Consider the following 51,260-nt stretch of genomic DNA (forward strand, 5'->3'; position numbering starts at 1 on the left):
AACGTACATGAATGAAAGACTTATGAGAAACTAATTTTGTTTTACGTAATCGAGTCCTAAGAGATCGAAAAAACAAAGTGATAACACTGTCTCAGGCTTCATACATAGATAAGACATTGGAGCATTATGCAATGACTGATTCGAAGAAAGAAATTCAACCCTCCATATCAGGATTTCATCTCTCTTTAGAGGACTGCCCTAAAACAATGAAAGAAAGAGAGAAGATGAGAAATGTTCCTTATGCTTTTACAGTAATAAGTCTAATGTGTGTTATGTTATGCACACTCCCAGGTATCTGTTTGCAGTGGGATTGGTAAGTTGATATCAAACGAATCTAGGACTAAAGCACTGACAAGCAGTTAAGCATATACTCAAGTATTTATGGAGAACGGGAGATTATGTGATTGTATATTCCAGAGAAAATCTTACTCCTATCGAATATGTAACACCCCTAACCCATATCCATTACCAAAATAGGGTTACGAAACATTACCAGAAATTTTCTGATCAATTATAGACACTTCATATCACTTCACATTCATATCAGAAATCAATCATAAATTAATCATATTGTCCCTTATATGAGCCCTCAAGGCTCAAAATACACCTCTGACTCAAGTCGAAACTAAATCGGTAGCTCAGAAAATTTTTCGCAAAATCTCAAAGTTTCTGCAAAATACAGGGGACACACATCCATGTAGTCAGGTCGTGTGGCTCACCGGCCAAGTCGCACGCTCATGTGCTAGGCCGTGTAAACATAATAATTTTCCTTAATCAGGTGTAGGGGACACACGGCCAAAACACACGCCCATGTGCTAGGCTGTTTGTCACTCACGGCTAAGACACACACCTGTGTCTCTGCTTGTGTGGACAAAATAAGGTCATTCCCAAGCCTTATTTCTCAATTAAATTTACCTTCCACCTACATAAACACTTAAACACATTCACTAACCATTTCAAGACATTTAAACCAAGCCAAACCAAGTCTTATGCATCACATATCATCACATGTGTTCATGTATTCAAACTTAATTGACCAAATTCACATATATGCATATTTTATCAAATATGCTATCTCAATTCATTCATCCATATGATTACCATCATTTAACCATTTCCAACTCACACATCAAAAATGTTAAGGCTATATATATATACATCTCAAAATATACCAAACACAAGCCATACTAATGGCTAGTTACAACCAAAACATTTATATGTCAACATTGGCTAAGTTAACCTATACATGCCATTATAACCAAAAAGATTTGTTTCATATTTGTACCAGAATGGGCCGGTGGATAGTGTGAGTGATCTCCGCCAAGCTTCCAACCCAACGAGCCTCCGAATATTATAAGATAGAGGAAATAAAATAGAGTAAGTATTTAATGCTTAGTAAGTTCGTATGACAGAAAATTAATTTACCATTCATTTATATTTAAAATAAGCATGCCAAATTCATCCAGAGAAATTTGGCAATTTAGCCTAATCACATATAACCTCATTAAACATGTTAGTCATGTACTTCATGTAAACATCAAGAAACAAGTATGAGCTAATCATGTAACAACTTCCATGTATTTTCAGGTAGTCATAGATAATATTTCATCCAGAACTTATCTTAACTTATATTGAAACTTTGCCTAATAAACCATATGAAATATCGATGGACATACGGGTAATACACACGAAGTGTACGAATCTGTAATCCGTCAATTCATATTCAATAGTGCTCATTAAAGAACATAATCGAAAAGCTCTCTCTGGAGCCATATAATATGAAGCTCATGTGAGCCTTACAGGCTTATCCGGGCTATATAATGGGAAGCTCATAATAGCCATGTTCAGGAAGTTCATGTGAGCCAATAACGGGTAGCTCCGAATAGCCATTTATTAGGAAGTTCCAGATAGCCATATATCGGAAAGTTCAAGCAGGCCATATCGGGAAACTCCAGAGAGCCATTAATTAGGAAGCTCACAAAGAGGCATATAACAGGACGCTTATAAGAGTTGTGGTGTGTCTACAACACATGCAGAATCACAACCAATCAGGATGCTATGAAGAGCTAATAACGGGAAGCTTGGAAAAACCATATAACGGGAATGTAATACCCCGAAAATCTTTACAGTAAGATATTATCTTTGATATAATAAAATAAGAAAATAAAGCGTTAAAAAGGGAAATTTTGGAGTTATGTCAACATTGGGTCGTATATTATGACATATTAGTTCAAGAAAGGATTAAATCGTAAAAGTGAGAAAAGTTTTGTTGCCCAAGAGTAAATACTCAAAAATTAAGGGGTTAAAGTGTAAATATGAAAAGTTGAAGGACCAATGGTGTAAATATTTTAAGGGTGGAATGATCTAGAAACTAAGAAAAATGGATGGATTAGGACCAAATTGAAAAAGGTAAAGAAGTTTGAGGGACTCAATCACAATTTTACCAAATTAAGTGATGACTCAAGATGGAATTTTAAAAGATCATGAAGGGCAAAATGGTCAATTAGAAGAGAGAGAAATCTAGAAGATAATGATGATGTTTGAGATATTTTAGATTAATTAAATAAATAAATATTAGTTTATTAATATTTTGATTTGATTTTTAAATGACATGTTATTATTTTATTATTTTAATATTTAGTATATATATATGTGGAAAGAAAGATGAGAAGGATCCAACCCACCATCTTTTCCATACAATTCACGTTAGAAGAGAAGAGAAGAAAGAAAGTTTTACTTTTTTACAATTTAGTCCTTCCACCAAAATTCATCATTTTATCTAGAAATCAAAAGAATTTCCATATCCATCAAGAGAGAAAGATAACAAGGAGACTATGGGAGCTAGAATATCAAGTTAGATTCAAGAAATAGAAGCTGGAGGAGAGAAAATCAAGTTAAAGATTGAAATCAATATGACAAGGTAAGTACATCAAGATTTTAATATATTTTTAAGTTTGATATTATTGAAAAAGCATGGAAATGATGTTAATGTAAAGTTTTTGTATATATGCTCCTATGTTCTTGATATGTTAGTGAAGAGAAAATAAGAGAAAGTGATGAGAAATAGTGTAGAGAAAGAAAATAAGGGCGTTATAAACATGGTAATAAACATCTTGCACTAAAATGGTTTTGGACAGTAACAGTGGGCTCACTTTGAAAAATCACCATAAATTATGAAAATCGAATTAGAGTATGAATAAAATATGTAATTAAAGCTTACTGAGTCTAGTTTCTCATAAAAGAAACAGTGTAAGTAATGGAATTGTAAATTATGAGATATAATAAATTTTGTGAGACAAGGTCAGAATGAATTCGGGTTCCCCTGTTCTGACTTGGAAAAATAATTAAAAATTATAAAAAAATATTTATGGGTTAAAATTTATATGTTTAAAATCCTTAATGAGTCTACTTTCAATAGAAACAAATGGGGACATCATTCAAATTCTGAACAAATAGATAATTAATTTTTAGTGAAGAAGGGTCGGAATTGTCAGACAGCAGAACAAATGTGACTTTAAAGAATAAACTGTACTTATTGGCTGAACCAAAAATTCTGAAACTTTTATGGTAAGAAGGTATGTGAGTCTAGTTTCAGGTAAAATTAGAGGATCCTAATTTGGAGTTCTGTAGCTCAAGATAAAAATAATTTAGTGGCTATGATTCAAATGGACAGCTTTGAATAAATTTACAAGTAAATTTTGAAATCATAGATAATGTTACTTATAAGCATGTATTATAAATTAGGGATGTGGAATGGAGAGGAGGAGGAGGAATATATATATATGAATATTCAGTTAGCATGGATAACTTGCACGTTTTAGACTCAGGGACTAAATTGAATAAAAGTAAAACTTTTGAGGGTAAATTTGTAAAAATGTCAAAAAGCGACCAAATTGCATGAAATGAATTTTTTATTATTTAAATTAGTAAATGGAATGAAATATTAATTTAGATCAAGATTGGGTGAAAATTTGAGAAAAATAGAAAACTTTCAAAATATCCCTGAATTTTGGTATTTTTGCAATTTAGTCTGGTAAGCTCGAATGAGCTATATTCTGTAATAATTTTAATTGAAGTGAATGCTATTTGGTAATGAAAATTATATATATGTGTGTATTATTATTGGAATTAAATTATTATTGGTAATATGTATAATTATTTGATACATTTAGCTGATTATCGGAAGCTAAATTGAGTTGAAAGCTTGTTGGAGATATATCACAGTATCCATTGGTTCTATCTGTAATTTTGGATGATTTGATTCTGGTTATAATGGCATGTATAAGTTAAATTGGTTAACGTTAGCTCATTAATGTATTGATTTGATTGGTTATAAATATGAATGCTAGATAAAAATGAAATGTTTGAAAATTAATTAGTAAACTCCGGTAATGCCTCGTACCCTATTTTGGTGTCGAATACGGGTAAGGGGTGTTACATATAATGGTATCAGAGTTACGGTTTAGTCGGTTCTCGGACCAAACGTAGTATATGTGATGTCTGGAAATACATGCCATTATATAACCTGTGATAGTGTGATATCTCTCGACTCTGATGAGATTTGTTTTACTTAAAAACATAGATGTTTTCCTAACCGGGCTAATTCTGATAATGTTGAAAGTGATACTCAAGTATATGAGTAAAAAGTTGATTATGATGAATTAGAACTCATATAGGTATGAATAAATGTTTTATAAGACATGTCGATGATGAATGTTATGTTATATGTGTTATTAGAAGAAAAACATATTGCTACAAGAAATATTGTGTTGATGACTAAATTGCAAAACATGTAAAAGTGATATATGAAGTACATGAAATGGATTGTTTATTTATTTAAATTACAAGAATTTATTTTTCTGAGCCCAAGGATTGAAATCGTCATTAATTAAAAGCTTAGGGGCAAAATGGTAATCTTGCCTAGAGCATTAATTGAATATATCAGAATATGAAATGAATAAAAGTGATGATCAAATTTGTTTAGAAAGATTCGAATGACTCAAATACGAGACTTGAACGTGGAAAAGAAAAGATATCGGATTAGTGAAATTGTAAACACGAACAAGAAACGAGGTAAGTTCGTGTAACTTGAATTATATTCTTAAATGCCTGAAATGTTTGTTATTGATGTGAATATGATTTGAATGTTCATTATATGATTTGAAGTTTCACAAATTGGTACATGGGCTAGCTAAGTCAAGCTCCCATGACCTCAAATCTATAAAAAAAATACAAGAAAATGACTTGAATTTCATACCTAAATCAATGATCGAATGCTTATGGGACTTTAAAGCTTTCTTAGGCTTTCTATTAATGGTGGACAATAGGAGAACTGAGAAATATGTAAATTTTCTACTAACTTTCTCTTTTATACTATAATAACCATTAATTAATATTTATTAATTTAATTAAAAAAATTAATTAACATAATTAATATTTAATCTCAATCATGGAAGATGTCATCATCATGCACTATCTTTATTAGAAAAATGGTTTATTTAGCATTTTGAACATTTTGTTAATTGCTATTTATGCCACCAAGCCTTTCGTCAATTAAAACTCTATAATGATTGGATTTTTACAATTTAATCTCTAGGCCTGAATTAATCACAAATTCGAATAAATTGTCTAACAAATTTTTAATTCATCTATATATTAACTCTGTAAAATCCTTATTTAATATTTACAGACTCGGTTTACGAAAATATGGTTCTAAAATCGTAGTTTTTGATACCACTGAAAATCAGGTCGTTACAACAAGGGTCCGAAGTAGAAGATGATTCTAGGCCTAGAGTCCAATAGAATCCAGAGTTGCAAGCCCAAAATAAGTTCCTTTGGGCTTAAATTCAGCAGTATGCCCGAGAAAGAGCCCAAAACGATACGGAGTAGATGAAATAGAAAAAGAAAAAAAAGTCTTATTAGAGCTAAAACAATCTCTAAAATGTCAATATAGCCCCAGATTAAGGGGTAGCCAAACCATCACCCTATTTAGAGGAAAGCATGTTGTAAAAATTAGTTAAGAAAACAATTTTAATAGTTATAGCGGAAGTTTATAAATTTTCAAAATCGAGTCACTTTGTGATATTTATAGTAATAAACCTTAACTGGAAAGTACTTGTGCTTTGTGCGAGACGGATTCCACTATTCTCATCCCCCGAATTGTGCTGAGTGTGGCTTTGAGCAACATGAACCAAATCACAGAAAAGAAACGAGTTTATTACTTTCAATAGGGAGAGGTACAAGAATCTTGGTTGAACAAGTCATTGTAAAATAATATTATTTAAATGGAAAATATTCTCCTAGTCTAACTAAGAGAGGACTGGGTGGCACACCCTAGTTAATATTACTAGTGTTGCCGCCCCTCACAATTTTATGAGGGGTATTTAGGCTTCTCATGTAGGTCCATTATACGGGCTTCCTGGACTTTGATACAACACATTTTATAATTTAATCAAACCCAATACTTGTTTTCTATTTTTCAAAATAAATATGATTTATTCAATTAATTAATTAATTAATTTCTCAATTAAATAATTTTCTCAACCTAATTCTAATTTCATTAAAGTCATAACAACTTTATCATAAAAAATTTATAAGGAAATATATTTAATTTCCTTATTCAAGGATTTAGAATGACTAATTAATTTAATTCTATTTTGAACTTCAATTATTTAATTATAATTAATTAAATAATAATTGAAAAATCTTAAATTAATTCTCAAGTCATTTTTGTACTTAGTGAAAAAATATGTTCGTTTGTGAATGCGACCAATTTCTCTAACTTCATCATTTCCATTCATTTGTGTTCATTTTTATCCATTAGGTTATACATGCAATTCATTTATGGTTTTAATGAGCTAATGGAGGGGCCAATTAGACATATATAATCAGGGACCAAATATTTTGTAATTAAGTTTCAACTTTTTGCCGATTAATTATAAACTTATTAGTCACAAAGTCATTCCATTATAGTATTGTCTCTGAGTTCTCCCTAATTATATACCATTACAAGAACTACTTAATAAGTGCTAGTCCAACGACCTTATCATAAGTGTGTTACCATCATAGGATATCCTTAATCTCTTTGGGATAAATCTATTCTACCAATATGATCATATTTTATCTCATGATAACCATTATATCTTCATTAATGAAAAGTAAATTACTATCAAATAGTAATCAAGTCATTTATCACAAAGACAAATGACTCGTGACTATGTTTACTTTTTATCTATCAGGTAATATCGATGAGAGGATATCATTTACCATTTAGTTAGACTATGAATTCCACTATTGTGGAACCAAGCTACACATTACAGAAGTCATATACTAAATGCACTAGCTTTCGATTCCTTATTTATATAAATTTAGGCTTTTACTTACATCAAAGTATACGAGTTATGCATGCATAGTCCATCACCCATTCAAGATTAAAGCATGCCACACTACAAACGTCAAAAGTGAATAAATCTATAAACGGGTCTAGGATCTATTCTACTTGGGTCCTATCTGATGTATTATCAGTCCAGTTTGTCACATTTTTGTCTCTATCTTCTAGGAGTCAGAAGTGAATAAAATTTTCGAGTCAAGTTAATGAATCCTATTATTCATACTCAATGTTGCATTTACATAGACCAATTATTTAACTAGTAGACAATATAATTTACTTAATAATTCCATGTAAAGAATTATTCTAGGCGTGCAAAGTAACTATACATAACGCTGCAAGACGATCATTGTGGCCATAATTCGAGTCAACTACATAAGTTATTACACTGCACACATAATTATAATTACATAGTGCATAATTATACATCAAGAACTATCCTATATATAAGATAACAAAATGATATACCAAAAGTATGATATAGGGATTCTGGAAGGAAAGGAAGTGTACAGGCAAAGTAAGGCTGATGGGTTAATGGTTTTAATTTTTAACTTTTGAAAAGGTAAACATTTATTAAAACGATATAGTTTTGACCTATTTTTATCTAGATTTTCAGATAACTTGAATCGTGTAATTCATATTCGAGTTAAACAGAAAAATTAATTTTTTTATTCGAATTGATCCGAATAACTCAATTAACTAAAGCTATTTAATTTAAAATTTAAAATTTTTATTACATTTTTAAATCAAATTTTTCTCAAAATGAACTCAATATCTCATACAATTTTATTATTATAAAAATTTTCTTATTATGGGTATATAGATTTTATCCTATCTAATCTTAGTGTCTGAGTTGTCATGGTTGTCTACTTTAACTTTCCCAATCTAAATCAAATTGTTAGACAGAAAAACAAAGGCGGTGCAAAATGAAAATCCAATGCAAGGCTTCTCTCTCCCGGCCAAAAGGATTTCCGTATTTGTCAAATTTCTTCGTCAATAATCTCTCTCATGGTGGATGTGTGGACCCTACTTTACCTCCAACCAGCGGCGCCATTAGTCTTTACTTGGTTTGAAAGCTCACCCACCTCCCTTTTCTCTCTCTTTCTATCTCAATCACCCCCCATCCCCAATTTATATTATTTATTATTCTCCCCTATGAACTACTTCAACCTTCCAAAACCCTTATCGTCTCTCTCTCAAATCTCAGCCCCCATCTTTCTTGCTCCTTCCCATATCCCCTTGTTCTTTTTCTTCAATTTTAAAAAACAAACAACTTCTATCTTTATTTTATTACTAAATTCTACTTATTGAAAAGAATCATTTGTTTTTTTATTATCATTTATACACAAATATATATAAAAAATCCATTTACAAACATGAAAGGTGAATATTTAGAATCCAAAAATCAGAACCCCAATAACATGTTCTCAAAGCTCCACCACCACCAGCACCACCCTCATCAACATCAACATCAACATCAACCCCAACACCAAACTCACCTTTTCTCTCATCACTTCCAACTCTCTCGTGATTCTCAGACTCCCGACTCTGATGACACTACCCACACCCCTCCCAAAGATCTTACCACCAACCACAGCCCTTCTCTCCCCAGTGGTGGTGGCAACGGCGGTGCTTCTCGTGGTGGTGCCAACAGTGGCGACGGTGCTAGCATCGAAATCGTTCGTAGACCCAGAGGTCGTCCTCCGGGCTCGAAGAATAAGCCGAAGCCGCCCGTCATAATCACTCACGAGCCCGACCCTGCGATGAGTCCTTACATTCTCGAAATCCCCGGAGGGAACGACATCGTCGAAGCTATCTCCCGGTTCTCTCGTCGCAAGAACATTGGAATCTGCGTGCTCACGGGATCTGGGACCGTTTCTAACGTGACGCTCCGTCAACCTTCTTCAGCAACTCCGGGAGCTACCATAACTTTCCATGGCAGATTCGACATCTTGTCCCTCTCCGCCACGTTCCTATCCCAAACGACGTCGTGTCATGTGCCCAACACGTTCTCCATCTCTTTGGCCGGTCCTCAAGGCCAGATCGTTGGTGGGTTCGTAGCTGGCTCGTTGGTAGCAGCGGGCAACGTGTTTATAGTGGCTGCTACGTTCAACAACCCTTCGTACCATCGGTTACCCGTTGAAGAAGAAGGGAGGAACGCGGTGTCGTCTGGTGGTGCTGGTGGACAGTCCCCACCTTTATCCGGTGGCGGGGGGGATAGTAGTCACGGCGGTGGGGCAGATTCTTGTGGGGTTTCGATGTACAACAGTCACATGGGTGGTTCAGATGTCATTTGGGCTCCAACAGCTAGACCACCACCACCGCCTTACTAATGACTTACAAGTTTTTTTTAGCTTTTTCGGCTTTCTCTTTTTAAAAAAAATTTTCATCTCTGAAAGCACTGTGAATTAATGGAGGTTTAGAATTTTTTTCCCCTTTTATGAGTTATGTAGTTTCCTGTACTTTCGTTCCATCAAATGATCCTTAATTATCTTCGTTTAAATTTTAATTATTGCATTGCTAATTGATCAATTATTCTTTCTTTTTTCACTTGGAAAAAAAATCCAGCTTCTAAGAAACTGAGGAAGTAAAGACACGATCTTTGCTTTTCGATTCAACTAAAGCAACTGTAGAAAATCTTGATATAATATCTATCATATGTCAAAAACGGAGAAACCCAACTTTTTAATCTCGTTAAAACTTGAAAGGTTTTTGTTTTTAGTGTGTGTTGGTTTGAATGAGTTATTACATGTTAGATATGTGTTGTTTTTAATGGATAAGAAAGGGAGAAGCTTAGCTTTGAAGTTTCAAATTTTATCATGCAAATGTCTGAAAGGAGCAGCAGAAGCAGCGCTGAGAAAAAGATAATGCTGATCATATATCTGATTCATCAGCTTCTTCATATAGATAAAAGCGTATGGCAGAAGAAAACATGGCTAGGGTTATGCCTGGCAGTTAAAAATATATGGGAGTCTGCTTTTATCCAATACCATCTCGAAAGCTCTTTAAGTCTTCTTTTTTATTTCCTTTCGTTCTATTTATATCAGATGATATATTATAGATGTACTTTGATTTGTCTTTTTCTAATTTGTATATCTTTTATTTTTTTGATGGGAAAAAAGAAGACAATGATGAAAGCAAAGATTAGGGGTTGGGGTTGGAGGGTAAATAAATAAATAAGTTTGATTGTGGAGCTGCTGCTGCTGGCTACTGGGCAACTGCTTTATTCACCCAAATGAGTTAAATGACAAGTGTGTTTGGCTCTGAAGGGTCATATTCCATGGAGATAAGACATTCATTGCCTGATCCTGTCATCTTTTTATATATATATATATATATATATATATTCTCTCTCTTCAAGCCTAAAATCTAAATTATATTTATATTTTTTTTTTTGAAATTCATATCATTTACGTTGAATAAGACTCAAAATAAGCTATCAACATTCTCAAATTTTTACGTTTATCATTAAACCATTTATTTATGCCATTTTCAGCCTAAACTACATTATATTTAGATTATAAAACCGATAAGTATATACATAATTATATTGTGTTTAATATTTCCATAACCTACTTTACTCATTGTTTTGTTATTATAATTATTTTTTTCATGTCCATTCTAATTTAAGGCTTGTGGTTGTCTTACTAATGTCGTTTTAAGGTTTAAACTTGTGTTTTATTTTTAAAATTGTAATATATTTTATCATTACACTCAACATTTTTCGATTATAACTTGTCCATTTTAATTGAATTTTCCTTGAAAAGGATTTTGGCATTAATAATAAGATTTATATTTAAACATTGATAGTGAAATTTTATATATTTTTAATTAATTAAATAATGATATAAAGACGGCTTGTTGTTTACCTCTTAATAGAGCACCCGTGATAAGGGAATTAGTCACTGCTATCAATGGTAATTACCCTGATTACGATCAAATAATGATATATATAACGATTTAAAAATAAATACTCATCATTTTCTTTATTGCCAAAAGGGTGAATATTCGGTTAAATCGAGTTGAATTAAGTGAAAATTCTGACTTAATCAAGTTGATGAGTCCATGAGTCTTATTTTAACATCCTAACTTAATTTGAATTTTTTTTTCAAATTAAATCGAGCGAATTAAAATTCGAGTAAATTTTAAAAAAATAAACAGGTTAAATTGAAGTATTGTCGGCAATATGACTAAATTCCTAGCTCGAGCACATAAATTTGAAAACATATATATATCTGTGTGCGTGTGAAAAGTCTTTCAAGGCAAAATAAGATGAAAAACAAGATAATTTAATATGATAAACTTGATTTGATAATGTACTTGTTTAAGGCCTTAATTATCAACTTCAATTTTTAAAATTCTTAAAATCATTTTTATGTAAATATTAAGATTTGTTAAGAATTTTGTATCTTTATATATATATATATATATATATATTTCATAAATTTTGGGTTTTAATTATTTTTAAAATTTTTAGGGATAAGTTTGCTCATTTTCAAAATTGATAGAGACTCAAGAGATATTTATATCAATTTATTATCTAAGTTATTAAAATTATAAAATTCAACTTAACTTAAATTCAAAAATCAAATTACTTCCTCAAATTGATTAAAAAGTTAGAATAACTTAAATAATCCATCTAGTTAATTTAAAATTTGAAAAGTATTTTTCAAATCAGAATAAATTGATAGTGCACGCATTCAATTTATCTTATAAACCCCAAAATATATTAAGAAGAAATGTTAGACATTATCAAAATAATATTTTAAAAATAATAAATTTGGTATCTTAAACAACTTTACCATATGACTTAAATTTTTAAATCATATTTTATTATTTATATTCGAGGTTAATAGGTGTCTTTCCTAATACTTCAAATTTTTATTGAGAGTATAATGTATTTTATCACTACACCTAACATTTATTATTTATTTTAAAAGAAATTTTTAATTCATAACATTTTATTATAATTTTTTAAACTTAAGCTTTTTTAATTTGAATCTTATACTCAACCCGAATAAGATTAACTCAAATCATAAAACAAAAATATTAAAAGGAGGACAGATAAATCCAAATTTGGAAGTTAAAAAGGGTAGCTTTCGGTCCCCTCAGCGAAATGAAGATTTATTTTATTTTTGGTAGAACACCAATCTTCTAGAGCGGTCTAATTCTCGTCTCATTGGGTTTGGTGTGAGACAAGTTATGTAATTTACCATTCAAGATGACTGAAATTGAAAAATATTGATCCATACTTTATGATCCAAATTTGAGAGACGGGTGATTAATATCAACTACAAAATCTACATAGATTTTGTAGCTCGTTAGAGGGGGTAGTGGGGGTGGTACACAGCAGATATATGGCGTACTTTTTATCAAACACCTAACAGTTGACGAAATTATTAATTAGGGGAGATGGATACAAATTAAATAATTACCTACCTTGTTTGGAGGTACACCATCTTAATTTCCATAATTATATCATGTGGGTTTTTAATTCTGATTATTTTCTACTTTTTCTTCCTTTGTATTGTGCAATAATTTTGGAACTTACATAATTTTATTTTAAAATTATGATAAATTGTGTTATATTATTTTCAATGACAATGAATGTTTTTATTTTTTAAGTTGAAGTTAACAATTAACCTTTTAAAGGAATTCAATTATTTCCTTCACTAAAATGTTTACTAAGATATTAATTTTTAATAGTTCACATGTATTTCATGATAACATATTATCAATATTAAAAAATAATGAAAATAAAAAAATGAATTACGCATCACTTGTTATGTTTAAAAATTTAACGTTTTATTAGTATTTTCGTTAAAAAAATAGCAATTCAACTCTCTTTAAAAGCTTGGTAATTAAATTTGATTATTTTTAGAATGTTGAGAAATAAATTTAATTTAACAAAAAAATATAAAACTAAATTTATCGTTAAAATGGTATGATGTTATATAATCTTTCAAAACTTGCTTGGTGTGTTAATTTATTATTGAAAAACTTTGATTCTTTCTTCTTCTTCTTTTCTTGAAAAATGGGAATAGAGACTATCACTATAGTAGTTGGGGGATTCCGCTCATAATTCTTCTCTTCTTCTTTTGACTTAAAAAACAAACAGAAATGGAAATGGAATGTGTTCCAAGGAATGGGATTGTTTCAGTCAACTTGCCTTATCTTGCTGTTGCTGACATAGCCCACTATAGTCTTCAATTAATGGTTTTATTTTTAAATCAGTAAAAATAGTAACACACTTTTTTAAATTTGTATTTGATGCATACATTGCAATGAAAATCATAAGTTAAAAAGTGAACATAAATATTATATGTGACATTTTTGGTATGAATCTTATGTTTTTTAATACAAGTAAAAGCTATATTTATAGCGGATGTCTTACTTTACTTGCAAATTATATATATTGGCCTCCAACAAGTTCGCCTCCTATTTCGTGCACTACCTTTTTAATCAAATTAAAGGAAATGAAATGGAATGTCTTGGGAATTTCATATTTTCATTACCAAGTGGGGAAACCAGTGGCCAATGCCATGAGGGTAAAGTCTTGTTTTATTTTATTTGTTTCCAAGTTGGCAGGCAAATGAGAAAAAATAAGAGCCAACCAATCTGTGAATGAAAACCCAAAATCTCGTCATACCATGGCGCCACTTTCTTTGACCATTTTCCTTATAAATTTATTTATTTTTTACTCAATGCATTTAACTTTCATCATTTTACGTGGTTGTTCAGATTTGACTTAATTTGCCTTCTGTTGGGGGTCTTTATTGTGTAATACGATTTGCAAAATCCAGATTTGTCTTGCTGTTTTGTTCCATTACTTTACATATGATTGGTTTTTTTTTTTAAAGTTTAACAACAAATTAATACGCCGTTTATTCTGTTTAGAATACATTGCTTCATTTTGGATGCCAATACAATCAAAATTCAAGGGACAAATTGATATCACGAGGAAAACATTTGGGGACACCAAATTCACTTTAAAATGACTATTAAAAATCTTGTTCTTTTTTCCCTTTATACCTTAAATCTTACAGCCCAAACATAACAATTACATAAACTAATTAAAGACTAGCATGAACCCGAAAAGGAGGCTCAAATCAGCTGCTTTGCCTAAGGTTCTAAGCTTGTTTGACGGCAAGAACAAGACAGGCATCTACAATTGCCTTTCAGCCGAAAAGAAGACATTTGAACAGACAAAAAATGGATGACAAAGATATAATCTTTTACACAAGATTTCCATCCTTTGCCCCGACATTCTCCGAAACATAAGGGGATTCAAAGAGGCTAGTGGGTGCACATTAACTTTTTTTCTTTCTGGGGAAAAAAAAGGCCATGTGAAAACGATGTAAGAAAGCAATGCAAAGTGGAATGCATGGGGTACTATTATGTGACCATGAAAACAAGGCATGGATATGGAAGAGGGGCGATGAAGATTTGTTTGTGAAATTTGGTGATTTTTCTTAGGGTCCCATGTTACCTTCGACTTGTTAGGAGATTTTCACTGAAGAAGGACATATACTTGATCGAATGCATGCATGCGATTGGCAGTGGACTTCTCGATGGTAGACTTTTGGTAGCTTTCATTGTCGGCCAGAATAAGCTAAACACAAAACCCACCACGTGCTCCGCCTTGTTTCTGGTGTTTCTTAATCATTGAGACGTTCAACACTGGCATGCAGCAAGCCAAGCTAGCACACAGGAAAAAGAAACACCACTTCGCACCAGATCGATGACAACGAACCTAGAGCATTTGGGACGCTACTGGACTTAAAAACAAACTTGGAAAGTCAAGCCTGCGTTCTTTGTTTTTCTATTCAGAACGTAATTTCAACGACATTACATTAAGTCTTGATTTCAATGTTTTCTTTTTTGTATTTGTGAAATTAAGATGATATGGATAATTTTTTGAATTTCTTCCAAAGTTTTATTAATATAAATATACTATAATTATAAAAATATATGTACAATCAATTATAATATAGATATCAATCAATACGGTTAAAAAAATAAAATAAAAGTTGAATTAATTTTAAAAAAATCCGAATAAAACTCACAAAATATATACACATGCTAAAAAAAACTCGTACATCACAACAGCAAAAAATGATTATGGCTAATATAAGTTTGGTTTCAAATTCCTCCTGTCGAAACCTTTTTTTTTTGTGAAAATGGGATCGATTTGGATTTTAAAAATGAATACGAACATGGAAGTCACCACCGTTCTTTTATTGAGGTGTAATCGGATCACCTTAAAAATGATTTTAGTCTACAAGTTTCAGAAAAAACGAGTTCAGGAGTCAATTACGTACGAGGAAGGATTAGCACCCTCGTAAGGCCCAAAATTGGTACCGAATTGATTATTTAATGTCTTAAAGTCGAATGTCGAAAATTCGAAAAAAGCGATTCCCCTTTAAAAAATCTTTATTGAAATTTATTAATTTGAAAACTAAAAAAAATTCAGTCTTCTAGCTTCAATGAAGAAATCGAAACCTCGTAAGTTGGGGCACGACTCCTTGAAGTTTCAAAGATGACACACGAGTTTGCCTTAACTTATGGGGTTTCAATTTCTTCATTGAAGCAAGAAGACTGAATTTTTTTTAGTTTTCAAAATAATAAATTTCAATAAATATTTTTTAGAGGAGAATCGCTTTTTAATCTTTTCGAATTTTTGACATTCGACTTTAAGACATTAAATAATCAATTCAGTACCAATTTTGGGCGTTACGAGGGTGCTAGTCCTTCCTCGTACGTAATTGACTCTCAAGCTCGTTTTTTTTGAAACTTGTAGACCAAAATCATTTTTAAGGTGATCCAATTACACCTCAATAAAAGATCGGTGGCGACTCCCATGTTCGTATTCATTTTTAAAATCCAAGTCGATCCCATTTTCACAAAAAAATGGTTTCGACAGCTTGGCGACTCTGCTGGGGACGTTAGAGAGTTGATACATAAATTGATTAATTTGTCTTTGTGTCGAAGAATCAAAATTTGTTTTAAATCACTATTTCCCCTTTGCATTCATTGGTTTTCATCATGATATGCTTGCTTAATTGATCTAAGCCTGTTAGTTTATTTGCATTTTGCATTCTATGGACGATTTTACCCCCTAAGTGGGAGTGAGAAACTATTCATTCGTGAGGTTTTCACCTTCGTATAGGATAGTGGATCGCTTTTGGGATACATCCGTACTTATTCCTTCGTGAGATCTTCATCTCCGTATAGTAATAGGGAAATGTATTCCCCTGAACCGAACTTGGTCCATATGAGCCTATAATGGGTGAGGATTGAGGAATCTGCTGGTTTGGGTACATTTGTGCTAGAAGCCAAACCACATATAGTGAACTTTAGGAGCCCAACCTAGGTAGAGCTACTCCAAACTCCTAGTGGTTACCCGAATAGGTACTCTATTTTTTCTTGTTTGCTTTTGTTTTGTATTAACCCGTTTCATTTTGGTTTTGATTATGATTGCATTGCATTTGCATATTAGAAAAGAGGTGTTGATTCAAGTTTGATTATTAAATTAGAGAGTTTGTCATGGAATACGAATTTCTTGATAAAGTGGAAGATAATACAGTTGCCCGAATATATTTCAAGAAACACAAGAAGGGTGGAGGAGAAGTACATTACTTTACTTTGTGGCCCGAGGATTCAAGCTGATCATCCAAGAGCCTTCGATATTCCAACTTCCTTAGGGAAGCTGATGAGCATTACGAGGATAGGCAGACCGTGGATCGTGATCAAGATCAAGCAAAAGGAGCTAGTAGTGACATCTATTGGAAATTTACGAGATTTATCCTAAACATACGGATGAAAGAAAAGATCGATGCTGTCTCTTGGGGTTTGAAGGCGATGCCGTACATGTATCCGTTTTATGTAAAGAAGTTTGTTTTCTAGTAAAGTTTTCTAAATGCAGTTGAATCAGAATCAACATCTCTTTAGGCATTCATTTTATGCATTTACATTACATGACATCATATGCATTAAAATCCACTAAAAAATCCTAATTGATTAAAATCATTCCTCAGTTAACCTGGAAACCAACCAACCAACCAAACACTGTTACGGTACTTGGGCAAAATCAAAAAGCTAGATCAAAGATTGAAAAAATTTGAACAGTCCCAAAAAGAGATGCAAGACCAACTTCAGCTGCAAATACAAGAGCAATTAGCTAAGATTCAGTAAGATATGATGGACAAAATGATGGAATCCCAAAGAAACATGATGACTCAGTTAACTCAACTTTTGGTTGGGGGAAATGATATGGAAAGGGCTCTATGGCTAATGCTGAAGGTGGAGACAATGATGGACCTCTCTATCCTCTAGGCTTTACTCCTCTACATGTGCATACCCAAGCTGAGGTGTACCCGCGCAAATCCTCTGTCACAATCAGGCCTCAGGCCGGTGCCTCAATGCCAACGAACTTTCATGCCGTATCAGGCTTTAACCCCGGAGATAACCTTATTAATCCTGCTATCCCTGATTTTAATGAAGTGACTGAAAATAAAAAATAAATGAGGAATTGCCAAGACAATTGGAGGAAAGGTGTAAATGGTTTGAAAAAAATTCAAGGCGATGGAAAGCACTGAGAAGTATTGTGGAATTGATGCTAAGGACTTGAGTTTGGTCCCAGATTTAGTGCTTCCATACAAGTTCAAAATGCCAGAGTTTGAGAAGTATAATGAGACCAGTTGCCCTAAAGCTCATATTACTATGTTTTGTAGGCGTATGACTGGATATGTTAACAACGACCAACTGCTTATACATTGCTTTAAAGATAGCCTCATAGAGGCAGCATCTAAGTGGTACAATCAATTGAGCCGTACCCAGATTAGTGGTACAATCAATCTAAGTGGTACAGTGATGTGACATATATGGTTCCTGATAGAATCACTTTACAAAATATGGAAAAGAAGCCGAATGAAAGTTTTAGGCAATATATTCAGAGATGGAGGGAAGTTGTTGTCCAAGTTCAGCCGCTACTCCTAGAGAAAGAAACTATGATGCTTTTCATCAATACACTAAAAGCCCCGTTCATTACACATATGCTAGGAAGTGCCACAAAAAGTTTTTCAGACATAGTTATGAATGGTGAAATGATTGAAAATGCAATAATGAGTGGAAAGATAGATGCGAGAGAAAATACCAAAAGGTCAACTCCGAGGGAAAATAAAAATGAAATGAATAATGTAAGCAGAGGATATTCCAAGTCAGTCACTGTAGGCCAGTCGAGAGCCGTGACCACTAGCTATCAAGGCTCGAGAACAAATACTGAGAGACTCCAGTTCACACCCATCCCAATGACATATGGGGAGTTGTATCAAAAACTGTTTAAAGCACATGTGGTGTCTCTGTTCTACTCAAAACCCGTGCAACCTCCATTCCTAAAATGGTATGATGCAAACGCCCAATGCGAATACCATGCAGAAATTGTAGGACATTCTATAGAAAATTGCACTACTTTCAAGAAATTGGTCGAAAGGGTCATTAATATGGGCATTGTCAAATTCGATGGTTCATCTAGTGCAGAAAATCTGCTACCCAATCATATTGATAATGGGGTGAATGCGATATATGAAGAAGAGGGAAACGTTTACATCAATGCCATATATGAAGACACAAATAAAAAGGGACCTTGTTAGATATTTGACCTTATAAAATTGGGAGTGTTCTAAGCAATCGAATTGCAGAAGAAACCCTTTGTAGTATTTAGAGTTTACTTAGAGTAATATTCAGAACACACTTGTTGCTTTTAGCCTAGAGGCAATAAGAACTCCTTTTAGGCTGAACGTTATTATTTTAATGAAATACATCTTTGCGATCATTTTTTAGCCAATATTTTTTCATTCTTTACGAATAATTATTTTTTATTCTTTCATTCTTTTGGATTTTCTTCCAAATCATTCTTTCATTCATTCATAATCATATTGTACAAATAATTATTCATAAATTCATACATTATTTATATATTCTTTTGTACCTACAATAGGTCCCTGAATATCAACGACATGAGTGACGCTGTTATAGACTTAAAATCTCCTTTTGAGCGAGACATGTGTTTAGAGGGATCTCATGACTTTGAAAATGACATAGATTGTAGCCTATCTTCGGACTTGTTGAGGATGGTAGAACAGGAAGGAAAATTTTAACTCATGAGGAGACAATGAATATTGTGACCTTAGAGGAACAGACATAACCGGAGAAACGAAGCAAGACCTTGTTGAGTTACTTCAAGAGTTTAAAGATGTCTTCGTATGGTCATACCAGGATATATCCGGGTTAAGCACTGACATTGTAATCTGAACAATAGCACGATGTCAGAAATTTGCAATATGTTCAAGATTAATATTATGAACGATGCAATGAAAGTTCTTTGTCGGGGTAATGCCCTTTTCGTTGACTTATCATAGCTTTGCCCATTTGAAGTCGAGTTTTCATCTCTTCGAGTTTTTGTTGGATTTTATCCTGATTGAAGAGGAAGATCCAAAGTTTTTCGTCATAGTTAAATTTCGCTCCAGAAGGCTCTATGAGAGAAACCTGATACCAAAGAAGATCTTTCGCATACAAATGAAAATGGAAGATCTTATGTGGAAGACTTTATCCGAAAAGTATTGATCCTGGCCGAGATGGATGCCAAAGACTTCCCAATCCGGTAAATTCAGATTCAGTCAAGAATTATTTTACTTGAAAAGGAAGAGGCTAAGGTGAAAACCCACAAAGGGCGCTTTGAGACAAAAAAGAAAAAAATAAAAAATAAAAAAGAAGAAAGGAAAAGAGGAGAGGCCAAGGCGAAAACCTGCAAAGGGAGCTTTGAGATCAAAGGGGTTTTGAGTTGAAAACCCGAAGAGGGCAGTTCAAATTTTAATCGAAAGTGGAGCATGTGGTAGTCTCACTATACCTGAAACAACAGGAAAGGATAGGCGACATCTTAGGGCATCGACAAAGTACTGTAGATCTCCTAAGTACATGTCAAACTCAGAATGATCTTCAGGAAGTTTGTACAGAGAAGTTCAAGCTGCAATATCTGGGACACCTAATCTTCATACTATTTATATTAAATTTGTTGTTCCGGGAATACTTTATTCTTTTTCAAGATACGTGTTTCCAATCAATTCCTCTTTTATTCTTATGATTTTTGATAATTTATTCATTTTAAGATATGTTTTCAAATCAATTCTATTTTATCCATCATTAAGATCTTTTTGCAAGCATGTTGTATTAGAATAATGATTAATGGACTAATAAAACTTTCAAAAGGGAAAATTTGCATATTACTCTAGAAATTTTTAAATAATACAAGAACCTGAAATATGACTATTGTTTAGAATGTACCAAGTTTAAAGGTTGGAAATCTGATAAGGAAGAGTCTAAATTAAGACTCTCTCTTTGGATTTTGTTGTCAAAAACATTGATTGAACAAAACGACAAGATGTCGTATTGATGACAAAGCTTCAATGAACAAACAAGCAATGATCATCGAGTGATAAGAAGAGGTTTTCTTGGAGAAGAAACTTCTTCGTTTGTGCATGAGCATTTGGCATGGCACCTTAGGAATGGTGTAAAAGACTAAAGACTAAAGTCATAATTTTCTACCCTGAAGTTTACAGTGGGGGAACGATGGTACAAATTTTGTGTCCTAATGAATTTTGAGGTTTATAGTGAGGGCAAATTGGCTAGGTGTTTCTTTGGAGACGCCAGCTGAGTAAGAAGACGTTATAGCACATCAGTGATAAAACCTTAATAAACTTTGAGTAATGATAACCTAAGTGATAAAGAGGGATCATTCTAAAAAAAATGACATTTTGCATTTATTCAAATGTCATTCATATAAGTCTAGTTAGGAGCATTTGATTCATTCTGATCATGACATCCTAATCACTTGGCATAGTTAGGTTCATAAAATGAATTTTACAGGTCGTGTTCCCTAGAGAACAGATCAGTGAAACCAAAAATCCTATCTCCCTGAAGTTGTAGTGGAGCGGATTTTGTTGTCAAAAACATTGATTGAACAAAACGACAAGATGTCGTATTGATGACAAAGCTTCAATGAACAAACAAGCAATGATCATCGAGTGATAAGAAGAGGTTTTCTTGGAGAAGAAACTTCTTCGTTTGTGCATGAGCATTTAGCATGGCACCTTAGGAATGGTGTAAAAGACTAAAGACTAAAGTCATAATTTTCTACCCTGAGGTTTACAGTGGGGGAATGATGGTACAAATTTTGTGTCCTAATGAATTTTGAGGTTTATAGTGAGGGCAAATTGGCTAGGTGTTTCTTTGGAGACGCCAGCTGAGTAAGAAGACGTTATAGCACATCAGTGATAAAACCTTAATAAACTTTGAGTAATGATAACCTAAGTGATAAAGAGGGATCATTCTAAAAAAAATGACATTTTGCATTTATTCAAATGTCATTCATATAAGTCTAGTTAGGAGCATTTGATTCATTCTGATCATGACATCCTAATCACTTGGCATAGTTAGGTTCATAAAATGAATTTTACAGGTCGTGTTCCCTAGAGAACAGATCAGTGAAACCAAAAATCCTATCTCCCTGAAGTTGTAGTGGAGCGGATTAAAACCATAGATCTTATCTCTTTGAAGTTGCAGTAGAGCAGATCGTGTCCAGTCTTATCTCCCTGAAGTTGTAGTGGGGCAGACTAAATAAACCAATCTTATCTCCATGAAGTTGTAGTGGAATAGATTAAAGCCAATAATCCTATCTCCCTGAAGTTGCAGTGGAGCGGATTAAAACTAAAGATCTGATCTCTCTGAAGTTGCAGTAGAGCAGATCGCATCCAGTCTCATCTCCCTGAAGTTGTAGTGGAGCAGACAGAAGAAACCAATCCTATCTCCCTAAAGTTGCAGTAGAGCGGATTAAAACCACAGATCTTATCTCTCTGAAGTTGTAGTAGAGCAGATCATGTCCAGTCTTATCTCCCTGAAGTTGCAGTGGGGCAGATTGAATAAACCAATCTTATCTCTCTGAAGTTGCAGTGGAGCAGATTGAAGAAACCAATCCTATCTCCCTGAAGTTGCAGTGGAGTGGATCAAAATGATGGATCTCATCTATTTGAAGTTGCAGTAGAACAGATCGCATCAGACTTATCTTTAAAGTTGCACCAGAACAAGTTGAAGCTACAAGTCTTATCTTTCTGAAGTTGCAGTGGAGCAGACTAAAGATAACAAATTTTGTTCTTTTGAGAAGCTACAATGTACAAATCTTATCTCTCTAACGTTGCAGTAAAGTGGGAAGCATCAATTCTTATACCTCTGAAGATGCAGTGGGTTAGAATGAGGCTATTTGAAGAAGAAGAGCACTAAGGTCCAATACGACCGGGCAAAATTAGTCATTTCTAAAGTCTTTGCTATGTTCTCGTTACACGATAACAAGCAAAGAGGGGCAGCTATAATACCCAATTTTAAGCTCGGGCCCAACATCAAATTAAAATAAATTAAAATTATAAGTGTCTAGCCCTAATTACAAATCCAAATAGCCCAAATCACACAAAAAAACCCTAGCCCAATAGGCCCACAACATGTTTTCAACAGCAAAGGAGGTAGAAACCCTAGGGCGCGCCGCACGTCAACAAGGCTCCCTTGTACGCCTCCGCGCACGTCGCAGCACGTAGCCTTCGCACTACGCACGTTCTCCCTGCAACAAACGATAAACCAAAGCAGCAAAAAGAAGAAACGGACTTACAACAAAGAATATAACAAATTTACCGCGAAAAATTGTGAGGGGAGATAAAAACATAAAAAAAAAGCAAAAAATAGAAAATGAGGGATTTTGATTTTTCTTTTTGGCTATATAAAAGTCAAACATGAATTTGTAAAGGGGGATACGAAAATTGATTAAAAAATTAATAAAAATTATAGCAGTGAGTTTTTAAGGTGATTTCATTTTCTCTTTCGATTTCTCTGTTTCTTTTTATTATTATTGTTTATTCATTGTGTGTAAAAAAAATCAATTAGAAAATAGAAATTACTTGAAGTGTTGAATCTCTGCCTGCTCCGTCGTGATCGGAGCCCTTGCAAGGTTCGGGAAGCCTCAAAACGGCCTGAATTTCCAAAGCGACGGAGACAAAAAAACCTAGGGTTTTATTTTTTTATCTTTTTGGGTTTTATTTTCCGTAAAAGTGGCGAAAATTCTGATCAGGGTTTAATTTGGGGGATTTTATAAGGTAATAAAAACGACGTTGTTTAGGGCCTGCTTCAGTGGCCCCAAAACGTCATCGTATAATGCCACACCAATCAATGACCCGCGCGACCTGACCTGAGGGAGGATCCGCGCGTTTTGTCCCAGGGGTAAATTTGCGCAAGTGGTCTTCTCTCTTTAGTGGCGTGTTCAAATAAGTTCTTTTCTTTTTTTAAATTTCGCCCTTTAATTCGTTTTTCGTTTTATTTTAGTCAATGTTGCAACATAGCGTTTTGGAGGGTTGGGAATATTTCCAAATTAACCCTCCATGTCATTTGTGCATTGCACATTGGCCCTTATTTTGTTTTATTTACATTATTCCCCGATTAATTTCGTTTTAGTTGTAATCTAATCTTTTTTTTTTAAATTAGTTTAATATTTTCATTAATATTAGGATCATTGTTGTTGTTATTATAATTATTATTATTACTACTTTCATCATTATTAATATTATTACTATTATTGCTATTATTGATAATATTATTTCCTTATATATTTTCCTATTATATATACATTACTTTATTTTATAGGTATTATTGTTTTAAGTTACTTTTAAAATCCTATATGTATTTACCTTTTTATACTATACTATTATTAATATTATTTGAATTTATTTTATTCTACAATATATTTTCTCTAAATTCACTCATTACATATTTTTAGATTTGTATAAATTTTTTTACGTAATACTATTTATGTATACATATTTCATATTAAATTATTTTCATTATACATACATAATCTATTGTTAATTTCAGTATTATTCTATAGATATTTTATTTCTTTCAAATATTTTAATATCTTTAATTTATTTCAACTTATTTCAAAATTGTTAATTTATTTTAATATTTTAATTTATATATATTATATTTATTTCTTAAATTATGCTTAAATTTGTATTTTTCATTAGTGTTTATGTAAAATTGCTTGATTTTGATTAGTTTCCACTTATTAGCCAATTTAGGTATTTACTTGAGATTATTGTTGCTATGTGTATTACTTGCTTGTATTTATCTACCATTCATTTGATTAATCATTAATGTATAATTTATTTACAAATTATCCTTTCGCGTTGCATATTGTCATTTAATCGCCTTACATTTTTCATTCAAGGATTTATAAAATAAAACTCGGCATCCAAGGTTCTCGAGAAGATTGTGCCCTAACTTACTGGGCCTTAATCTTCCTCGTTGAATTTAAGTAACCGAGTATTCCTTTTTCAATTAAAGCAAAGATTGCAAATTAAAGCTTATCTCGACAATTCAAAATGTTGTGTCCTAACATTTTGGATATAGCATTCTGTTATCTCGGGACGAGGTTTTTAAATAAAGGCAAACTCGTGTGTCGTCTTTGAAACTTCAAGGAGTCGTGCCCCAACTTACGGGGTTTCGATTTCTTCATTGAAGCAAGAAGGCTGAATTTTTTTTTTAGTTTTCAAAATAATAAATTTCAATAAAGATTTTTTAAAGGGGAATCATTTTTTAATCTTTTTGAATTTTCGACATTCGACTTTAAGATATTAAATAATCAATTCGGTACCAATTTTGGGCATTATGAAGGTACTAATCCTTCCTCGTATATAATTGACTCCCGAACTTGTTTTTTCTGAAACTCTTGTAGACCAAAATCATTTTTAAGGTGATCCGATTACACCTCAATAAAAGATCAGTGGCGACTCCCATATTCATATTCATTTTTAAAATTTAAATTGATCCTATTTTCACAAAAAAAATGGTTTGGACACCCACTTCCTTTTTTCTTTCAACTTTGTCCTCGGCACATAAAATTTGACTTTAACAACGTATAGATGACCATGTTTCGATAACTTCGGACACGAGTTTTTCTTTGGCATATAGCTTGACAAATGAACCCGAAATGTTTGACTTTTCGATTACCGTCAAAACTCATTACGTCTCTCAAGTGTTGTTGGGATATTATGAATTACTAGGGAAAGTTCTTGCAAGTATTGATTAGCCTTTTCCAAAGCGAAGTTGTAATGCGACAAAACACGCACAGTTGGTCTTCATCTCTCGATACACCTTCTCTGTTTTCACAAAACAAAGCCGACAACTAGAGATCGATGTTAATTCAAATTTGTTTAAGTAGATTTGATGTCCGACTTAATCTTCCACCACAATGAAATTACGTTGCTATCACTTTATCTAATAATTAGATTTAAATATAATTATTGGTAAATAAATATATATGGTATTTATAATCATTGTAATTAGTAATTTATATTGGATCGAGTATAATTAAAATATATTATTTGTTTCAATTGAATATTTAAATTTAAGTTTCATTATGTGTAATTATGATTTGTGGGTTTCCGTCTCATTATATGTATATGTTATATACATGTGAGCTTTGCTGATTCTTCGTATGTTGTACGTTTTATACTAATTTGATTCTACATTATAATATATATTTATATTTGCATTGTACTTATGAATGTACTATATTTACAATAGTAAAACTCTTTGACAAAATTCTTTCCTTCAATTCTTATGAAAAAGTGGAAATTAGAGAAATCAAGTGAGATAATAATATTTTTTATTTTTAAGATTTAATTATACTTAATCAACCAAATCCGATAAAAAATTATTTTTTAGAAAAGTATGTGATTACTAACCTAGTATAATTACATTTTGTTGGTTTACACACTTAATGTGTGTATTTGATGCAAATTATATAAACTAAAAATCATAATGGATCGATTTTTAATTCAAAATTGTATTTGTTGATTATTTTAACCATTGTAGAGAGTGAAAACCTTAGACCTATTGTTAGGTAGCTTTTGGGTTTATTGCTTTTATGCATGATATACAAAGAAAGATTTCTTGAATAAAGGTGTGCATTTGTTGCTTTATGCGTGATATTTAAAGATAAATTTCTAGAAATAAAAGATATTGAGTTTCCAATAAAATATTAGTTTCATCTTTGATTGTAAAAGGGTAATAAAGTTGATAGAGTTTTAATTGATTGGTATGAGTATTATTATCCTTTCATTTATGAATCAAGATGGATCATGAGAGTTCTAAACATTTTGTCCAAACAAACAGATATGATTAAAATATATAATGAAATTGTTCAAAAAATATTTATACGATAAAAATCAAGATAAAGTAGAAAAAAGATCATTTTCTTTACAAACCCATGTAGAATAATTATTTGTTCATGACTTGAAATCAAAGAAATCAAAATTTTTTATTGGTTTCATTAAATATGAATCTATCTATTTTCTGTATGCTGTGATTTCTTAAGTAAAACGATCTTAGATTTAACTTAAATTCAAACTATTTGTTCTCATTATACCTATACAAATATCTTGCCATAAATCAGATAGTATTCACACTAATAAACTTCAGTTAAAATTCCTTCTATGAATTTAAATGTTTAGTTTTAATATTTATTTTTACCCTTAAGCATTTAAACGGAAACTTATTCACATATTCAGTTTTCTTTTTCTCTCTTTTTCATAAATTCAAATTTTCTTTTTTACTTTTATAGATACGGATTATTAAAAGGGAGGAGGAGAGGGTGGATGGGAGTGCTGGTTCACTTAAGTTAAGCAGAGACAATGGAAATAAGAGTAGAAGAGAAGAAGAGGGAGAGCTTTTAGGGTTCATTTTGTGTAGAAGAGGAAGAAGAAGATCCTTTAGTACCTAGCTTATATAGTAAGTCAGCCTCTGTTCTGCAGTGCCACATGACCGTCCATATGATGTACAACCCGGTTATGCGGGTTGGTTAGGTACCATTACAAGTTTAGTTGTTATCATTGTGTGTACTGCGCGGTCTTACCCTAACTGGTTCTTGAGGTCATATAAATTTGTTATGCTTAAATGATCCCAGTGAAGAATGTGTCACGAGGGGTGTGTTATGAACCGTTTGCAGACCGATCCACCAGGAGTTTGCGAAAGGCCACCTGCAAACCATTCGGCAATTTACCACGTGTCTTGCTGTGCTAGGGGTATAACAACTTTTATAATATTAGTTAGCATTAATTCGCGTTAGGAATATTTAATTAAATTTATTTAAAAAGATCCTACGTATTTAAGTTTTATAAAATAAAAATGAAGAGAAATTTATAAAGCTTTTCATATGAAAATAAATTATATTTTGGGAAGAAGGGAATGGATTATTGCACTCATCCTATAACATAATTTAGCTGTTTATAATATTTGAGAAACCTAATCCACACGGACAAATGTTAGCATGTTTAAAGATATTGACTCACTTATTAAGAAGATTTAAAGTTGAAAAAGATGTTGTTGTTTGTCTTAATTATAGGATCTAACAACTCCTGTTGACTTTAAAACTTATAAACATAATCATCTTTGCATGTTACGCCATAGCTTCAAGAATACACCAGTCTCTTCTCTTTTTTACTTTTATATTTGGACTGAACTCAACGTAGAAAAAAGAGATTTACTTTTAATTTAGGGAGGGAGGGCGGAGAATCCTATAAACCTCACAATTACTTCGTCTTTCATAAATTGTTTGAATTTTTTTATCGCATTGATTTATTAAATGTGTTTTATAATTTAAATATATATTTATTTATCACTTAAAATTTAATATATTTATATTTGAAAAAGGTTAAAATATCACATAAATTCTTGTACTTTTCATAAATTTAGAATTTAGTCCCTATACTTTTATTTACAAGAATTTAGTCTCTTCATTTTTAGATTCTGAAATTTAGGTCCAATTGTTAATTGTGTTGTTTTTTTTGTTAAATTTGTTGATGACATTTTAAAATAAAATAAAAAACATTCGGTAGCCATGTAACTAAAAATGGCGTTATAATAAACTCAAATTTGACAAAATAATTTTAACAATGTTAATAGTTGGATCTAAATTTTGAACTTTGAAAAGTAAGACTAAATTCCTAAAAATAAAAGTATAAGGATTAAATTCTAAATTTATAAATAGTACAAGGGCTTATGACATATTTTAACCTTAAATATATATTTTTTTTGTTTCACTTAAATCTAAAGTTTTCTCCAAAAAACACCTTAAAGTTAAATCCCTGTAATTTGATTAAAGAGGAGTAGCTCAAGGGTGACAATTTTAGTAGATTGAGCTTCCTCCTCCCAATGCTCTAGATTTTCTAGTCTCAGGACTCCTCATACAGCTATCAACTTCACAACAAATTGTTCATTCTTAGCGTTCCTTTGATTAAGGATATGCTACTGCTTCTTGAAACGATGTTCTTGCTGAGAAAAATACTTTTCTAGGAGTCGTGGTTTCTTTTAGGTCTTTGAGTCATGAGGCTGGGGGCCTGATGCTTGCTAATGGAAACCCTAGTTTAATGGAAAGAGGGTTGTTGGTGGAAGGGGTGCTATTATGAGACAGGTTACAACTTCTTGTAAGTAAAGGGCTATGTAATTAAAAGGTCTGGGAGGGATTTCACTAGGTTATCATCGAGGTGTTACAGCTACAAGGGGATCAGAGTGGCTAGAGGAACAATTTTTGTTGGTGCAGTAAGAGTGGTAAAGTTGGAGGCTAGAGGACCTTTCAGGGCCTTTACCAATTGTTCCAAGGTGGGAAGAAGAGCGTTTGCATACTATAGCTGAGCTCTAGTAGAAAAGGAGTCAGAAGGAGAGGCATGTGTAGAGCTCAAGCTAGTAGAAACACTTGGGACTGGAACGAAAGAGTTAACTTGGTTAGCTGGGTCGCTAATCTGGTTGACTTGATCAGTTGGGGTGCCACTTTGGGATTGAAAAGTCATGTTTTCCATGCTCACCGCACCAATTGTTGATACAATGCTCAACAATGGGAGAGTATAAAAGAGAGGAAAACGGTTGCTAAGAAGGCCGATTCACCCAGCTAGGGCGGAGAGCTAGAGGTTAGGAAGAATAGAGGTGGAGAGAGTTTGAAGGCTGAGGGTTAGAGAAGTACTAGGTGCACTATTTACTAAATTAGTTCTTTATAAGAATTTATTGTCTCAAATTTTAATAAAACCAATTATATTCCCAAGTGAAATGGAAATAATAAATATGTTCAATAAAATGTTTATATTCTATATAAAAAATATTAATAATATTTTATTAAATGAAAATAATGTTTAATAAATAAGATTAAATTTGTAAATTTTATTAAAGATACACTCTAAATCTCACTTATTATTATTATTATTATTATTATTATTATTACTATTATTATACTTTTCTCTTTTTTTTCTCCAAGTAACTTGCTTCTTGTTTTTTGTTTTGCTTAGCGACGCTGCCAGCCTCTGGGTTGGCTACTACTTGCCCTTTTCTCCCTCCCACCAACCCTTTTTTTTTTCTCTTCATTCACTTCATGTGTTTCTTTTTAGTTTGCAGGTCTATTTTGTGGGTATATTTGTTATCTTCACAAATTGTAACAAATAGATAACGGTTTTTGTCGTCGCTAAAACTCCATTGATCATCAGCAATTTCTCTTGGAGAGTGGATGGCTCTTTGTCGGCTTCTTAACCTGTTTTTGTATTGAGAATATTTTAGAATAATAAATGATTTCACGAGTCGATTTGGACCCGTGTTGTCTTTAAGTTTTATATGTTTTTATTTTGTTTTCCATTGTTTAATAATTCTTCATTTTTAGCAGTTTTTGTCTTCTCTTGTAGCATGTATTTTAGTCTTACTTATATATGTAGTCTTGCTTTTGCAAGTGATTTTAGGGATGGTTTTGTCGTTGTCCTCTCCAATTTGGTGGATGCTTGATTCTTTTGTTGATTTTTACCCACCTCTTTGGACCATCCGAGGCTAATTTCCTTATCGCATTAAATGCTTGCAATCATTCCAGATATGTTGTGCTTGAGTTGTGACAGAGCCAATTGTTAACGTGTCATAATGTTCTATTGATGCTAAGGTTGAAGCTTTTGTTGTATTGATGGAGCTTGCCCTTTATTACCTACGATGGGTGTTTGCAATTTTTCCTTATGAAGTGTATGGTCCCATTTATAGAATAAATTAATGGATTTTCCGTTTTAAAAAATTATTATTAACATACTATTTTTCTTTTACTTTGAAAATTTTAAAAATTTGAATCTCAAATATTATTATAGATGTATAATAATCTGAAATTTTGAAAGATAAACAAAGCTGTTATAAACAGCATTAACTATGTGTTTGATGTTAAAGGCAAGAGGTAGGCTATGGTGTTGCCTGTAGGCAAAGAAATGGGTATACGGTCCAAGTTCACAGTTAGCGTGCCCAAACTAGTACTACAAGAGTTTCCGTTTCTCATAATCAATGCTGTTTGTTTTGGTTTTAAGTTAAGTTTCAAAGGGATAGAGGATTAAAGGCTAGGCTATATAGTGCCTTGTATTTAGGATTTATTACAGTCGGAATTTAACATTTAAAGGTAGATTGAAGTTTATGTTAGTTGGTATTGTTTTTATTATAATAACTAAAATGATGTGAGTTTAAATGTATTTAAAAGCGTTTATTTTTTCAAAAAAACATTGTGCAAATAAAATGGAAAAAATGTGAATACTTATTAAAAGTAAATATTTTATGTAAATGTAATCAAGACAAAACAAAAATTTTGATAATTTAAGGGCAGATTTGTATTTCAGTTTTTTTTTAAAATTAGCATTTGGATCAAATAGAGAAAATAGCAAAAGGCCCAAATTGGTTGAAAATGAGCTGTCATTGGATTGGAGCTTGGGCTTTTTTCTCGCCGAAACCAACCGCTCCCCATTATTATTATATTCTATTTGCCCACTGCCATCGGGGCTCTTCAAGTCAGTTGCTAATTGACAATGTTCACCAGTATTATCTTCCCTCCCAGCCTTGCCAAAATTAATCAACCTATAAAATTATAAATTTCCAAAGGTATAAAATAAAAAAGTTTTACGTTAAAAAAGCAGATCCTCTATTTTATTTAAGGTCAATAAATTTTTTTATCTCTTTAAATTTGTCAATACTAATATAATTATAATTATAGTCGTTGTTGATAATAAAATTATTTGAATTACTCGTGATCTTTTCTCTCCTTTAAAATAGGAGTATAAAATGTGCTTGAATATTAATGTATGAATCCAAACTTTCATACCTACAACATAATACCCTTGACATTGAGTTAAGAGGTTATTGACAACACTTGTTAATAATCTAATACCTAAAGATCTGAATTAAGAATAACTGCATATATTATGTAATCAAATAATTGAAAAGGAACTTAGGTTTACTTTAAATGTTTCAGATGATCCCTCTCGGAAATTGATCTCCAATAAATTTAGGATCAAATAAGACATTTAGAAAATTGCTTTATCTTGTTTTTAAAAAATAAATAAATACTATCCCTTTTTAATTCTAAATTTAAAGCTTAGGTGGAGGCTGAGGTGATTTATAGTCATTAGGAACCGCCTATTGAGTACCAATCGCTAGTAACTGTCCATTTTTGGGTTTGTTTCGAACCTCCACCACTACTGACGTAAGCTTTCCTTCGTGCCCTTTTACTTTTGCCTCTATCTCTACTTCTTCCTGCATGCACCCAGCAACTCATCTTTGTTTAATTACCTAATAGCACCAAAATTAAATGTTCTAATAGTGTTTGGTTTTATTGAACTGAAATAATTTAGTGTTCAAAATAGAAAGAAGAAAGAAGAAGAAGCAAATTCATCTGAATCTTAAATATGAAATGTTACAATTGGTAGTCACATTTAAATGGTGACCGGTGGAGTAAATGGCGGTGCAAGCGACTACTATGACTCCCGCATGCCGATTATATAAACAACAAAATAAAAAGTATTATAAGACTTCAAAGAAAACATTTTGAATTAAACAAAAGGCCATTCGTTATATATATATAAGTAATTCAAAGCCATGAAGAAGAGAAAAGATAATACGTAGGGAAGCAAGAGAAGGAAGGATGAAGTTACAACGCAAGAAGCCGGTGTGAGGTTGGACGATTTGAAGACCTACAAGGCTTCGAGACTCGAGCTTGTGACCGATGACGCCATTTTTGGAACCATTATAGAGATCGCTGCAATTGCAAATGCATCATCTCCATGCTTTGATCTTCTTTTGAGTTTTGGGGTCTCTCACACACACGGTTCTCTTCGTTACAAAGCTTTTTATATGCGTGCTACGTGTAAGTGCACTCCTCTCCCTTGCATCTCCATATAATATATTGTCACATAAGGATTTACAAGAGGTAGATCCGTAGCTTGAACCTTTTCCTCTTCAGTGAAATATTCTATATATTAATGTTAATTAAATTAATAAAAGAATTGATGGAAAGTAAGCTGTTCTTTTCAAGCATGGTAAACAAATGGGGGAAAAGCAATAGAAGCCAATTTTACCTATTAAAGTAAGCTTTTTTTTATTTTCTGATTTTGGCTTAATACTTAAATGCAAAACTGGCCCCCAAAGTCAAACTATGACTTTTTTTCACTTATTTACCTAATTTTTTTATCTTAAAGCGTAATATTAACTAATAAAAATATTACATGTGATATGTTTTATTGGATATTATACACTTTTAAAGTACAAAAGTTAAAATTGATTATTTAAATATCACTTTTAACCTCAAAAACTTTAGTATTTAAGAAAATGGTACTTTGGAGGTCAACTTTTCAATTAAATATTTCTTTAATATTGAATTACATAGTAATTAAAGATATTCTTTGAACCCAAACTTAGTAACAAGGTTTAAGTTGGTATCTAACTCGGTTAAAAATTTAATCTTGAGCCAATCAACTTTTATAATTTTCATAAATTGTAAAACTTTAAAACTCTAAAATAAATAAATATTTTTCTTAAAATTAAATTTTTTAAATACGAAAAAAACATTTAACTAAAATTTTAGAAAATTTGTTGATAAATAAATCTTAACTAATCAATTGGTAAAAGCACCATTGAAGCTCTTATACTAAAAGTCGGATTGCATTTTGTCCCCTTAACTCAAAAAATAGACAAATTAAATCATATATGCTAGATCAAAGAGTAAAGTAGTCATTCTATTAAAAATTCTATCTATTTCTACTATTAAAAACTAGCTCCTATACGTTAAAATGAGGTACACGTTGCATGCCATGTGTAATTGTCTATGAAGGCCTTTATACTAAAATTTAAATTGTATTTTATCTATCCCCTTAACTAAAAAAAAAAGGGTAAATTAATTCTTGTATATTAGTTCAAAGAGCAAATTAGTCATTTCTATTGTACTATTAAAAATTGACATGATGGTGCGAAGAGTCGAAACAGCTGAAAATTATTGGGCAAAGATTTGGTGTGTTAAGAGAGTCCTGGCTATGATGGTGAAGAAAGGGGAACTTATAGTTGAGACTCGACTACTGGTAATCCCCGGACATCATCATGTGTTCATACGGGTTTTGTCTAGGTATGCCACTTAGGGAGAAAGATAGCCTTTTAGCTAGAAGACAATTAGTTTAATGAATCTGATGATTAGACTTGAAGGAAGTCAATAGAGTTTTCCGCATTATCCATGCAGCAAAGAAGCTTGACACTTAGTCTTGACAAAGTTGGCGAAGTTCATGCTCACGGCGAGGTATTAGTTTAAAGCCAGCTAGTGCTAGGTGTGTATCTAGGCGAGGATGAGGAAGATATAAACAAGTACACATATACAGTGCAGTGAAGATCATGAATTTGTGTTATCATACCACTAAATATCTGTTCTTTTTTCCAATTTCAGTTTGATGAATTAAAACTGTAACGCAGGAATTAGGAAGTGAAAGTAATGAGTTTGTACGATTTGTATGCTGATATCTATATGAATCAAATGGCACCCAGTAACATGAAATCCTTGCAGCCATTATATATTATATATTTAAGTTGGAATATAATATTTATTACTATTGTTATTTTATGTTTATTATGAAGTAAATTATCAGTGTTATTTATAAATGTATAGTTTTACTCTTATACGAAGTAATCATTTTTTCTTTGTAATGAGTTAGATCTATCCTCGATCAAACTTTTATATGTGATTTTTTTAAAACATTATGATTTTTAAAAGAAAACATGGCAATTCATGTGGAAATAATTAACTTGGTTTTAATTAAATCCATAATGGATTGTAAAATACATACCCGTAATTAAGAATTGAAAATCTTAACGTTTATTTATAAAAATCTGAAATTTTTAATTAAAAACTATTGGTATTCATAAATATATCTAATCTTGCTTAATTTAAACGATTTTTTTACCATTGTACAACCAGAAAACAACGAATATGGAGAAGATGAGTACTTGACGATAAAAAAGGTGTAATTTTGAATTTTAGATGAAGGTATTATTGAATAAAAAGTATATGAATAAAAGTTTTAATACAACTGATATTTTCAAGTCTTCTTTTATTTATCCATCTCTCATCTTGAAATTGTATAAAAATTTAAGCTTACCAAACAACTTGTTATTTCAAAATCAGATATAAAGATTACTTCCTGTACATATGATTTATCTTTTATAGACCTCATCGTGGGCTAGGCTGTACCAGGTTTGGGCTGAGCTGATACAAAATCCTAGGTTGTTATCTAGGCCTGGGCTCTACCAAAAAATAAGCTTAAAATTTTATCCAAGTTCGGTCCAGATTAAAAATACTAAACCTGAGCCGAATTCAATCCACCCGTATTAAATTTTATTAGATTATTTTTTTATATAAAAATAAATTTTAAAAATATAAATCATTGAGTACACTAAAAACATTAAAATAAATATTTCCTAACAAATTGGAAATACATTAAAAATACCAAAAGTATCAATAAAATAAGAGTTATATAATATCCAAATAGTAACAATAAAATAGTAGTAATATAATAAAATAATAATGAAATGACAACAAAATAGTAGCAATACAACTGATCCGAGTTGAGCCCAAAAAATTCTACCCAAGACCCAACCCATTTAAAAAATAAATCTTATTTTTTGTCCAAACCGATTTTTTAAACCTATAATTTTATCTAAATCATTCCAATTTTCGAATGAGTTGCAGGTCACCCTATAACGTTTTTCACTTACAAATTCCCTTCACATGATGCGGAAATGTTTCCTTTTGAAATTTGAGGCACATGCAAATAGAATATGTTGATGTCTGACTATGGCAAAGTTGACTTCTCTTGTTGTTCTTGAATATATATATAATTAAAGATAGTAATTTCTGATTACGACAACCTCGTGAGCTGGTTGGTGGAGGAATCATTGAAGAGTGAGTGAAAATAACAAAACCATTCTTGTGGTCTCTTATCAAGTCCCAACACATTTATCTAAAAAAGAACATTTGAGTATAAGATAAGTGCAGTAGTTAATTAAATTTAGAATACATTTGAGTGTAAGTCAAGTGTTTAGTCCGAAAAAGGTGGACGTCCGCCCGTGACTCCCACCTCATGCAAACCCAGGTAGGGACAAAATAGCAGTATCCCCCTTTCAACAGGGATTCACGAGATTAATTAACAACTCATTTTTCGCCACGGTTTTCAATGATTCAATCTTACCTTTAGCCAATCAAATCAAAGAAAAAAAAACACGTACACTTGGCCAATTAGTTGATAACTAAGACAGTGGCATTTTGAAGTCCGACGTCTTGCACGGGATAAGAAAGTGTAATGTCTTTGAGCCGTACGGGATAAGGACATTGCTTGATAGTAATACCTATTTCTTCCCCTGTCCACACAACTCAAGGCTTACTTTTGTCCTTTATCATTTGGTCGCCAAGCATTGAAAGTTTGTCATTTTGCCCCACTATCACCTGCATTAATTAATCCCATTTCTCTACTCAACATTTCAAGCCGAGGCTATTTCAGTAATTCTATTTGCACTAAATTGCATGTATAAAATCCTCTTCGGGTACTCATTTCTAATGCACACACACCACGCCACTCACTGCCACCTTCTTTACCACCTTTCAAGCTGAAGTTCTAACTCTAAAGCATGGACTTCACTGCCACACTCTTGTTCTTTGCTCTTTTCATATCCTCCATCCAAGCTGTAGACCCTTGTGGTTCTCGGCCACAAAACAAAGACCTATCGGTGATTCCAATCTACGGGAAATGCTCACCATTCAAACCACCCAAACCAGAGTCATGGGTCGACACTGTCATCAACATGGCTTCAAAAGACCCAGCAAGGCTCAAGTACTTGTCCAGCCTCGTAGCCCAAAAGACCACTGCGGTTCCCATTGCTTCAGGCCAACAAGTCCTCAGCATTGGCAACTACGTGGTCAAGGTCAAGCTCGGAACCCCGGGGCAGGTCATTTTCATGGTGCTGGATACTAGTAACAATGTTGCTTGGGTTCCCTGCTCCGGCTGCACTGGTTGCTCCGCCACCACTTTCTTGCCCTCTGCTTCTTCGAGTTATGGCTCGTTGGATTGCTCCTTGCCACAATGCAACCAGGTCCATGGGCTCTCATGCCCGGCTACGGGGGCTGCTGCTTGCTTTTTTAACCAATCCTACGGTGGTGATTCGTCTTTCTCCGCCAACTTGGCTCAAGATTCCTTAACATTAACAAACGATGTTATCCCAAATTTTGCTTTTGGATGTATTAACAGCATCTCTGGTAATTCAATCCCACCCCAAGGGCTATTGGGTATGGGCCGGGGACCCATGTCACTACTTTCACAATCCGGGTCGCTATACAAAAGTGTGTTTTCCTATTGTTTGCCCAGTTTCAAGTCCAATTACTTTTCGGGCTCCCTTAAACTCGGGCCTGCAGGTCAACCCTAGAATATTCGAACCACCCCGCTGTTAAAAAGCCCACACCGGCCCTCCCTTTACTACGTAAACCTAACCGGGGTCAGTGTTGGCCGGGTTCGGGTCCCCATCCCCCCTGAATGCCTAGCGTTTAACCCGAATACTGGGGCAGGGACCATCATTGATTCGGGTACGGTTGTAACCCGATTCGTCCGACCCCTTTATGAGGCAATCAGGAATGAGTTTGTGAAACATGTGAAAGGCCCATTTTCAACAATAGGGCTATTCGACACGTGCTTTGAGGCAAAAGCGGAAGTTGAGCTACCCTCACTAACATTACATTTCGAAGGCTTGTCCATGAAACTGCCAATGGAAAACACCTTCTTACATACCAGTGCAGGGTCACATGCTTGCTTGGCAATAGCACCAGCTCCAAACAATGTGAACGCCGCCATGAATGTAATAGCCAATTTGCAGCAGCAAAATCATAGGATTTTGTTTGATGTCGCAAATTCTCGCTTGGGGATAGCTCGTGAAGCTTGTAACTAGGCTTATTTCTTGTCGTTTAGGCTAAGTTTCTGGTTTTATTTAACGAAAAAAGAAGAAGATGGTGTAGTAAGCTCAATAAACACAGGACAAGAAAACCCTTTTGCGTTGGTTATTTTAAGTTTTCAATGAAATATCAAAGGGATGGAAGAAGCAACCTCTGAAGTTTAAAATCATCCCCATAATCTACTTGCTTTTTTCCTTCATTCAAAATAACATGTTTAGTTATTTTACTCTCTTTTTTTTTTTTTCATTTTTACCTTTCAAGATAATTGCTTCATATGTAGAGATGGTAATGGTAGACCTATAAGTGATGGGAGTTGGTTCAGCCATTGATGTCAAAGTTGAATTTTATTAACTAAAGGCTGGCTATACTTCCATCAGGCCATTATTTTATATCAATATAAACCAAGACATCTTAAATTAGAAATTGCATTTGCCCGTACAAAATTATGTAGTTGCTGCTTGCTGACATTACTTGGTTTCTCTGACAACAAAAATCAGTCACCAAGATTTCAAATTATTCAGCTTATTACATTTAGGACACGCTTGTTGATATATATATATATATATATGTACATCTTGGATTAAAAAGGGTTATCAGCCTCTTCTCTTGCTGTTAATATGGGCATCACCAGTCAGTCTCCTACCAATAATAATAGCATCCCTCTCTCTCCCAGTAAACTTTCCTCGTGTTCTAAAGCACCATCATCAGCAGATCGTATACAATCCACTAGCAAGAGACTAACCTAATTCTTGAGCTTAATCTGAACTGTAGGACAACACGACCTTTAGATCATTCCCTGTCTCAAAAAATGGGTTTTATTTGATCTTATCAAACCCCTTTGCCCGGATTCTAGAGTTATTGGCTAATGTCGGATCCTCTACCTTTTTCTGGATTTTTAACAGACTGGATAGCTTCTGGTCCTTTGCCTTTATCTGAGGAGGAGCTTGAGACACCTTGACTTGAACCATAGCTTTTCTCCTTGCCATGTGTTTCATTTGCAGCTTGGCTTCGCCGCTCCTTCATAGAGTTCAGCACATTTGTTAGTTTTATATGAGCATTAAGTTGAGAGAATTGCCTCTCAATAAAAGTATTAGTTCATAAAACCAATAAAAATAACACCAACTATGCACTAAAAGAAGCATGATTGGATCTTGAATTAGAAACTTTTGATGGTGACGGGTTCAAATTCTAGGAAACTGTTTTGTAGTTTGATAGAATTGATGTCTGTTAAAATAGAATAAAACATACCTCACCCCTTGTAGATGACTTCTTGGAATTACTTCTAGTGTGGCGCTTGTGTGAAACTGTCTCTGCTGCACTTGTAGGCTTGCTGTCATGTGTCGAATGATCTAATTGTTGGTTTTGAGGTGAATGTTTATTTGTCGTAGATGATTCTTGCTTCTTCCCTTTCTCAGGTTCTACTTTGTCCACATTCGTTTCCTGCTGAAGCAGATTCTTTTGTTTATTTTCCGTGAATGATTCTTGCTTCTTCCCTTTCTCAGATTCAGCTTTGTCCACATTCGTTTCCTGCTGAACCGGATTCTTATGTTTATTTGCGGTAGATGATTCTTGCTTCTTCCCTTTCTCAGATTCCGCTTTGTCCACATCCATTTCCTGCTGAACCGGATTCCTATGTCTATTTGCCATAGATGATTCTTGCTTCTTCCCTTTCTCACCTTCCGCTTTGTCGACTTTCATTTCCTTCTGCAGCAGATTCTTGGTTCAGAGAATTTCGTTTAAAACAAATTCTCACATAGCCATGAGATGTGAATTTAAGATAAAAGCAAAGCAGCCTAAGACTCCATTAGGATTATTCAAAACGCCACACATCAATATGTAACTACCATTTAGGAATATGCACCGACAGAGCAGTGGCTTAATCACTCACCATTTGAACATTTATTGGATTTTCTTCACATGACTTTCAGGAAAGCTGAATTTGCTAGCTAGTACTATTTCCATGCTAACAAATTAAACGTACAAAATTCCAATAAGTAGGTAGAGGTTTGGATTTCAAAGAAAATGAAGTGAATTCATCAAAGTAAAACAATAGAAACAAATTCTTATTCTAGGAAACATCATTTTGCCTCAAATGTATTTGAGTTTACCTTGCTTCTTGACCTCATAGGAGCTTCAGCACCCTTTGTCTTATCCTTCCTGTATTAAGAGTAAACAAGCATGTCTATATGGTTACCAAGTTCATAAAGAGATGAGAATGGAGGAATTGAGAAGGAATATATAAATAAACATCTAAAGAGGATTATTGGCGAGTTAACAGTTGCCTAACAACTCCAGATGTATTTTACAATTCCAATCACTACAAGGATGATATGTATTCCACTCCAAAGAGACAAATCAAAGAAATGTTATGTAACACATATCCACAAAATATGACATTGCGACAGAACCAACTTAAAGCTTACATTTTTGTTTGATGATTTGGTTCACGTTGAGTGCATGAGTCACTCATGGAAACAGACTTTTGCTCAGGCTGTTGATTAAGCTGTGTCCCCAGCTCATTAACCCTTTTGTTCAAATTTCTTACGTCTGCCTCTGACCGAGCTATGTCCTTGAGATCTTCTTTTGTCTTTATAATATCGGCAAGTTAAAATTTGATGCAAATAAAGATTAGGCACACTAGTTAAATCTGAGGTAGGCCATAGACTACCTTTTCGTCAATCTTCTCTGGGAGAGATGTGGGTCCTTGAGATGGGTTAAGTCCTGCTTCCAGAGCTGTCCTCTTTTCTCTCGCCCTTTGAAGCTCTTCCTCTAACCTTGCAACCTATAAGTACAACCAGGAGCAACAATCAAGGAGGGGTCATTCACATAAAACTAGCACAGCACTTGCGAAAAAATATATATAAAATTCCATACATTACCAAATCAAAATAAAAAGATTTTTCAACAAAACAAATGAATGCTTCCAGGTTCCAGCAAATATATAATTGTCCATTATAGATTTATTTTCATGCATCTACCTACTGCTGATATTGAGTCCTCACCTCTTTCTGCTAGCAAATATATAATTGTCCATTATAATATTAACAACAAATTTACACAAGATTTTTGTCCTTCAAAAAGGAGTGTTTGCATTAGTAAAATGAACCGACACAAACAATGAAGCACCTAAATGCTTTTAATGCTCCTAATTATGACTTGTTTTAGCTAAGCCATGTTGATATTCAAGACAAAAGAAAGAAATGCAAAAGCAGATCTCTAATAACTTTTTTAAAAATGTTTCAGCAGAAAAGGTTGCCTTTAACGTATATGTTTTCTTAGGATCACAATATGCATGTTTGTTACCAACAGATATGCAACCTAACACAATGCATGAAACAGAAAACACAGCACAGAAGGAAACAAAGATCTCCTGACAAACATACCTCCTTCTCAAGAGCTAGACGTTGCTCATGCAGTGCCTTCTTTCGTTTCTCCAAGTTGGCTTCAAGAATGGTATTACTTTCAATCTATATAAGAAAGATGACTTGATATGAAATGTCTCAAAAACTTGCTGCAATAACAGTAACTAGAAAGGATGGACAAAGCAGAACCTCTTCTGTGAGTCTCTTTTGCAAGTCCAATTTTTCAGCCTCAAGTGACTCAACCGCAGCCCTAAGATTGGGTCAAAATCAGGTAAGTAGAAAAGAAAATAGAGGTATTCTTAAAAAGATACAAAGGTCAGACTGCATTATTTTTTCTTTTCCACTTTTGGCTTCAAAAATCAGTTATGCAAAGGGTAAATTGCTTCACCCTAAGCATGAAAGAAGATTTAGATGTTGCTTGGAACTTTTAATGGGTCTCTGAGTTATTCAAGCATAACCAGGAAAATAAGTAGTAGCAGGCAAATTGATACAAGGTCTTTTTTCTAAAGATCGTGGGAACATCACTTACTCTTCTTCAATTGGATAATCAATGGAATCCATAGATAGTTTCTTGCTTCCCTGGACAAACAAACACAATAAATTAATTGATAGTTACTACAAGATTATAAACACATGGATCAACTTAAGCAGTTATAATTTGTTTAATGCTTGGAAATACTTAATCCAACAGAAAAGTCAAAAGAATTAGCCCAAAAGCAGTAACACATCATCAACAATAGAACAAACACTTACACTACTCCTCCACATAGTTCCTTGCCTAACATTGAGGCCAGGTCCATTTCCAACAGCTGGGGGTTTTGAGGCGGATGTGATTGAATTCTGACGAGTTGATGTATCCTCCAACTTGGTTACTCCATGAACACCTTTTGACAGCTCAGCTGGCTTATTGGTCTCAGTTTCTGAACTTTTACTAATTCGGTTATCTTCCTTCCTCTTTGACCCATCATTTGGATGAAGTGGACTTGATTTTTTCTTGGTGGCTTGGACATAATTACCAGATTTAGAGGACTCAGAACTAGAGCTCGAAGAATCATAATCCTGCAAATTTATTTTCTATTCATGTAAGTATAGTGTCTCATCTTTTAATTACTGATTTATTGCACTTTCACCTTATTTAAGTTAAAAGAATCAATACTCAAAATCTGAATTTGAGGGACCACCGAAAGTAAGAAGACAGCTACACGTTTCAAATAAAAAATAGCAAAAGGAAAAAAAATCATAATTCCTATATGGGAGAAGGATAGAGAACTATATACCATCAGATTCTAATACATAGTGCTGCAAAGATAATTTAGAACATAATCATATAGCAGTAATTCATGTTCATATCATGAGTATAAATTCAAAGGCATTAGGCATGGAAACAATCAGACAATAGAAACCTTGAGTCACCAAATGGTGACAAATGAAGCAGATAGACAATCTACAAAATCATTAAAAAAATGTAATTTGAGAATATAAATCTGGCTACCTACGAGCTCAGCACATATCTTGCACTAAACAGAGGTGAATGTCTTAATGAGATCTGGAGAAGAGAGCTTTAATAGTCCAAAATTTTGTATTAAGTTTGTTACTGCCATCATGTTTGAAGTTTACGAACAAGATATAAAACATAAATTCCTGTGTAAGAAAGTAGAGGAACAAACCTTATCATCACTTTTAACAGAATGACCACCCTCGCTGCCTGTTCCACTTTCTGCATAGTCATCATCCTCATCAGACTCTTGTGATTCGTCATCACATTCATCGTCTTCATAATCTTCATCATCTTCATCAGACTCATCATCATCAGCTTCCTCCTCACTTCCACTTCCACTCTCTTCTGAGTCAGAGTACATATCATGGGAAACACAACCTTCCTGCCAACAAAATGCTGAGCTCATAACTGCAATGTAAAAACCAAATCCAAACCAAAGCAATAAAAAAATTGGAATATGGAACAAGAACAACCAAATTCTCATCTTTTTTTTTTTCTTGAAGAATATTAATATTATAAAAGACTTAGAAATATTCAATTACAAGGAAAGAATGTAATGAGGATATAAGGACTCAGCTTAACCGTATTCAGATTCCACCATTAGACAGTAATAATCTAGTCACCATGCGTGCAGGACAACGCATGAAAATTTTGACTTAATGGTCATGCTTACTCAAAAATAACAGAGAGAAATAAAACATAGTCCAAACTAAAGATAAAGCCTTATAGCTCATAGATTTATGGCATACATACTTTCCTGTATAGTGAATAAAGAAAACCATATTAGAAGCAATTGTGAAAAGAAAACAGTAATTACAGCTTACCCCAAATATTTTATCATACTCTTCCAGTAGTGTTATACAAATGGCTTGAGCATGATTGGCTGCAGCAGCAGCTTGCAGCAGTTGCATTGAGCCATCACCACCCACATCAAAATCGCTTTCAATCTCACAGTCGCCGGATAGAAGCGGGCGAAGAAGCAAGGGTGCCATGCATGCTGCAACAGCTGAAGAGCTCATTCGATTTTCATTTTTATGAGAAGCCACAATTTGCATCATATTTAGAATTCTGAAAGAGAGAAACAAGAAAAGATAAGTACGGATAAGCAGGTAGAAGCCAAGATGGCATTCTCAAGGGATGTCACACATAGTTTTCAAAACTTAAACTTAAATTCTGAAAACTAACAGAACATATAGAGATACATTCTGCTTTTGAGCACATTAAATTCTGGTGTGCTAGGAATATTGATTGCAGTTTCTATATTTATGTATTCTGCAAGATACTATATCATATCCCACTCACCCCTTTAGCAAGGACTGAGACATATATCAGAGGGTTACGCACCAGAAAAATTGTTGTACCAACAAGTAATTGTGGATAACCAACCAGTTTATACTCTGTACAGAAAGGGATTAAACAAGTGTGAAACTTCTTACCTCTAATTTTCACTACACTTGTCATTCTATATCTATATTCATTCATAATTTAATTTTAATCTAATTTTCTAATTTTATACATGCATGGACGTTAACTATGCTTGATCTTTTTTAACTATTCTGCTTATCTTCTATTAATAGTTTGTTATTAATAATTGTATTGTATAGGAAAGACCAGGTTAACTGCAAACAAGAGTTATGTTGCATATCATTTAAAACCATAATATAAATATACTTATTTTAACCGCTATATGCATTAACAGCTCTCTTTTAATTAATATCCATAGTGCTCAGAAATAAATGCAAAAATTGCATACGGAATATAATTTGTACTAAGAAAAGCATTATACTTAAAAGGGCAAGGGCTGACAGTGAGAGTCGGCTACCTCTGTAATAAGCGACGGTTGGGCTCAGGAAACGTATCCAATACTGCCATACGCATAGCATTGACTCTAGCACTGTGCTCGGTTCCTAATCATTGTATGATGTCCAATAACAGAATAACAAATCCGAATCTTCAAAAATCATAACGCTTGGGTAATAAATCATCCAAAAAGCAAAGTCATAGAGCTCAAAAATATGCACCCAGACAATTTCCACTGCATTCCTTAGGGAACCAACCAGTTCAGAATACAAGAACTTCACCCAAAGGATGCTGAGAACTCAGCATATCAAATTCCTATATTTACTTAAGATTAATGAATTGTAAAATGCAGGATATTTAACTCTAATAAGGATTACCCAACAAAGACTTACTTTAAAATTAGAGGTATCAAGATCCAATTGTGGCAAAGCATCTTATGGCCTCAATTTATTACAAGACCAAAAAAAAAAAAAAAAACCAAAACCAGTTCAACGAAAGACTTACGGCATGCTTCTAGTAGCGCATTGCAGCATGATGCAGGGACAGGAGAAGAAGGCAACTCTCGAATTACATACTGAACAAATGGCATGAAGCAGATTAAGCAACAAAATACCAGAAGTATATGTTGCAACTTCAATGAAAGAATCTTGCAGAAACTACAAATGCATACCTTGACACAGTCAGCAATGACATGTGCATCCTCGTCGGGAGAAAACTCAATTTTTCCTGCCAAAAGAAAAGCATCACCCAAGAAAGAGTTCAAAGACTAACAGAGGGCATTGTAATGTAGAATTACAAGCATAAAAGTAGCTTTGACTTCTTGCTCTGTCCTATACAGTAAGAAAGGAAATTTCCTTACAGTTCAAATTTAAATACTTATAATGCTACCTTCGATAGCATTGTTTACAAGCAAACATTAATTATTGAATGTGCAAATCCATTGTACGAAAAGAATAGCGACAAGAAATTAAAAAGAAAAAATAGAATACTGAATATAGTCAAGGAAAGCATGTTTTGGACAAACCCTGTTCATATTCCCGAATTCTGCGCTCAACATCTTCAACATCTGCAGCCTGCCGTAAGATCCCTTCTACTTTGACTCCTGTGAAATTATTTTAACAAAAGTAGCTCAATGAAAATGAATAACAGTGCTATGTCATGTGACTTAAATCACCGAAAGTAACATCACACGCACAGCTTCTGAGGCCACTAAAATTGTGAACAATGTGGAAAGTTCTTGAAACAAAGATAAAGAAAACGAGACAGAAGCAGTGGTGCAGCCATGCAGGAACCTTATCCAGATTATGGATATCTCAAAAAATTATATGAATAAAAAAAGACATGCACATATATTCACTTGACTATATATGCATTAGAGACAGTTACCCGGTATATGGAATTAGAGATTTAGCACACTACTTAAATGAGATTCCAACAATTAAAACAAAAGAATAACTCACCATGCTCTTCTACAAATCTCAGGGCCTTCTCCAAAAATGTTGGAGCTCCATCAACATCTTCCAGTGCAAGTAAAATTGGTCTGTGTAAGACAGAGGATCTCACAGGCTGTTTATCATTCACTAACAAAGATAAGAGGAGAGCATCAATATCTCATATATGAGGAAAAATAAATCAAAAGAGCCAACCAAGTTAGAGCCTAGAAACAACTTGACAAACTTGTAAAGAAAAATAACAAGATAAAGAAAGGAAAACTAGAAAAAAGGAGGGTACCTAGAAGAAAAAATGGAAGGAACTACCATCTAAGGCTCCGGATTAGTAACATGCTTGAACTTTTAGGATAATGAACTTATGTCATGCATTATTTCTGATGTTTAAATTAGAAGCAACATATGAATGAAGCCCTGTACATGTATCATTCAAAGTTGCACAAAATTAAAAAAAAAAGTGGTGCAGTAAACTTACCCGGTTCCTTAGAACCATCAACTGCTTCTGCCTGATCATTCCCAAAGATGCCATTTTGTCCCGCTGAAAGAGCAGAACTTGGTGCTTGTGACAAAGCTTTCTCAAGTGCAGCCTTCCACTCGTACAAATCGTCCAAAGTTTCAGCCTGCAACATCAACAAATGGAACCTGTCATGTCATATGATTTCCCAAAATCTCACTGTTATTTTCATTTGATTAAGCATTTAATTTTCTGACAACATCAAACACATAATAAGTACATTTCTGCCTTCAAAACCAGTAATGTGGCAAAAGAAATTCTTAATAAAGGGTTTCAAAGGACAAAAGAATGCTATCAGCAGGGCATTGAGTGAACTACTTGTATAAAACTTCTATATACCAAAGATGAAATTTTCCTGTTCAGGGCATTCTGTTTACGCGGAGGTGTTTGTCACTCAGAACCAAGTCTTCAGCTTTTCATTAAATTCAGCCTTGGTTAGATTCATTTGATCATCTTTAGGTGTGAGGAAGATCTTTGACTGTTTTGGCAGAATCTTGATATATGCTGTTCAAATAGAAAGCTCACAACTATTTATCAAGCAAAGGAAAATGTAAAACCAAAGGGCCGCGAATCTGAAAATCTGATTAGTTTTAAAGGAAAGTATGATGCAAAAATGGTAACAAAAAAAAAAAAAAAGGAATGAAAGGAGAAATTATAGATGAATGGGATGAACAACCTTGAGTGTGAAGGTTCGTCCATCGCGGCCATCTTGAAATAGTACGGTTATGAGTTTTTTGTCAGCTTTGACAACCACACTAGAAATTTTGAAAGGTACCACGAATTAGTAAACATTTCCAACTTTGATGTCATTCACAATTTGGAGAAGAGATCACCAATTAATAATTAATCTTTTCAGAATGCAAGCCAACCTGCCTGAATTGTTGAGATCAATACCACCAAGAGTTAAATTCACTTCATTCCCCTTCTGAGAAACAGCATTCTGGGAAGTTAACAAGAGTATATTAGTCTTCTAAAATCATAAAGTACACAGAATGCAGCAAGAGAGAGAGAAATGCACTAGTGCACAGAATGTAGAGAAAAGAGAAAATAATATAGAACAATAATAGCATCCAACCAATAAATATCAACCCATCTAGATGTTTTAATTTGCCTCAATGATTGCATACTTCAGTTCTTCCCCAATATCCTATCCCAAGCCCTTTCCTCAGTTGAAGCAACTGTTAAATAGTTTTGCTGTTATTCTTCGAGGTGAAGCTCTCAAATAACACATCTTGTAGAAGAGGCCCATATGTCTTATGGTACATCTAAATTAAGTTTAACCCAATTATATATTAGGACCCATCTGAAGAATTCCCATCTTTCCTTTAATGTACTCTGCTGGAGAATAAAAGAACTGATATAGACTGAGCTAAAAAACCATAATTGTCAAATTATATGGTGTTTAATAACAATCATTTCTACCACACTAAAAATGTACATCCATAAATTGCTAATGGATCACTAAATTAACATTCATTTCTTCTTGATTGGTAAATTTCATGGATTTATTAGCCACAATAATGATTTAATTTTAGGTCAGGTTTCCAGATCTCCTGGGATTAATCTAGCATGAAGGCTTCCGGATATTCTTATTTAGTCTGTCCCAAGATAACCTAAAAAGTGTAAAAGCATTGACAAGACCTGCTGTGTGAAAAAGACACCAGAGTCTCATTTTCATTCATCTTTTAGATTGAGATATATTCTAGCCACTAATAGTCATTGACAGAAGAGGAATGAAACTCAAAAATCAAATGCTTCTGACTAAAAGAGAACTAGACACATAAAGAACCGGATTCTTCTGATTGAGAGAGAACTAGGCCATATAAAAGATAACCGTACCAATTAGTATCATCCTTGGGATCCTAAAGCCTTGTATAGTCAGAAAAACAGTACATCATTTTACCTTTACTGCATATTTATGATTATTCAATTGTTGTGCCAAGAAAACAGCAATGTTGAGACTGACAATCTGCCAAATTGCAAGTACTTACAGGATCACTTCTGAAGAAAACCAGCGAAGTATGTGTCAAAATAAACCACCTTTTCTTCCATGATGTCCATCCAATTCCTTTAATCAAATAAAAATAAGGAAAGAAAGAAAAGCAAATGAGTAACTAAATTAAATTGCAAAGCAAAGTAACGACCCTCATAATGCACATTTTTCTAGTAAATAAAAGTAAAACAGTGCTTCACAAAACGTAAAGAGAAAGGCAAATGAGTAACTAAATTAAATGGCAAAAGCAAAGTATGCAAACCTTTTGATGATAGAAAAAGTGGCCCACTCTTTAAAACCTGCGAGAAAGTTTTTACACCTTGAAATGCACCAACTTTTACAGATTTGAAAGATGCATGCTTAAGAAACAGGGAATGCAGACAGCGTAAGTAAATAACTTAGGAAGGTATATAAAAAAACTAGTAATGGAATTAAAATACAGGACAAAGTTCATTCTCTTCCATCCAAATTCCTCATGGTCACTTTGCTTAATGTGGTTGGTAACAGCTACAATAAACATGATAAAATCAAAAGAGAAAAACTGCCATATAGGCAATACTTCCACGAAATGGTTCAAAAGGCTCAAGCACATAAGATGTAGATAAGTGGTAGACAAAGATTTATAAGCAAGATTTAGATGATAACAAAGATGAGAGCATGGTAATTTAGATGGTCAGGTGCAACTTCCAATCGACAATTAAAAACTAAGAATAGTAACAACTCACAATGGGGGAAGAGCTGTTTGCTGAGTTGCCACTACGAGAATTCAGATTATCCGTTGGACTGGCTGGACCTGGAGGAGCTGCAGCAGTTGATGCATCTCCCTTATGGAAAAACAAATTTGATTTTCAGCACAAAATCTCCACTAAAATCAGATTTTTAGCTTTTGTTTTTCACTGATGGTTGAAACCCTTTCATTGAAAAAAGAATCAGAAAAGAAAGCAAGATTCATCTACACCTGATTTCCTTGTGATGGCTCCCGCTCATCCCTTTTGGGCATCATCCTCTGCCAACAAAATTATACCCGAAAAATCAGAGCTTTCAGTCCAAAATTTCCATAAAAACAATAATGTGAACAAGAAAAAAAAAATGTCTACCTGTTGAGCTTGAGATGGCTCTTCCATTTTCTGATTAAAAAATAAAAGAAAATAAAGAATTACTGAACACTAAAATATTTCAAAAAAAACTAATAGAAAACTAAAGAAGAAAATTAATAGAAAAGAAAGAAAATGTATATTGATCAAAACCAGTTGTGCTAGAGACGGCTCTTCCTTTTCGCTAGTCATTTCAAAAAAGAAAACGTAAAATCTCTAGGAAATCACGATTTTTTTTCGAGTTGAAATTAAAGAAGAAAAAGAAATATATATATATATATATATATATCGATCAAAACCTGGTGTGCTTGAGACGGCTCTTCCTTTTTGCTAGCCATTTTCTGGTCAAGAAAATATAAAGGAATTAACGTAAAATCTCCATTCAATCACATTGAAGCTTTTTTCTGTTTCTGAATTCTGAACAATATATTCTAAAAACAAATAGAAAAGTAACAGAAGAGGGAAAAAAATGAGAAAATCAAAACTTGTGCTTTAGACGGGTCTTCCTTTTTGCTAGCCATTTTCTGAAAATAACAGAAAAACAAAGTGAAAACTCCATTAAAAACACACAATGTTGTCCCGTCTATTCTGCTTCTGAAGACTGAACATCAAAGCCTTCCATAAACGAGCTAGAAATTCAACTAAAAAAACGAAGAGAGATTGATGAAAAACCTGCTGTAGCAAAGTTGATTCATCCTTTTTGGTAGCCATAATAATCCTCTGAGCTCTCGGAAATTAAAAAAACCACATCCCAAACAGTTCACAAAATCAAACGATCAGCAGCCTGTGCACCACTCATCAATTTCAGCAATGCCGCTCATTCACAACATTTAAACGCACAGAAACTCAAATTCAAACCAAGATAACCCTAAAATAATCCAAAAAAAAAGAAAGAAATTTACGTGAATTTGAAACGTAATTAGTGGGAAAAGAAGGGAAAAGGGAAAATGTAGAAGAGAAGAGAAAAAATGGCGATTAAGGGAGAAGCGTAAATCTGAGAACAGAGAGACTTTTTCTCCTTTGGATCGGAACTCCTTGAGCTGAACGGAAACCCCGTTTCGGTCAAAGCAAAGGAAAAGCCTAAAAGCCCTCCCTCCGAAACCGAAGGGAGCCGTTGTACACGTCTAATTCTGCGCCTTTTTCTGTGGTCTAATTCTCTATTCTATCCCTATATTTTACTAAAACCTAGAAATTAGTTCCTCTACTTTAATTTATAAGAATTTGATCCTCCTACATTATGCAAACAGATACGATAGTTTAATAGTCGGTTGACACAAGACCTTGAACTATTGGTATTTTACTAATTTAGTACATATAAATTATTGAACCCTTGAATTTTACTAAATCTTTACATATAAATTATTGAACTAATGATGTTCGAGTCAATGATTTAATGAATGAATTTAACAACATGACTTATTTGGACTAACTTTTCAATTTTTAACATAATACAAGAAGCAAAATTTGGCAAATTCAAATATAAGGACTAAACTATAAATTTTTATAAAATAGAGAGGTAGAATTTAGATAATTTTATTTTTCTAAAAATAATTGTTGCGAGGAGGGAGGGAAATATGATGCTCCCGGGAATAATTATATGCGTTTTCTTTTGAACCGGAAAGCCACCCGTGAATTGACGAAATGGGCCCAGCGGCCCAGACGATTTACGGAATCGATCAGGGTTGTCAGCTGAGCTCTGTGGTGTGGGGTCCAACTGGGTTATGTCGGGACATGGTGGATCCATCATCAGTTGATTTGACTGAG

General features: G+C 33.3%; 3 protein-coding genes across 7 annotated transcripts; 2 read left to right on the plus strand and 1 right to left on the minus strand.

The window, feature by feature from the left end:
• The first annotated feature begins 8,370 nt into the window (after nucleotides 1-8,370).
• On the plus strand, nucleotides 8,371-9,890 carry LOC105770466 (AT-hook motif nuclear-localized protein 17). Its single transcript, XM_012591679.2, has one exon. It carries the CDS (start codon nucleotides 8,764-8,766, stop codon nucleotides 9,718-9,720), a length of 957 nt encoding a protein of 318 aa, XP_012447133.1. The 5' UTR covers nucleotides 8,371-8,763; the 3' UTR covers nucleotides 9,721-9,890.
• A 26,533-nt stretch (nucleotides 9,891-36,423) lies between these two features.
• LOC105769475 (aspartyl protease AED3-like) lies at nucleotides 36,424-37,953 on the plus strand. Its single transcript, XM_052631418.1, has one exon. The coding sequence runs from the start codon at nucleotides 36,476-36,478 to the stop codon at nucleotides 37,265-37,267; it is 792 nt and encodes a 263-aa protein (XP_052487378.1). The 5' UTR covers nucleotides 36,424-36,475; the 3' UTR covers nucleotides 37,268-37,953.
• A 243-nt stretch (nucleotides 37,954-38,196) lies between these two features.
• LOC105769474 (rho GTPase-activating protein REN1) lies at nucleotides 38,197-50,662 on the minus strand. 5 transcript variants are annotated; one of them, XM_012590134.2, is made up of 28 exons: nucleotides 50,399-50,641; nucleotides 50,169-50,280; nucleotides 49,982-50,020; nucleotides 49,796-49,837; nucleotides 49,500-49,529; nucleotides 49,361-49,408; nucleotides 49,128-49,226; nucleotides 48,665-48,701; nucleotides 48,401-48,477; nucleotides 47,279-47,349; nucleotides 47,086-47,164; nucleotides 46,371-46,515; nucleotides 45,908-46,027; nucleotides 45,472-45,549; nucleotides 45,118-45,173; nucleotides 44,952-45,021; nucleotides 44,470-44,554; nucleotides 43,472-43,715; nucleotides 42,817-43,029; nucleotides 41,903-42,208; nucleotides 41,679-41,728; nucleotides 41,339-41,399; nucleotides 41,171-41,254; nucleotides 40,456-40,569; nucleotides 40,211-40,374; nucleotides 39,896-39,944; nucleotides 39,036-39,491; nucleotides 38,197-38,804 (listed from the first exon to the last, which is right to left on the minus strand). In XM_012590134.2, the coding sequence occupies exons 2-28, from the start codon at nucleotides 50,205-50,207 to the stop codon at nucleotides 38,643-38,645; spliced, it is 3,018 nt and encodes a 1,005-aa protein (XP_012445588.1). In that variant the 5' UTR covers nucleotides 50,208-50,280; nucleotides 50,399-50,641; the 3' UTR covers nucleotides 38,197-38,642. The 5 variants fall into 5 exon arrangements, 4 of the variants coding, with proteins under 4 accessions (XP_012445588.1, XP_052487376.1, XP_052487375.1 ...); XM_052631416.1 differs by lacking the exon at nucleotides 49,982-50,020 and having other exon boundaries at nucleotides 50,399-50,640; XM_052631417.1 differs by having other exon boundaries at nucleotides 38,636-38,804; nucleotides 39,041-39,491; nucleotides 50,169-50,649.
• Nucleotides 50,663-51,260: the final 598 nt, after the last annotated feature.

The sequence above is a fragment of the Gossypium raimondii genome, chromosome 5, assembly GCF_025698545.1.
Source record: "Gossypium raimondii isolate GPD5lz chromosome 5, ASM2569854v1, whole genome shotgun sequence".
Lineage (NCBI taxonomy): Eukaryota > Viridiplantae > Streptophyta > Magnoliopsida > Malvales > Malvaceae > Gossypium > Gossypium raimondii.

Excerpts from the sequence above, each read along its gene's own strand:
- LOC105770466 (XM_012591679.2), top strand. The coding sequence starts at position 8,764 with ATGAAAGGTGAATATTTAGAATCCAAAAATCAGAACCCCAATAACATG.
- LOC105769475 (XM_052631418.1), top strand. The coding sequence starts at position 36,476 with ATGGACTTCACTGCCACACTCTTGTTCTTTGCTCTTTTCATATCCTCC.
- LOC105769474 (XM_012590134.2), bottom strand. The coding sequence starts at position 50,207 with ATGGCTACCAAAAAGGATGAATCAACTTTGCTACAGCAG. Across the intron at positions 47,350-48,400 it reads TTTTCTTCAGAAGTGATCCT|AATGCTGTTTCTCAGAAGGG; the intron begins GTAAGTACTTGC and ends TTAACTTCCCAG. Across the intron at positions 46,516-47,085 it reads GACGAACCTTCACACTCAAG|GCTGAAACTTTGGACGATTT; the intron begins GTTGTTCATCCC and ends TTGATGTTGCAG.